Here is a 72,089-nt window from a genome sequence, read left to right as displayed (position 1 = left end):
CATGGTCACCACCCATCTTGAAAAGTTTCCCCCCTCACATATACTAATGTGCCACAAACAGGAAGTTAATATCACCAACCATTCCCATTTTATTAATGTGTATCCATTTTATTAAGCCCACCCTGTACAATAAAAACTACAGCTTATCTTGCAGATGACAATCCCACATACGGATCTATTAACATAAAAATAAATAAAAAATAATGGCTCTCTGAGTAGGGAGACATAAAACAGCTCTACAAAAGTTGTTAAAAAAACCTGTATAAATTTGGTATTGCTTTAAACAAATAGAATATAGCTAACATATTATTTACATAAAAATCTGTGTCAAAATTGCTTTTTTTCCATCCCCCATAAAGAGTTAATAATTAAAGGTATCAATAAATTTTAAAGGGAACCTGTCATCAACTTTATGCTGCCCATACTAACGGCAGAATAAAGTAGTTACAAGTGAGTTGATTTCAGCGGTCTGTCATTTAAAAGCTAAAAGTGGTTGCCGAGAACCAACATCACAATCATTGCAGACCAGGCCTGGAAAAGAGTCCTGGTTATTCATGAATTCCTGCTCTCCCTCCCACCTGCTGATGGCTGACAGTCTTCTATCTAGTTCCCTTTCTCTCCAGGAGAGAACTGCCAATCATCAGCAGATGGGCGGGAGTGCAGGAGATTATGAATAACCAGGACTCTTCTCAGGTAGATTTGACTTTTTTCAAGGTTCTCGGCAGCTACTTACTATTAGCTCATAAGTGATACACCGCCGAAATCAGCATTGCTGTCACTACTTTATTCTGTCCTCAGTGAGGTCAGCATAAGGCCTCATGCACACGACCGTTGTTGTGTTCCGTGTCCGGTGTTCCGTTTTCCGTGATTTTCTGCGGACCCATTGACTTTCAATGGGTCCGTTGAAAACTCGGATAATGCACCATTTGTCATCCGCGTCCGTGATCCGTGTTTCCAGTCCGTGAAAAAAATATGACCTGTCCTATTTTTTTCACGGACAACGTGAAAAAACACGGAGGCACACAAGATTGTCGTCTGCGCGTCCGCGTCCGTTTTTTTCCTATCATTTGCAAGGCAAACTTGACTTCGATTTTTTTTCACTTTCCTTCATGTCTGGTGGTCCTCCAAAAATCAAGGCAGACACACGGAAACAAAAAAGGAAACGGATCACGGAACAACGGAACCCCGTTTTGTGGACCGCAAAAAAAATACTGTCGTGTGTATGAGGCCTATAGCTGATGACAGGTTCCCTTTAAGTGCTCAAATTGGTGCCATTGAAAATTATACCCTGTACAGTATGTAGAACTTTCTGTTGCTGTATCCAACCAAACCCATGATGCACGTCTACATTCTTTTCTACAGCTCCAGCACCGCCCCTAACACCCCTCCCACCCAGCTAGTTACATAGACACTCCTCTATCACTGCCCCGCCCATGGACATACTGTAATATCCAGGAAATAAGAGCTGCATGGACATGGTCATGTGACCACAGCCCTGAACAGAAGATAGGAGCAATCAGGGCCGGTACAAGGCAGGGGCCGAAGGAGCGGGTGCCCTGGGCGCTACAAGGAGGGGGGCGCAGCAGGGCCGGACTGGCCTGCCGGGATACCGGGAAATTTCCCGGTGGGCCGGCAAGCCTGAGTGCCGCAAGGCCGCGGCCCTGGTGACAAGTGGGGGCGGCCGCGGCCGGCGGCAGGGCAGAGCAGGAGATGAGCGCTTCCATTGCGGAAGCGCTCATCTCCATAGTCATCTGTATTGCCGTCCTCAGGACGGCAATACAGATGCCTGCGCTGCGGCAGAGGAGGGAGAGGTGTGTCCCCTCCTGTTCCTCTGATAGGCTGCCGGCCTAGTGCTGGCAGCCTATCAGAGGCCGGTGCAGGCGGCGCGATGACGTCATCGCGTCGCCTGACTGCCGTATAGCGAGGGACACAGACGGAAGAGGCGGCCTGCATCGCATCACATTGCTGGAGGTAAGTATAAGTTTTTTTTATTATTTTTTTTATTTATATAGGTACAATACTGGGCTGGGCTGGCACATAAGGGGGGACTACTGGGCTGGCACATGATAAGGGGGGACTACTGGGCTGGGCTGGCACATGATAAGGGGGGCTACTGGGCTGGCACATGATAAGGGGGGACTACTGGGCTGGGCTGGCACATAAGGGGGGCTACTGGGCTGGCACATGATAAGGGGGGACTACTGGGCTGGCACATGATAAGGGGGGCTACTGGCACATGATAAGGGGGGCTACTGACACATGATAAGGGGGCTACTGGCACATGATAAGGGGGGCTACTGGCACATGATAAGGGGGGCTACTGGCCCATAAGGGGGCTACTGGCACATAAGGGGGGCTATTGGCACATAAGGGGGGCTACTGGCCCATAAGGGGGCTATTGGCAATAAGGGGGGCTACTGGCACATGATATGGGGGGCTACTGGCACATGATAAGGGGGGCTACTGGCCCATAAGGGGGCTACTGGCACATAAGGGGGGCTATTGGCACATAAGGGGGGCTACTGGCCCATAAGGGGGCTATTGGCAATAAGGGGGGCTACTGGCACATGATATGGGGGGCTACTGGCACATGATATGGGGGCACTCTGGCTACTGGCACATGATATGGGGGCACTCTGGCTACTGGCACATGATATGGGGGGGGCTCTGGCTACTGGCACATGATATGGGGGCATCTATGGGGGCACATCTTACTGCAGATTATTTAGGGGCATCTACTGAGGCTAAAAAGAAGATATTTTATATGGGGGGCTCTGTATAGGGGCATTTTATACTGGGACACATTATGGTGGGTACTATGGGGAAGGGGGGAGCACTATGGGGGTCATCTACGGGGGCACTGAGAAGGGGGGTATTTTATGTTGGCACATTATGGGAACATTAGCTCAACTGGGGGCATTACAAAGGGGTATGTTTTGCATATTATAAGGAGAATTATTACTACTGGGGGGGGCATTATGGTGGGTTTTATTACTCCCCCATGGTATGACCCCCTAGTAGCAGCACCAGCCTCTCCCTGCTCTGCTATTCCTCTGCCCCTTCTCCAAATCCTTATTATGAAATCTTTCTCATTAGGATAAAGCACAACATCAGCTCCGCCGAGCCCCCGGCCAAGTGTTGAAGTGGCGTCCGAGATCCCCAAGGGCCAAGTCAAGTAACTGTAAGTTTTTATGGGGGTTCTACAAAAGAGCTATCGTGGGGCAAAGTTCATATTCGTGTTTACACACGTGTTTTAAAATGAATACTTTCAAAGTCCCACAGTACAACATTGATTCTTTCTTAAAAACGGGGGGGGGGGGGGGGGGGGGGCGCAGTTTGCCATCTTCGCCCTGGGCACCAAATGGCCTTGTCCCAGCCCTGGGAGCAATATAGGTAAAAAATATATATATACAGTATATTACAAGATTATAGCAACCTTCATAAATGATTCATTTAAAGGATGTTGATGCAAACATGAAAACCCCTTTAAAAGGGTTCTCCGAGTTCAGAGTTGAACACGGACATATCCCCTTCTTCCCCCACTCAGCCCGATGCTCTCCCTTTCCCTGCACTGTATAGCTTTTCTGTTTACAAGCTTATACTGCTAGGTGGAGGCTTCCACCTAGCAGTATTCTCGGTGACATCACCGACACTAATGGGCAGGCTTTAGCGCTTCCCTAGCCATTTTACAGAGCTAAAGCCCGCCCATTAGTGTCGGTGATATCACCAGATCTCATGAAAATTCCCTTGCCCTCATGACGGAGAGACTGGATTCGCCATTGTCTCCATTATTCCGAAAATGGGAAACAGCATTGAACAATAGAATATCCTCGGAACAATGGGAGTCTTTGCAGATGGTATTATACTCCTTATAGATTATCTAAAATGTTTCCTTCATCTTCTCATGTCTGCTGGAGATGTTCTTCAGCAAAAGTGGACATGGAGCATATATGGTGGGAATGCAGGGAAATCAAAGCTGTATGGAATTCAGTTAACATAATCCTAACTCAAATCTGTAAAACCCCTATTTCCCTATCAATGGCACAAAACCTTCTTTCTACTAGTCTGGATTCCTTTCTAGATTCTTTCCAAACAGTCATTATTCATATGATCATAGCAACCAGAACGAAAATTGCCCACTATTGGAAAAATCCAATTCAACAAGGTTTCAATACTATTGTGATGTGATGTTGTGCATATAACTCCTTGTCACCCTTCTTCGTTATTTTGCATTTTTTGTTACTATTTAATTTGGTCAAGTTCATCATATTGTAATGTTTCTTCATAGTTCCTCCCTTTTACTGGGACTACAAGAAACATGCAAGGGACATTTATATTGATGTTTGGAAAAAAGTAATACAATACACATTTCTTGCATATAATATTTTATTTTATTATTGGAAACAATAAAACATATGTTTAAAAAATATAAATTCCCTTGCCCTGCGAGATTCAGTGCATGTCAGGGTGATGAAGGGGATATGTCCAGGTTTAGCTCTGAACACAGACAACCCCTTTAAGGCCAGTCACTAGTTTAGGTGTAACACTTTAGGAGCAAAAATATAATGTCACGATCCCTCCCGTGACAGAGGTTAGAAGATCTGAGAGACTTGCATCACATGAGGTTATCTGACAGCCTCTCGGTTTTCACTTTGCAGTGTTGTTGTTGGTATGACCACTCCTCTTGTTTCAGGTGTAGCTTGTGGTCATTACTGCTCCTCTATTTAGTCTGGACTCCCACTTCTTACCATGCGGTTGATATTCTCTGCCTGGAGTTGGAAGAGCTGGTGTGTTGTCCTCATCTGAGTTCCTGCTCATCCATTTTCTATATAAGATAAGTGTACTTCTCTTGGTATTCTGTTGCTCCCATTTGCTCTTCGCTTACTAGGCCTCAGGGAGACACTGGTTCGTTCATCTGGGAAGGAACCAGTAGTCTCAGACCTTGTCCCCAATCCTAGGGCTTTTCAGGGTTTCTAGGGCCTAGGTTTCCAGTGTATGAATATTCCCACCTTGAGGGTCTATTTATACTGACAGGAGTCAGGGCTAGGTTTAGGGTTTCCGTAGGTGGTCACCATTTCCCTGTCCCTAGCCTTGAGGCCTCGTTCCTGGTCATTTTCATTCTGTTATCTTTCTGGTGTTCCTCCCCTCCCCTTACACTGTGACATATAACAGGCCAAGGATGTCCACAGTCCAAGGAGTTGATGGAGAACTGACTATACCCTGTACTTCTGGGATAAATCCACTGATATCCAGGGGTACACCACCAATGAGACGAGGTGAGGCGATTGCCTCAGGCACATCAGGTAGGGGCAAGAGGAGGGCAGCGGAAGGGGCATTATCTGTTTCTGCAGTATAGTATTGGGAAGCACAGTGGGCACAGTATGTGGTGCTGCATTACCCTGTATGTTGTGTAGCTCTGTATGTAATGTTTTCCAAGTATTTCCTTAACAGTAGGGCTGGAGGAAAGGGGTTAGGTTAAGAAATTGGCATTGGGGGGTAGCGGAGCCATTTCAGTTTTTGCCTCAGGCAGCAGAAAGCTAGGTGCACCCCTGCTGACATCTTCAGGTTGTCTACCTCAGGTCTGTCTATCATGACCACCCTCCCTCCACCACTTCCATTTTGAAGAACTGCAGTTAGTCAGATCAATTGTTCCTGCAGAATGCAGGCTGCACACACAGCAGTGGCAGATACGGGGCAGATACAAAGGGCAATTACATTGTTTCCCCCTTTATACGTATATAGATCCTCTCCTTGCATGCATCTGGCCTCCATGATCTGTTATTTCTCGGAGTATTGCCAAGGATGGGTCACGATTAATCGCTGCAGGCTCTGGGCGTGTTGTTAGTGTGACCTTCATCAGACAAAATTGTATACATAGAGAAGAATAGGACTGACCGCCTTGGTATTGGATGCGGTCCAGTGCAGTACCAGCTCTGCGATGATGGGAACCCTGCCATATGGTGTATTATCATACAGTATAACCTAATTATAAATATCATACTCTATGGCGTCTGCAGTTCCGGATGATATGCAATGCCACCATTAGGGATGAGCGAATCGAACTCCACGAAGTGGCATTTCATCCGAATTTCAGGGAAAATTCAATTCACTGTAAAGCCGAATTTCCTCGTGCTTCGCCAGCCAACGGGATGACGTCATCATGGGCCACGCAAGATTTTGTGATAGATCCTCAGTCAAGATGGCGGCAGCTCTTCACGATGAGGTACGATTTTATAAAAATGTTTACATTTGTTGTAAAAATTGCATTTTTTTTGTAAATTTTACACCGTAATATTGCTGTCAGATGCCGCGATCAGCTATGAACGCACCATCGGAGGGGTACAATGACAGGGAGCTGCACGATTGCCGTTCCCTGTCATTGCACCCACTATTTACAAAGAAATGAGCTTCATGACAAAGTAACTAGTCACAAAGCAGATTTTTTTTGTAAAATTTGGCAAAGCAGCCGAATCAAATTTTTCAATACGCCACTCATCACTAGCCACCATACATCACAAAAATAATGTGCTGTACATTACAAATACTACCATACAGTGTTCGGGATCAGCGTCACTACATCTCTGAGCCTGGACGTTGCGGCTGAGCTGACACCTGCTTCACATTAATTGCAATTTCCAGCACCGTACTGTATATGTACCGGGCTGGGCAGAAAGGGTTAAAAACATTTAGCTAAAAATTCAATGCAAAATTTTACATTTTATCCACCGAAAAATGAAACTAAATAAAATACAGCCCAAAATGCAAAATAAAAGACGTAACATAAGAGTAAAAATATGCAGCATCCTCAAGACCAAAATTAGCCAGTTCCTCAGGGCATTAAATATTGACTTGCGTTGTCAATAGACTCGAAGACAGTAATGCCGCACGCCACATCCTGCTTCCATCCTGCTTGTACTAAAGGCATGTGAGGGCATGTGACAAAAACACTCACCTTTGGTGGATTATAAAAGAAGGACCCAATTAAATTAACGTTTAATGCTAAGAATCTGCCAAGAAAACAAATACAACATGGACTCCAGCTTCAAGAAACTCCTCTCTTCTTTCGATAAGGTTGACCCCAAGAATTTACTTGAGGAACACTTTTCTCCAAAAGTTGCAAACTTATTTTTAAAGGAATCAACGAGAAACACGATAAGAAAGGTTTATAAAGAAGTTAGTACAGGTAAGTCCAACCACAATTATTGGAAATGATTCGCCACGAATAGAGATGAGCACATTTCTTAAAGGGGTTGGCCTGTTACTGGCTACTGTTGACCAATGTATGGCACAAACCAATATTGTCTTTGTTGAAATTAGGTGCTATTTTCTATATTTCATAAAGTATGTTCCCTTGTTTGCCCGGTCTGATGTGATGTCCATGCAGAGGTCTTGTCCATAAAATGGCTGCTGGTGGAGGGTCATGTGACCAGGCAAATCACCTCTATGAGTTTAGCACACGGTCCTCCATCACCCACCATCTTATAGAAATGACCTATATGCAGACATGACAGCAATTGGGGTAATTTATCAAACTGGTGTAAAATAGAACTAGAATCAGATTCCAAAGGAGATATCACAAATGAAAGGAGGAATCTGATCTGGGCAACTAAACCAGTTCTACTTTACAATAAATCACCCCAAATATGTCTATGAAGGAGGCATCGCTTATGAAATATAGTCATCTTACCTTCAGATTGGTCACAAGTAGCCAGAGAGCCGCCCCTTTAAATTTAAATTTAGGGCTGATCCAGTTTGGGTCAGAATAAATTTTACCTGAATTAAAACTGATTAGATTGCCTGGAAAAGTTAGTCTTTCTTCTCCTTCTCTCTCTTATCAATAAATTCAGGTTGAATTAATGAATTTGAATAAACACCACAAAATGATAGCCCATTTAACCCCTTGCCTGCCGCCGTACAATTTTATACGTTGCATCGGTAAGCTCTTAATTGTAACTCAAAGTATAAAAACATTGGGTTACAGTGCGATCGCGCTGCAGATCGCTGTGACTACTCTGTCATTAGACAGCTGCGGTCACAGTCAGGAGCACCAAGACCAGCAGAAGAAGTGGTCTCTCTTTGTGGCATCGCTTCAAGACTACTTTCACATCTGCTTTTTGCAGGATCCGGCAGGGTTCAGCAAAAACGCTTCCGTTATGATAATACAACCGTGTGCATCCCATGACACACTCAAAAACACTGCTTGCAGCGTTTTTCTATCCGGCGTGGGAACGCAACCGAATGGAACGGAATGCATTCTGGTGCGATCCATTGCGTTCAGTTCAGCTTTGTCCCCATTGACAATGAATGGGGACAAAACTGAAGCGTTTTCCTCCAGTATTGAGCCCCTATGAAGGATCTCAGTACCGGAAAGGAAAAACGCTGGTGTAAAAATAGCCTAACAGGGTGCTGCAGCGATCCATAGCAGTGTAAAGTAAAGCCGACAGGGAGCAGCGTATTTGATTTGAGAGCGCCCCCTAATGGCTATAAAATTAACTGTGAACCTTCAGGCTGTGAGAAAAACATTAATAAAAAAAAAAAAGTGAAATAAAGAAAAAAATATTGTTATAGCTATAGTTTTAGCAATAGTATAGCAGACTATGTACGCACACATACACACACACACACATATCCCTCCTTTTTTCGTTCGTAAAAAAAGTAAAAAACATGTATTTATTACTTTTAGCAATAGTATAGCGGACTTTGTGTGTAAAATCCTTTTTGCTTTCTTAAAAAAATTGTAAATATAGAAATGTTTTGTAACAGAAAAAAATTGATAATAAAGGAAACATATATATTTTCCATAATTTTCAGTTTTTTCTTAATTTTTTTTTTCTAATGGCACAAAAGAAAGGTCTTAGGTGTCCCATGAAAAATATCACATGCAGGGGTGTAGCTATAGGGGGTGCAGAGGAGAGAGAGAGAGCACTCTCAGACACTGCGGTCACATTTGACCATGGAATCTGAGAGGTTAAATGTCTACGGTCGACATTACTGCCGATCGCAGACATTAGCCGCTAGTGTCTGCTATATGAAACAACAGGCACCTGGTGGCTATGGCGCTCGCTCCACTTTGAAGCAGGTACCATCTTAAAGGCCTGACATCCAACCCTTAAGTTAGCACCTGACCTCAGCGGGGAATTGTACCATCCTTTATCATGTTGTAGATGATATAAGTGGATACAGTACTGATCAGACATATTCAGAGGCAGGAAAAACATTTACATCCATTAACTCACAAGTGACACAAATTAATCATTCTCCTTCAATTTCTACTCCATATTGTCCAGATCACCATGATGTCTCCATTCTTCTACAACTCGTCTCTGAACTTGCAACCTAGCTGTTATCGGCTCCCCACTTTTACACAACCCAACCTTCCTCAGAATAGGTCATGAATATTAGATTGGCGGGGGTCCGACTCCCGGGACGACCGCTAATCAGCTATTGAGCGCCGCGACCCCTTCCTAGGCCATGTGACATCACGTTCCTTGGTCACATGGCAAAGCTTCACCTCAGCCCCATAGAACTGAATGGGGTTGAGTTGCAATATCAAGCACAGCTACTATATTATATATGGCGTTGTGCTTGGTAATTTGCTGGGAGTCTGCATCGCTCACCAGCGCTCCGGTGAGCACAGCAGCTCCCTAAAGCATCTAATCGGGAGGGGTGCTGGGCCTTGGACCCCCACCGATGTAAGGATAGGTTATCATTATAACTTCCTGGATAACTCCTTTAATGAAAATATGAAAATAAATGGCATGCACAGTGCCCCTTTAAATAAGTGCAATATATAAAATTGCCATTCCCATAAAAACTGCCATGAACAATGTCCCTGAAAAAGGGTGGCATGTAAAGTGCTGCACACTATACAATAAAATAATACCCAGATCTTCCTGTTCTCCGAAGCAATGCAGGCCAGATCATAACTGGTTTCTGTGGAAGTCCCCAGGTGGTGCAATGATGAAGGTTGCCTGCATGACTGAAAGACACCATACTGCACCTCGAGCAGTGTGCCCCTCTTTTGTGTTCTACTAGCACCCCTGAGCCAGGAACGAGGAACGTTCCCTTGTAAACACTTGTCTCCCAGTCCTTGAACAGATTCGCTAGTAAGACAAGGAAGGGGACATAGCTGCTCTAGCCTTTTACATGTTTACACTACACATCTATATGGCAATCACCCCCATCGAGGCATGAATTCCACAAGATCTCTGAAGCTGTCCTTCGGTGTTTGGTACTCAGAAACAGATTTCACATTTCTGGGGCCTCAAGCAAAGTTATGCTTGGAGCCCACTGGCAAATTCCCCCGCCCACTTTCTCCACCTCTTCTACTCTTACTAGATTGCAAGTCAGATGGAGCAGGGTTGCAGGTCCAGCTTTAGTAGGATTGTGCTACAGGTCCTCAGCATCCTGTCACATTCCCGACGACCGTGAAATGAAGCCTATTGAACTGTCAGGACCAGGTGAGAGACAAGCATGGGAGCTAACCAGAAAACAGAGTCTGGAACATTATCTCTGTCCATGCAGAACATTCTGGATAGGAGGATGAGCAATTTATTATTGACGGAGTGACTTATGTGAGGCACAGCGGCCTGGGTAGAGGCAGACCCACGCCATAGTTTTGTGCCGCTGTTAGGTGTCTTGACTACACAATCAGCAGGGGCCCTTAATGATTTGCATGGTTTGTATGGAAGTCACGTGGTGGTAAAGACTTGCATTGCTGGTACTAAGACATTAACTGCAGATCCTTTGAAGGGGTTTTCCCATCATGCATCTCACTAGACTATGCCTTCACGCGATGATCTGTGGTGGCACGACTGTGCAAAGGCAAAACAGTGATGGGGACAGTGGCTGAAAAAGGCCACTACAATTAACGGATACCGCTGCCATGAAGGGGTGTGCTTGGTCTGTACAATGTTTAGTAGATGGGGTACATGTCAAAATAATATCCACATGATAACAGGAGTCAAGGCTACTCAACAGAACACTCCAGACAGTTGGACTGCCATTGATAAGTTAGTAATTGCATATCCCAGTGACATGTGTACTAGGAAAACCACTTGAAGGAAGAACAGATGTTAAAGCGGTTGTCTGGGTTCAGACCTGAACCCGGACATACCACCATTTTTACCCAGACAGCCCCCCTGATATGAGCATCAGAGCATTTCATGTTCCGATGCTCTCCTTTGACCTGAGCTGAATCGTGCAAGGCAAAGGATTTTATTGAAGATCCGGTAACGAACCAGGCTCTCCATGGGTAAGCTAGGCGGAGGCTTACGTCTAGCAGTGTTCCCTGTGACGTCACCGTCACTAATGGGCGGGCTTTAGCGCTGCCTTAGCCTTTAAAATGGTAGGGCAGCAGAGCCGGTGACATCACCAGGAACAATGCTAGGCGGAAGCCTTCACCGAGCAGTGCAAAAACATAAACAAACAGCCCTTGAAATGCTCCGATGCTCATATCAGGGGGGCCAGAGGGGTGAATATGGGGATATATCCAGGTTCAGCTCTGAACCCAGACAACCCTTTTACGCACAAATGGCTGACACCATTTTTACACATTCAGAATCACCAACTTGCGGTCCCCTTTAATTGTCTTTGATTCAATGTCTTGGAAACATTTATATCTTACAGTGATGGATCGGATGGCGAAGAAGAAAACCGAAGACGAAAAATAAAGCGGATTTTGAAATGGGATCTCGGTACAGATAACCTTGCAGATTCGCAGCCAAAAGACGACTGTTCTACATTTATATGGGGCCTGGAAATGACCTGCAATAGCCATGAAGATTATAAAAAAAAAAGGATAAAGAAACTTCCCAATAACATTTTCTGATATTTCCGGTTATAGGCAAATGATTGGCGCCCCCGGGAGATGCAGGAGAGCCGGAAGTGACCTCCTGTATCTCCCCGCGGCTAGTTAGTTAGCAAGTGCCGGGCATACAGATGACACAGACACTGTTAGCGCTCGATGCCGACAGAGTATAGATGGCAAGGCAGTACATATACACCTATAGTATTTATGGCCATTTTAGGCCGGAAGCTGGGATAAAAGGTTCTGTACAATCATGGCCAAAAGTTTTGAGACTATCAAATTTTTGTTTTTGGATATTTTTTCAGATGTTATATATCTATGGTACACTGAAGTAGGATTATATGCATTTTATAAGTTTTTTAACTTCACTTGACAAATACATCACATTTATGCAAACACAGTGGGGGAGATTTATCAAACTGGTGTAAAGTAGAACTGGCTTAGTTGACCATAGCAACCAATCAGATTCCTCCTTTTATTTTCCAAAGGAGATGTGAAAAATGAAAGTTGGAATCTGATTGGTTGCTATGGTCAACTAAGCCAGTTCTACTTTACACCAGTTTGATAAATCTCCCTCAATATTTCCAGTGCTGACCCTTCTTCTTCAGGACTTCTACAGTTCACACCGGCATGCCGGATATCAGCTTCTGGGCCAAATCCTGACTGATGGCAACCCATTCTTGCCTAATCAGTGCTTGCCGTTTATCACAATTTCTGTGTTTTTGTTTGTCCACCTCCTTTTTGAGGGTTGACCACAGGTTCTCAATGGGATAGAGATACGGGGAGGTGAAGGTTATAAATAAGAAACGTGTGGAAACCAAAGACTCAGATATACACCAGTTTTTTGGCATGTATCTGGTGCAGATTGCGGTGCAAAGGCTATTTGAGATGCAATCTGCACACGCCAGGTCTAATAAAGTGGGTGTAGCCTGGGCGAGGAAGGGGTCGGACCGGCAGGCCCATCTCATTCATTATTTTCTACGCCTATTTTAGGTTTTGGTCTAAATTTAAGACAGCAAGGAACCTGTCTTACATTTAGACCGGCAGTGGATGTGCCAAAGTTATGTAAAGACCTGCGCCTCTACATAACTCCGGCGGATCCACCACCAGCGCAAGGGGTTATTAAGACTGGCATCTCAACCGACATTCTTAATGAATGACCCCCCAAGTATCTTAAGAACTTGTAGAGAGTAATGGGCTCTGACTGTGCAGACCATGAGAGATGGTGTTTTCACTCCCCATAAAGAGCAGGACGCTTAGCACCAGAGACCAAGCAGCTAAGGCTGATGTGGTGCTAGCGAGATGTTCTCTTCCTTGGGTGATACCTCTTTGCATACATCGGGAACCATCAAAGCCATCCATGGATTTCTGTGCTTGTCGTCTGCTATTATTTGCTGCAAACAAACTAGCATTGTACTTACGTCATGTAATTGCTCTACATCATTTTGTACAAATTCGCTTGTATGCCACTGTACAAACCTGCTTTACTGCACCACTGTTTGTATACTTTCATCTTTGTTACAAAATCAATAAAAAGTTTTTGAAAAGAAAAAAAGAAAGTAGAGTTCTGCACCTCTCCCCAAAGCTGAGGATGCCCCACCCGCTGATTATTGACAGGGCTGGACATCTCACCCGGCCCATAGAGGCTCTGTTTCCGCTACTGGGGCAGCGGAAACAGTAGTCTAGCTACTAGACCTAATGCAAAATGTCTAGCATGCCCCCCATCTACTATGTGCCATTTATACTTCTGACTTTATATCTGAATGAAGGCCGCCCTGTCAAGCACCACCTACAGATGTGCACCCTGGCACCTTAAGGCCTCTTTCACACGACCGTATGGCTTTTTCAGTGTTTTGCGGGCCCTTTTTTCCGGATCCGTTTTTCCATTTTTTGTTTCTGTTTCGGTTCCGTTTCTCCGTTCCATTTTTCCGTATGGCATATAATTATGTATACAGTAATTACATAGAAAAAATTGGGCTGGGCATAACATTTTCAATAGTTGGTTCCGCAAAAAACGGAACGGATACGGAAGACATATGGATGCATTTCCGTATGTGTTCCTTTTTTTTTGCGGACCCATTGACTTGAATGGAGCCACGGAAGGTGATTTGCGGGCAATAATAGGACATGTTCTATCTTTCAACGGAACGAAAAAAACGGAAATACGGAAATGGAATGCATACGGAGTACATTTTTTTGTGGAACCATTGAAATTAATGGTTCCGTATACGGACCGTATACGGAACGCAAAAAACGGCCTGTAAACGGGGAAAAAAAAACGGTCGTGTGAAAGAGGCCTAACTTGAATATGCTTAATCCCTTAAAGGGGTTGTCCCACAAAAAATATTTTACAGTTTTCAAACCAGCATCTGGATCTGAATCCTTTTGTAATTGCATGTAATTAAAAATGTAGCATAGCCAGTGAGTTATTCAATAAAATGTATCTATATAGCGCCACCTGCTGTTTGTTTTTTCTTATTTCTTTGACCTGCTCACTGAGATGGCCGCACATGCTCAGTATCCTTCTTCAACTGTCTCCTGAGTTGTGATAGGGAGAGTATGGACACGCCCCCTGAGCTGTGATAGGGAGAGTATGGACACGCCCCCTGAGCTGCAGCAGACAAGACCCTCCCCTTGAGCTGCCTTGATATAAATCTAGCAGAGCAATGAATGGTGAGATCTCTGGATCCATGTGAAGTACAGGGCTGGTTCTAGCTTTGTTATAAAGAGGTTGTCATGTACTATATGATGTCTGATTTTAATTTTTTACATTAGTCATGGGATAACTCCTTTAACGATGAAGCCATTGTCTTTTGACGGTGGGGGCGGAGAAGGTATCCAGTCTACAGGGACGTCTTTTGGCATTGCTGCGGTAGAGAGGGGGCTGCCATCTGACAGAGTTGCCCACACAGCTACAAAAAAAATAATAAAAATCTCTCCAGGTTGTCAAATGTTCCCCAATACAGCAAAAATGCAAACTATAACCCACCCTTCAGTAAAAAGCCCCTCCCCCCAGCTCCATCAACAGAAAAATAAAAAAAACTTTAGGGCTTCTTGATAGAATACAGTGACTCAAAATACAGATCTTTTTGAGTGATTTTGTTAACTAAAAGGAATAAAATATAAAAAGGCTAAATAAAGTCAGTATCAACATAATCGTATTGACCCACAACACAAAGTTTGTACCTCACAGTGCACGCTATAAAAAAAATAAAAAATAAATCAGGATTAAACCATTTTGCTCACCTCACCTCCAAAAATGAAAAGTAAAGTCATGATTTACCCCAAAATGGTACCAAGAAAAACTATAGCTTGCCCTGCAAAAAACAACAACAAGCCCTTACACAGTACAGTAGGTGAACAAAAACTAAAAAACTCAAAGTTAAGGTTGTTTATAAATTATTTCAGTACAAACAAAGTTCCAAAGTCCCAATGACGCTCCTTCCCTTCTGAGCTCTCGTCGTGTCCCCAAACTGTTCTTTATGACCCCATTGCCGTACTTTGGAGAAATTGAGTATCAATTTGTGTGTGAGTGCTTATTCTCTAGGTAATCCTTTTGAAAATGAAAGGCATTATGGGCAAACTCGCCGGCCAGGGCCCTGTCCAAGGTCATCTTCTATCTTCAACTTCCCTATGAAAGTCTATAAAACACCCGTAGGGTCAAAACCATATCTACACCCCTAGCTGAATTCCAACCCGGTACCACAGGGGTGTTGCCAATGCACACAGGGGCAGGAGCTCAAAGTGGCCCTGGTAAAAAAAAATATTAATAAAAAAAAGCGGCCCCATGTTGTAGGAAAGTCCAAATTGACAGAAGGCAGGGCCAACACAAGCCACAAGGACAACAAAAGTAGTAGTGCAGCACAAGATATGGCCCCAGGGAAACCAAACACCCCAATGCAGCATAAAATACTGTCCTATCACCATACTGAGGATGGTTAAATTCAGGGGGCCATCTGCAGCTGCCCTCCAGGTACATAAGTATCTGATGGTACTAGCATTAATAAATGCTGAGGCCATCAGAACGTTATGTACCCGGCCAGTGTCCGTTAGGAAGGCTCGGGTGGCCCCCTGGGCATGGGGCTATTGGGAAATTTCCCTGTAGGACCGTTGGCCAGTCCGCCCCTGCACGCTACACCCCTATGCACTCTGTTGACATTTGCAAAGAAATGAAAGGTGATGCGCCCTATGCCTCATATTTAGGGCTCATGCCAGGCTCGGACTGGCTCACCAGGGAGGCGGGGATTCCTCGGTGGGCCCCCAGTCTCCTGCGCCCGAGATAAGATGAAGGAGTAATTATTTCTCCTTTCTCAGGAGAGATAATTATTGTAACCACTTGGTGGCAGTATTGCACAGTGATGCAGCCACCTACTGGTGTACATTGTACAGGAGGCTCCGCAGTATCTTCTAGACTTCTGGGGCTGCTGGCAGTGAAGGAGGAGAGAAGGTGTCTGCCTCCTCCTGCCCTCCCTGCTGTCAGGAAACTGTGGCTGCTGGAGAGAAGGACTCCTCTGCGGTGCTGGGCTGAATTCTCAGGTGAGTGACAGTAGTGAGCTGTAGGAGACCGTAAGGGGGAAATAGGGGATTTGTTTGTAGTAGACTCAGATCTGTGTATGTGTGCTCTCTGCAGAGTTCAGAGTGGCATTGGGGGGACTCTGCCCTTGGTCCCTCCCAATGCCTATGCTTTAGGTGCACCCCCATAAGTGCCCCAGCTCCAGATGCCCCCACTCTAAATGCACCGCTAATATTGCCTCTTCTCCAGTTACCCCTGCTCCAGGATCCCCACTATTACCCTGCCTCAAGTGACATCTCTGCTTCAGTAATGACCCTCCGTTTGTGCCCTTTGCTCACGTTGCTCCTCTAATGCCTTTGCCTGACTTTGTTAAAGGTTGTGACCTAAAAAGCGGGTTGGACTTATGCCCGAAAAAATTCAGCACAGTGCGTCACATTCTCCAGTTTTACCCTAGTATTAGTAAAGTTACCCTCTTCACACCATAGGGTATAACTATATGAATAGTGGAGTCCGATTCTGCGACGCCCACTGATCCCAGGAACGGGTCCTATTCCCCCTTTTTATGGTGTGACAGGCCACACATACGCCCTGCTGCTCCATTCATTCTCTTTGGGACCACTGGAAATAGCCAGCGCTGTACTCCGCCATCTCCAGAGACCCCATAGAGAATGGATGGAGAGGCAGGGCATATGGTCGACCTTCCACTCAATCAAGAAAGGGGATCAGTGGGGGCTCCAGCGTTCAGACCCCCACGGATCACTTAGTTATCCCCGATCCTGTGGATGGAAGATAACAAGAAAAGTGGACACAGGCCCTTTAACAGGCGAGCATTTCTATTTTAGTTTGACACAAATTTTGGGGGAGATTTCAAATTTTTATTTAATGTATTTATTTATTTTTACACCCAAAGAAAACCTTTAAGGATAGGGAATGTGAAAAGGTCAAACATCTATGACACGACAGGTGATAAGTGTCTGATTGGTGGGGGTCTGACTGCTGGGTCCCCCATGATCAAGGGAACGCGGTCTTAAAGGGGTTGTCTCACTTCAGTAAATGGGATTTATCATGTAGAGAAAGTTATTACAAGCCACTTACTAATATATTGTTATTATCCATATTGCTTCCTTTGCTGGCTGGATTCATTTTTCCATCATATTATACACTGCTTGTTTCCATGGTTACGACCACCCTGCAATCCATCAGTGGTGGTCGTGCTTGCACACTATAGGATAAAGCACTAGCCTATGTGTGCTCCCATGGTCCTGGCCACCAGAGAGGCTGACGTGTTTGCCTATAGTGTGCAAGCACGGCCACCACTAATGGATTGCAGGATGGTCGTAACCATGGAAACGAGCAGTGTATAATGTGATGGAAAAATGAATCCAGCCAGCAAAGGAAGCAATATGGATAATAACAATACATTAGTAAGTTGCTCGTATTAACTTTCTCTACATGATAAATGCCACTTACTGAAGTGAGACTACCCCTTTAAGACCCTTGTGTACATAGATTGGCGGTAATGTAATTGAATGTCTCAGGACCCATTTTTCCATGATCAGTGGGTGTTCCCGCAGTCAGACCCCAGCAATCTGATATTTATCACCTGTAGATATCGGCGATAGGTCATTATGGTAGGACAAGCCTTTTAATTATAATGTAGATTATGTGCAATCTGAGGAGGTTACGATTTGGTAAATTTCATGCCAGACATTTATGCTTAAAGGGGATAAGGGTTCGTCTCCCTTCAGTAAATGGCATTTATCATGCAGTTAATACAAGGCACTTACTAATGTATTGTGATTGTCCATATTGCCTCCTTTCCATCACATTATACACAGCACGTATCCGTGGTTGCGACCACCGTGTAATCCAGCAGCAGTGGCCGTGCTTACACACTATAGGGAAAGGCTGGAAGTGCTCATAGGCCGACACCTTTACATTTAGTGTGCAAGCACGGCCACCGCTGCTGGATTGTAGAGTGGTCAAAACCATGGATACGTGCTGTGCATAATGTGATGGAAAAGAGCCAATATGGAGAATCAGAATACATTAGTAAGTGCCTTGTATTAACTTTCTGTACATGATAATAGCCATTTGTTGAAGTGATGCCGCCCCTTTAAGTGTGCTACACCTAATAGTGTTAGGCTCACATGTCTTGGTGCGCGCATTGCTTGTTCCCTATGTGTGATAGGAACTGCATGTGTCTTGTTTCTGACTGACTTAAGAGCAGGATATCCATACATGTGTAAGGCTACTTTTACACTTGCGGTAGCAGGGTCGGCAGGGTATTCCAGTGGGGGAACAGCCTGCCAGACCCGTGCTCACGCTAGCCCACCATGCCGCTGGAGGTCCGCTCCGGCCCCATTCACTATAATGGTGGCGGTCCGGCCGCAGCACGGCAAACATGCCGAGAGGTGGCCGGACAAAAACTACAGCGGACTATTGGCGGCACGGTGGGCTAGCGTTAGCACGGATGCGTCAGGCTGTTCCCCCGTCGGAACATCCTGCCAGACCCTGCTACCACAAGTGTAAAGTAGCCTAACTTCTGCCACATGTATGTTTGTGCATTTTGCTGTGAGTGTCTGCCATCATACCCCATCTTTAATATTTCTGTTATCACTGTAAGGGCTCGTGAAAACGACCGTTGGATGTTTTGCAGAACGCAAATTGCGGATCCGCAAACCATGGATTCCGGGTGTGTGCATTTCATATTATGTGGAACAGAACACCCAGCCTCTAATAGAACAGTCCTATCCTTGTCTGTAATGCCGACAATAATAGGACATGTTCTATCATTTTGCGTAACGGCCATGCGGACATACAGACACGGAATGCACACGGAGTCATTTCCGTTTTTTGTGGCCCCATTGAAGTGAATGGTTTCACATACAGGCCACAAAAAAAAAAAAAAAATGGTACGGACACGGAAAAATATATGTTTCTGTGCATGAGCCCTAACATAGAAGCAAGGTTAGAAGAGAGATTATTCACTGCGCCACTTGTGATGTTCAAGCGCCTCTGAAGGCCACTTCACCCGTAAAGCCTTGAATGCTGAGTCCATGCACGAAGAGTCGAAAATGTATAATCTTAAAGGGAACCTGTCACCTGGATTTGATGTATAGAGCTGAGGACATGGGTTGCTAGATGGCCATTAGCACATCCGCAATACCCAGTCCCCATAGCTCTGTGTGCTTTTATTGTGTAAAAAAACTGATTTGATACATATGCAAATTAACATAAGAGTCACTGTTCCCAGCACTGACATTATAGGGCAGGCACTGTCATGTCTTCTGCATAACTTAGTATTAACCTGCGCTGTGAACGCCCTTTGATTGCTCTCCAAATGATATATTATTACCTATAGCATCTCCTTCACATGGAATCAGGAAGTCTCCTGGAAGGGTTCAGCTGCCATACTGTTCGTCCAGCGAGATTCCCCTGCAGTCGTCTTCCAGTCTCTGGCCTTGAATAATTGACAGGCGCCATCTTGCAATTGAACACACCTTGATCCACCCCTACAGTGGGAACCCCCAAAAAGTTACCCCATTCTGGAAACTACACCCCTCAAGGAATATATCAAGGCATGTAGTGAGCACTTTGACCCCAAAGGTATTCGTAGAATTAGGAAACACTTGACTGTGAAAAAGAAAATTTTTATTTTTTTCTAGAAAAAAATGAATTTACGGCCAAATTTTTCACTTTCACAAGGGGGAACTGGAGAAAATGCACCACATAATTTGTTGCCCATTTTATTCTGATTAAGGCAATACCCCATATGTGTTTGTATACTGCTATATAGGCGTACCACAGGGGGAAAGGAGCACCAAATGGCTGATGGAGGGCAGAATTCTCCTGAATAATTGTCAGGCACCATCGTGAAACTGAACACACCCTGATGCACCCCTACAGTGGGAAACCCTAAAAACTTTCAAGGCATGTAGTGAGCACTTTGACCCCAAAGGTAATTCATGGAATTGGCTGTGAATATGAAAAATTTTATTTTTTTATAGAAAAAATGATTTTACACCCATATTTTTCACTTTCACAAGGGGTGAAAGGAGAAAATGCACCCCAGTATGTGTTACCCATTTTCTCCTCATTAAGGCAACACCCCATATGTGCTTGTAGCTCACTGTTTTGGCGCACCACAAGTAATCTATAAAATAAGGATTTTGAAAGAAGCCCTAAATAGACAGACATGGATTTTAGGTGCCATGTCTCATTTCAAATAAATTCCGGAGGTCCCCAACAATTAAAAACCTCAAGAAGCGACCCGATTTTGGAAAGAGCACCCCTGTACGAACATTTTAAGTGGTAGAAAGGGTACTTTTCAGCAAACAGGTGTCTCACAGAAGGCAGAAACACTTGTTAAAGAATTTCAAAGCACACATTTCTGAAAAATGAAAAATTACTAGCAGACCCCAATTTTTGACTTTCACAAGGGGTTAAAGGGCTTCTGTCACCCCCCAAAAGTCATTTTTCATTTTTGTGAAAATTAAAATCCTTATAGTGCGATTATTCAATATATAGGGCTCTTACTTTTTTCTGTGCTTAGTTTCTTTAAAAACGGCACTTTTATAATATGTTAATTACCTCGCTACTAGCAATTAGGGCGGTTACTTGCTGGTAGCCGCCGCATCCTCCTTTCAAAAAAACGCCCCCTCCTCCTGTTGATTGACAGGGCCAGCGAGCGCTCTCCTCCTCCGGCTGGCCCTGTCTGACTTTTGGGGGGTGACAGAAGCCCTTTAAAGGAGAAAATGCACCCCAGTATGTGTTCCCCATTTTCTCCCCATTTAGGAAACACCCATATATACTTGTAGCCTGCTGTATGGGTGCACAGCAGGGACAGCTAAATGTGAATTTGGCTGGCCTGAATTGGCAGACATGGATTTTAGCTGCCATGTCGCATTAAAAAAATTCCTGAGGTCCCCAGAAATTAAAACACCCAAGAAATGACCCCATTTTGGAAAGAGAACCCCCGTACGAACATTTTAAGTGGTGGAAAGGGTACTTTTCAGCAAACGGGTGTCTCACAGAAATGAATATGTATTGGTTGGTGAAAAGTGGATATGTAAGCAATGCGGACAAAATTAGAGACATAAGGTGGTAAAACTACAGGGAGCATCAAGGATGAAATTATTCCATGGATAAGTGGTAGGTTCTGAAACACTCCTTCATGCACAGGCCACGTTTTTCAGGACAGGTTTCGCAGTGGTAAATGGTGTCCTTCCTAATCCCCCTTTTGAACACACCCTGCATCTTTTTTGGGTCCTTCCCTTTCTTGCTGTCTGGGGGACTTCACCTGGGAAATGTAGTCCTGGTACAACACGCCCATTGTGACTTACAGAAGTACTGGGGCCCTCTTCTGCTTGGTTTGGAAGAATTAGGGCCTTGATCACTACTTCTTAAAAGTGAAGAAATGTCCCTGTGTGCCCGCTAGACCTAAATAGCACGTAAGCATTGTACAGCGCCATCTGTACTAGGTGTACGGCCGGCTTTTTGTACCACACTGTTGTTTTTCGTGTGGCATTGTAGGGCTTCAGAACTTGATCTGAAAGATCAACCCCACCCATGTGCCTGTTGTAGTCCAGAATGCAGTCTGGTTTGGGACAGTGGTAGTGGTACCACGTACAGGGGCAGGGGAGCTGGTGTTAGTGTGAATGGTGGTCAGTACAAGGACGTCCCTCTTCTCCTTGTACTTAACCGCCAGCATGTTCTCATGGAGGAGAGCCCTACCTTCACCCATTCTAGTGGTTGCAATATCAGGGATCTAGGGAGGCCTCTCTGATTTTTGCGTACTGTGCCACAAGCCACAGTACCTCTGGCAGTTAGGGACCTGAATAGGGGTATGCTGGTGTAATAGTTATCCCCATAGAGGTGGTAACCCTTATCCAGCAGTGGGTGCAGTAAGTCCCACACTAGTTTCCCACTAACTCCTAGGATGGGGGGCATTCTGGGGGTTCAATTCTGGATTCTAAACCCGGAACCTATAGGTGTAACCGGAGCTACTCTCACAGAGTTTCTACATTTTTATGCCATACCTTGCTCGCTTGCTGGGCAGGTTCTGGCGGAATCTTAGCCTGTTTTTTAACATGCCCCATATTCAGCACAAGCCGCCAGAAGATTTTCATTTCTGCCAAGTCAATCACCTGACCTGAATCCGATTGAGCATGCATTTCACTTGCTGAAGACAAAACTGAAGGGAAAATGCCCCAAGAACAAGCAGGAACTGAAGACAGTTGCAGTAGAGGCCTGGCAGAGCATCACCAGGGATGAAACCCAGCGTCTGGTGATGTCTACGCGTTCCAGACTTCAGGCTGTAATTGACTGCAAAGGATTTATAACCAAGTATCAAAAAGTGAAAGTTTGATTTATGATTATTATTATTATGTCCCATTACTTTTGGTCCCTTAACCAGTGGGAGGCACATATGCAAACTGTTGTAATTCCTGCACCGTTCACCTGATTTGGATGTAAATACCCTCAAATTACATCTGACAGTCTGCAGTTAGAGCACATCTTGTTCGTTTCATTTCATATCCATTGTGGTGGTGTATAGAGCCAAAAATGTTACAATTGTGTCAATGTCCCAATATTTATGGACCTGACTGTATATATAGATAGATATATCTAACTATCTAGCACTGATTTATTTTTTGTGCAGCAAAAAAATACATCTGCACAGTAAACTAAGCAGACTGATCAGTAAAAAGGGCGTTACTGATCAGCGCTCAGCAGGTGCAAAAAGCACAAAAGCGACAAGTAAAAAATAAGGTGCTGGTTGGTGCTCAGGACTGCAGAACGCACGCAAGCTGACGTTTGATGCGTCCGTGCAGACACTGCAGTATAAAAATTTACCGCAGATACAAAAAAAAGAACACTATCTAAAAATCAGAAAAAAAGTGGCGCAGAGCAGGAAAAAAAAAAACCCAGATAAAAGTCACAATTTGTTCGCTTAGCGGAAAGGGAGGAGGGGGGATAGGGATTAGGGCTTGGGAAGCTTGCACACAGAAAACGTAGTGCAGAGCAGGGGGGAAAAAAGTGAAAAAAGTCGAAATTTACCCAAAAAAAGTCAAAAATTGTTTGCCATCCGGAAAAAGTGGACAGGGAGGAGGGGGGGGTAGGGACAGGGATTAGGGCTTGGGAAGGCGGGGGGGGGGGGTGGATTAGGGATCTGGAACTGCTGCAAAAAAAAAATAATATAATAATCACTGCAGCAGATGTTCCAGATGTTCTTCTTCTTTTCACAGGTAGTAGAAAGCTGTGGTGATGCACCACAAGTCCCAGCAAGCAGATACAGCACAGAGGGGCACAGGTCCTCTATGCATGTAGTCCCCAGCTAGAATGGCTGCATGCAGAGGGATTCTTCCTGTTCCCTCTGCTGCTGTAGCTCTGCCATTGGCTGGAGAATTGTTCCAGCCAATCGCAGCACTGGCAGGGGACCCCAAACACTGGAGTCCTCTGCCTGACCTCAGCGGAGACTGGTGCTGACTAGTTCAGCACCTGTCACCTCCAAATGCCCCCCCCCCCCCCCCCCCCCGCCCCTGCAGCTCAGTATCGCAGCCGGAGCTGCAATGAGCCGGTCTTTGGATTCCTCCAATAGCTGCATTCGAGGATGCAAGGATGCAGGGGGGCGGAAATACCTCCCCCAGCCCTTAGTTAACAATTGCAACCCGGTTCCCGAGCGATTATGCCCAGGGGCCGGGTGTTCGTTCCGTCGTAGTAGTATGGCGCTGGACGGCAAGTCATTTCGGAATGCACATGGTGCAATGGTTTCACATACAGACGCCAAAAAAAAAAAAAAATGGTACGTACACGGAAAAAAAATAAGTTTGTGCGCAGGAGCCCTAAGGTGGGCCCCCAGAATCAGTTACACTGGTGGGCCCTAGGTACCCAGTCCGACACTGGCTCATGCACACGACCATTGGATGTTTTGTGGTCTGCAAATTGCAGATCCGCAAACCTCAACTACCGACCGTGTGCATTCTGCATTTTGTGGAACAGAAGGGCCAGCCCCTAATGCAGACAATAATAGGACATGTTCTACTTTTTTGCGGAACAGCCATGCGGACGGGCCGCAATAAATTGAACGGGCACGGAAAACAAAAATATATGTTTCTGTGCATGAGCCCTAACATAGAAGCAAGGTTAGAAGAGAGATTATTCACTGCGCCACTTGTGATGTTCAAGCGCCTCTGAAGGTCACTTCACCCATAAAGCCTTGAATGCTGATTCCATGCACGAAGAGTCGAAAATGTATCATCTTAAAACCCGAATCTGCTGTATCAACAAAATCTCTCCATCTTATCTGCCGTGTTCCCAGCACTGACATTATAGGGCAGGCACTGTCATGTCTTCTGCATAACTTAGTATTAACCTGCGCTGTGAACGCCCTTTGATTGCTCTCCAAATGATATATTATTACCTATAGCATCTCCTTCACATTGAATCAGGAAGTCTCCAGGAAGGGTTCAGCTGCCATATTGTTCGTCCAGCGAGATTCCCCTGCAGTCGTCTTCCAGTCTCTGGCCTTGTGACGGCGGCTCTGGTATGGACTATGTCATTTTCTCCATGTCGGGAAGAATTGTCTTTTTACAAGTGCAGTAAGCCGGGTTTGACTAATGCACACTGGCGCAATAATATGCACTGACTAGGTCAGGTGTAAATGATAGTTAAGAGTTTTGTTCGTGACGCCAATTGCAGCGTGCGCAGGGTACAGTCTCAGGGCCCTTTAAGATGTTGTAACTCACGTACCAGGTGAGGAATGCCAGAGTGAGGGAAGTGTCTCTGTGTAATGTCAACGGTGTCTCCTACCTGGGTACGGCTGGACTCCTAGATCCTGGCTCACTTGCAATAAATGAGTGTTGTTAGTAGGAGTAATTGAGGATTTTGGTAGCAGTAAATGAGATCCAGACTTGTAATATAATTCAACTTGTCTTTACTGAAGCCAGCATTAATCCACATGAGGTACAGCATGAGTCTTGGGTCCCAGCAGGTATTTGGCAATGTATGGCAGGGATCAATATCTCTTCTGCATCTATACTATGTGCCTGGAGAATATGGCAGGAATATGTCTTCTGCTCTGTCTATCTTTTGCTTGGTATGGGACTGACTAGCTAAGGAGGAATTTGGCTTCTCATGGTCTCTGGATAGTTACTCACAGTTCTCTCACAGGGAATGGTTTGTCCTGGAGTTCTGGAGGTGCTGCTTGCTTCCTACCAGTTGAGGCTGAAGGGCTCAGAATGTGAAGGGTGATCTTTGGTCTCAGCCGAGACTCGATCCTGGGTTGGGATCCCTAGAACTGGGAGCTCCTACCAAGCACAGCCTTCCCCTAGCAGGGGTAGCTGGCACACAAACTGTAACTTCCTTTCCTCTCCATGAGGCAGGATGTGGGAACATTCCACACCTCCTCAAAGAGGGGGGAGCTAAACTGTAATGTATTATTCCAGTTTAGATACGCTAAACTGTTACTAAGACCTGCTGAACACATTGCTGCCACCTGCTGGTCAACATGGAAAATTACAGCAAATATATATATAACAGGCTTAGCAAATGCACATAATGAAGGATGCAATGTTAGATTACACAAGATGACAAAATACATACACTTAACATGCTGTAGCGGGGTACAAGAGTTTGGTAACATAACTCTGGGATGTTACACTAGGTTTTTCAGGTTCTGCTGCCTCGAGGCAGGGTCCACCATGGGAGATGTTTGCATCTGTGGGCTTTTTCATATCTTGCGCACACAGAACATGTACATTTAAGTATTGCACTTGCTAGGATTTCTTGGTGCACTCCCCTCGTCTACACATCACAGGAATATACAGATGCATACCTTCCACCTGTCCGAGGTAGGAAATCGTAACTTGACATTAAATAACAGTTAACACATCACATCCCATTGAAAATGTCAAGTTAACGTTTGCAATATCCATTGAAAGGAGGCATTTAGTTGGCAGGCAACGCTCATGAGACAATGGAGATGGCCTTATACCAGGGACGCCCACCAGCTGTTGCAAAACTACAACTTCCATCATGCCCAGACAGTCTACAGCTATCAGGGCATGCTGGGAATTGTAGTTTTTCAACAGATGTACACTGCGTGCAGAATTATTAGGCAAATGAGTATTTTGACCACATCATCCTCTTTATGCATGTTGTCTTACTCCAAGCTGTATAGGCTCGAAAGCCTACTACCAATTAAGCATATTAGGTGATGTGCATCTCTGTAATGAGAAGGGGTGTGGTCTAATGACATCAACACCCTATATCAGGTGTACATAATTATTAGGCAACTTCCTTTCCTTTGGCAAAATGGGTCAAAAGAAGGACTTGACATGCTCAGAAAAGTCAAAAATAGTGAGATATCTTGCAGAGGGATGCAGCACTCTTAAAATTGCAAAGCTTCTGAAGCGTGATCATCGAACAATCAAGCGTTTCATTCAAAATAGTCAACAGGGTCGCAAGAAGCGTGTGGAAAAACCAAAGCGCAAAATAACTGCCCATGAACTGAAAGTCAAGCGTGCAGCTGCCAAGATGCCACTTGCCACCAGTTTGGCCATATTTCAGAGCTGCAACATCACTGGAGTGCCCAAAAGCACAAGGTGTGCAATACTCAGAGACATGGCCAAGGTAAGAAAGGCTGAAAGACGACCACCACTGAACAAGACACACAAGCTGAAACGTCAAGACTGGGCCAAGAAATATCTCAAGACTGATTTTTCTAAGGTTTTATGGACTGATGAAATGAGAGTGAGTCTTGATGGGCCAGATGGATGGGCCCGTGGCTGGATTGGTAAAGGGCAGAGAGCTCCAGTCCGACTCAGACGCCAGCAAGGTGGAGGTGGAGTACTGGTTTGGGCTGGTATCATCAAAGATGAGCTTGTGGGGCCTTTTCGGGTTGAGGATGGAGTCAAGCTCAACTCCCAGTCCTACTGCCAGTTTCTGGAAGACACCTTCTTCAAGCAGTGGTACAGGAAGAAGTCTGCATCCTTCAAGAAAAACATGATTTTCATGCAGGACAATGCTCCATCACACGCGTCCAAGTACTCCACAGCGTGGCTGGCAAGAAAGGGTATAAAAGAAGAAAATCTAATGACATGGCCTCCTTGTTCACCTGATCTGAACCCCATTGAGAACCTGTGGTCCATCATCAAATGTGACATTTACAAGGAGGGAAAACAGTACACCTCTCTGAACAGTGTCTGGGAGGCTGTGGTTGCTGCTGCACGCAATGTTGATGGTGAACAGATCAAAACACTGACAGAATCCATGGATGGCAGGCTTTTGAGTGTCCTTGCAAAGAAAGGTGGCTATATTGGTCACTGATTTGTTTTTGTTTTGTTTTTGAATGTCAGAAATGTATATTTGAGAATGTTGAGATGTTATATTGGTTTCACTGGTAAAAATAAATAATTGAAATTGGTATATATTTGTTTTTTGTTAGGTTGCCTAATAATTATGCACTGTAATAGTCACCTGCACACACAGATATCCCCCTAAAATAGCTAAAACTAAAAACAAACTAAAAACTACTTCCAAAAATATTCAGCTTTGATATTAATGAGTTTTTTGGGTTCATTGAGAACATGGTTGTTGTTCAATAATAAAATTAATCCTCAAAAATGCAACTTGCCTAATAATTCTGCACTCCCTGTATGGCCGCAGGTTGGGAATCCCTGCCTTATACAAATCGTGCATATTTCAGACCATTTTTTAAGTGTAAAGAACAGGTGGATTCTTTAGCGTCCGGTCGGTGGCCTCTTGCTACATTTTCTGCAATGTTCTACTGACATCTAGTGGACATAATGGAGATTGCATTACTGATGTCTATCAGGTTCAATCTCATTTTACCCTGCACCTTAATAATACAGCACAGGCAGGAGGGCGCGCTAATGACAGAGATCAGAGAACCATCTAGTCCCTGTTGTTTAACCCTTTAATAATTGTGTTCATCCCCATTATTTGATCAGACAGACCAGAGCCCATTTAAAGACCTCAGAGCTGTCTATCTAGGATGCAAGGGTTAGGGCATGCGTACACAACAAGCGCCATGTACGTATTAGTATAAAATGCAATGTACTACCACATACTGTATATAAACGGATTAATAAAATTCCCATTACATAAAATGCTAATAAAATTGAATAAAAAATAAAAGCAGAAAATAAATTTAAGAAACAGATTTTCTAAGTGTAATACATTTTAGTATATTATAAGAATGAGTAGTCTATGGATCAAACAACATTGAGCGCTGCAACACTCAAAAAGGGTAAGGACAATTCTCAATTAAAACAAATACACTAAATAATGAGTGTGCGCTGCTCTTAACCCCTTAAGGACACGGCCATAGTTTGCAAATCTGACATGTGTAACTTTGTGCATAACTTTAAAACGCTTTTCCTTATCCAGGCCATTCTGAGATTGTTTTTTCGTCACATATTGTACTTCATGACACTAGTAAAATGGAGTCAAAAAAATTCATTTTTATTTATAAAAAAATACCAAATTTACCAAAAATTTTGAAAAATTCTATAATACATAGTAATACCTCCAAAAATAGTAATTACTTTACATTCCCCATATGCCTACTTTATGTTTGGATAATTTTGTGTATGCCATTTTATTTTTGGGGACGTTAGAAGGCTTAAAAGTTTAGAATCAGATCTTGAAATTTTTCATAAAATTTCTAAAACCCAGTTTTTCAGGACCAGTTCAGGTCTGAAGTCACTTTGTGAGGCTTACATAATAGAAACCACCCAAAGATCACCCCATTTTACTAACTACACCCCTCAAGGTATTCAAAACTGATTTCACAAACTTTGTTAACCCTTTAGGTGTTCCACAAGAATTAATGGAAAATAGAGATACAATTTCAAAATTTCACTTTTTTGGCAGATTTTTTTCTGTTACAAAGCAAGGGTTACCATTAACAGCCAAACAAAACTCAATATTTATGGCCCTGATTCTTTAGTTTACAGAAACACCCCATATGTGGTCGTAAACTGCTGTATGGGCACACGGCAGGGCGCAGAAGGAAAGGAATGCCATACGGTTTTTGGAAGGCAGATTTTGCTGGACTGGTTTTTTGACACCATGTCCCATTTGAAGCCCCCCTGATGCACCTCCCCTGGGTGTCCCACGAGAAAGTAGCCGCCTCCAGCGATAGTATGACAAGTAGGGTGTCCTCCTTTTCAGCATTGTGCTGTCTGAGTGTGAGCTGCAGCAACTGACCGAGGCTTCTCTCACCCCCAGTCAGTCACTAGAGCCGCAAATATGGCTTCTTGTGGCTGACTGAGGGGGAGAGAAGCACCCCGGCTGCCCACGCTCACCTTCCATTCCCAAAGTTCTTCCCTCTCCTCCCCCGTGTTTTTCCGGCCGGCATTGGGGGAGTGGCTTCAAGTGGTTTGCAGGCGTGGTTTGGGGCATTGTGGGCGTGGTTTGTTTTGTTGTAGACGTGGTTTGGGGAGTGGCCGGTGAGGTCCGGCTTTCTAGGGTGAAGCCAGTGGCCAATATAAATCACTGAAGAAAATGCACCAAAAGGATCTGCCACTGACTATACTGGCTGGTCATACAAGCAGATATTAAAAGCTGAGACTTTCGCCAATATATTCCTGTCAGGAAAATATCGGAGCCCCTCATGCACCACGTCACGGTCACTCAGCATGGCAAAGGGTTCCTACCATTACGCTAACTGTGGTGTAAACACGGTCTGAAGGTGATGTAATCCAGCTCACAGCCAAACTTCCACACAAACGCCTAGCAGGACAGCCAGTGCAATGTGAACAAAGCCAGGCTGTGAGCCACACCCATATCAGACCCTGTGATGGAGGTTTCCAGGTGCAAAGGAATGTTCAATCGCCAGATAAAGGCACATTCAATACATATAAAACAAAATCACAGAACTACAGTGGCCAATATGGGGGGGAAAACTGCTCAGACCCCAAACACTGTAGCGTGTTTCTCATTGGGCGAGCAGTCCCACCGCACGTGAACCACAGAAATATCGTGGCAGATATGGGGGAGCTGCTCAAACCCCAAACACTGTAGCGTGTTTCTCATTGGGGGAGCAGTCTCACCGCATGTGGACCGCAGCAAGCGACCAGTGGCCACCCTAATGACAATATGAACGAGCAAGTGGCTTGTTTTTTTTAAATTACCCACAAGTCCCAAAAGATGCTGAAAGTGACCCCCGTTCAGGTCTCTGCATCTTTGGGCAGGTCGGATTGTGTTGGCTGATACAGCTTGTGATGCTGTGGATGGTGTTTGTGATGCTCTTCTTGAGTTCCTCCAGGGGATGTGGACTGTTAGCGGACACTTTCTGTTTTAAATTTCCCCACAGATAAAAATTGCTCAGATTAAAGTCGGAGGAACGTGACGGCCATAATCCCTTGCTCACAGTTCGCTCCTCTGTAGACAGTTCATGAACCCCTCCAATGAGATCTGTGAGGTGCGGCATGTTCCCCCATCTTGTTGGAAAAAGGAGGACATGTTTTTTCCTTCTACAGCATCACTGTTGAAGAGCTGCAAGCAGTATCAGCCCACATCAGGGATGCCCAACCTGCGGCCCTCCAGCTGTTGCAAAACTACAACTCTCAGCAAGCCTGGACAGCAGGCCATGGTGGGAGTTGCAGTTTCACAACAACTGGAGGGCTTCAGGTTGAGCATCCCTGGCCCACATAATCTGACGTGCCCAAAGATGCATAGACGTGAATGGGGACCACTTTCAGCGTCTTTTGTGACTTGTGGGTAATAAAAAAAAAACAATCCACATGCTGGTTCATCTTGTCATACTATCGCTGGAGGCAGGCTACTTTCTCGTGGGCCACCCTGTAGAATGACCTTTTATTGTAATCCCACCCTTTGATTTTGAATGAGATGACTGCTGAACCTGCCTCCTGTGTGCACAGTACAATCTAGAAAGGATATAGAACGTGAGGGTTCATCGGCTGCAATATTTTAGGACTATAGTCCTATGGAAAAACACAGATAACACTTGGTGATATCATCATTAGTTATGCCAAAAAACAAGATCAGCTCTGCCACGTCCACATTTTATCTTAAATTCTAAATGAGTAAAATGCAAAATGTATTACTGACTATAGTACGGTATTCACATCATCATACACTAATCAAAACTCCTTGTATCCTAGAAAATCTACAAAGAAGATGGATCCCTGTTTGAAACTGTACTATCCTAGTCATGAGGTCAACGCCAAGAGGTTTCTACACGAATATTTTTCTCAAAATGTTCCCTACTCAATTTTTAAGGAGTCGACAATAGACATGATGAAATGTTTCTATAAAGCATTTAGCTCAGGTATGTGACATAAACTGTACAGATGTGTCCTTCCAAGACGGGTGACAAAACATGACCATTTAAAAAAAACTAAAAAAACATGATTTTGAGATAATACGGAATGCCACAGAGGCATGCACAGATCTCATAGAGCCCATAACAAAATTTAGCATAGGCCCCTCTTCCCCACCTATTTTGTCAGTACATGTGTGTCAAAGACTGCCAGGCAGTGAGGGAAGCAAAGTGTGATCCCCACATTTCTGACAAATTTACCATGAAAATGGCTCATACTAGATAACTGCTTCCCTTCACAAAGGCTATTATAAAACTGTCTGCCTTCAGCCACCACTAGGGGGAGCTCAGTGCATAGAAATGTATACAATTACAATGGAAGCTATAAATAATTTCTTTACACTGTGCTCCCCCTAGTGGTGGCTGCTGGACAATACAGTGAATCTATGTTGGGAACAGGAGAAGCAGATCACTGCCGGGCCTCCCTTCCAACGGGTCCGCCTCTATGGTAGATGCGCCACTGCTTTGTCTTGAGATCTGTAATCTCTATGTGACTGTGTAGCCACCCAGTGGTTATGTTGTGGATTGCAGCCTGTCAAGGCTTTTGCTAGCACGTCGCAATATTGAATTGTAATTTGTTTGGCTGATGTGGGTCAACTGTGGTACCCAGTCAAAAAAAGAGGTATTGGTAAATGTGATGGCCATTATGAAGAACTCTACGAAAAGTAGAGTTCTTCATGCTTCACTGGTGATCAGCCAACCCAAAATTATTCATTATGCTGAGACATATGTCCAAAAATAGCTGATAATTTGTAGAATATAAAGCTTTTCTTTTCTCTGTTTGCAGGTTTGCTTAGTGGGAAAACCCTGACTGACGTCAGTCTCGGCCCCATTATTGTTCATCTCGTTTCGGTTTGTGAGTTCGTTGAAGAAATTTCAATTCTAGAAGTCAATGACGCCTCCATCAGAGAGCTGGAACTGTGGAAGGATAAAGATCCAGACTCTTTTGATTGGACTCATACCTTGAAACTCTTTATGGAGCTGAAAGGGACAAGCAGGTTCAGTATAAAATAGGGGTTCGGATTTATCGTGGCGTAAAAAAAGTAGCAAATTATGGCACACGGCATATTTGTGCTATAATTTTACAACTTTTTGAACTTCTAAAGTGGGCAGAAAGGGGACTTGGCTTGGTGGAAGAGGCAAGGTTTCCCACGGCCCACCGGATTTTCAATAAAGTACACCAGAAACTGGTGTTAATGATGGCTGAAGCCTACACCAACCCATATCCACCGTCAATGTGAGTTTCCCGTGCACAGAGAACCAGAGCTGTGTCAATTTATTAAAAGGCATCTGCCACCCCCATCTTGATAGAAGATCTGGCGTGAAATCTCACGTGGCCCCTGATGACGTCATCACGTCGGGCGGCTTGGTGACGTCATACGTCACCACAAACGGGATTTTGTGCAAGATCTTCAATCAATATGTCGGCGGCCGGCCCATCGTGAGCAAATTGATGAGCTAAGTATGATATATTTTTTTTTTTTTACATTTCAGGGAAAATCCATTCGCTACCACGAAGCAGGAGAAAATTGGGCTTTGCGTTGAATAAAATTTTCACTGAAATTCGGATTGAAGCCCACTTCCTGAAATTCGATTCGCTCAACACTACTCCTGACCCCTGAAGAGAGGGGCCAGCCTCCTCCAACTGAGCAGGGCACCATAACTAAGCTTTGCTACCATTTTCATCTCTTGGAATCACAGCAATAATTTTAGCAATAATTCAACCTGTTAACCCTTCTAGCAGTGATCCACTGGGTCACTGCATCTCCATGTATTATACTAGGCATTATTAACCTTCGTCACTTCAGCTGCTGTGAAACTACAACTCACAGCATGCTCACTTGTTTTTTTTCCAAGATCACAACAATTACATGCTAAGCCCAGTTGCCTATACAGATGAGCTGATTAGTGTTGAGCGAATCAAAGTCCACCTAGTGGAATTTAATCCGAATTTCAGGAAAAATATGATTCGCCGCAAAGCCGAATTTTCTTGTGCTTGGTGGTCAGGGCCGGTTCTAGGTGAAATGGGGCCCTGGGGCGAAAAACAATAAGGGTTTCCGCCCCTCATGACACTTGATGACTTTTACAGAAGAAACTGTATATTGTGGGGCACAGTGTATGCTATATGTGTATAACAAACATATTTCACATGAAAACTTACAATTACTTGGCTTGACCCTTGGGGATCTCGGACACCACTTCACCACTTGGCTGGGGGGGCTCGGCGGAGCTGATGTTGTGTTTTATCCTAATGAGAAAGATTTCATAATAAGGATTTGGAGAAGGGGCAGAGGAATAGCAGAGCAGGGAGAGGCTGGTGCTGCTACTAGGGGGTCATACCATGGGGGAGTAATAAAGCCCACCATAATGGCCCCCCCCCCAGTAGAAATAATTCTCCTTATAATGTGACAGTGCAAAAAATACCCCCTTGTAATGCCCCCAGTTGAGCTAATGTCCCCATAGTGCCCCCATAATGTGCCAGTATAAAATACCCCTTTATAGTGTCCCCAGTAAATTCCCCCATAGTGCTCCTCTCCCCCCTCCCTCCTAGTGCCCCCCATAATGTACCAGTATAAAATGCCCCATATATAGTGCCCCAGTAGATGCCCTCAGTGTCCCCCATAATTTGTAAGTATAAAATACCCCTTCTCAGTGCCCCCGTAGATGACCCCATAGTACTCCTCTCCCCCACAGTACCCACCATAATGTGTCACAGTATAAAATGCCCCTATACAGAGCCCCCATATAAAATAACCATTCTTTGTGGCCTCAGTAGATGCCCCTATAGTGCCCACCAATAGAGTTGAGCGACCCCGAACGTAAAAGTTCGGGTTCGGTGTTCGGCGCTTTCTTGGCGCTTTTTGAAAGGCTGCAAAACAGCCAAACAACAAGCGTCATACTACTTGCCCCAAGAGGACACCACAGCCATGCCTACTATTGGCATGGCTGTGATTGGCCAAATGCAGCATGTGACCCAGCCTCTATTTAAGCTGGAGTCACGTAGCGCCGCCCGTCACTCTGCTCAGATTAGTGTAGGGATAGGCTGCAGCTGCTGTCAGGGAGAGATCAGGGAGGAATCTTATGAAGAACAGCTTCTTTACTCAGCGATCTACAGCAAATGTGTTTTGTGGGTGCAGTGCACAATTGTTTTAAACCAGCCCTGAGCAAGACTACTGCTGAAAACGAACTTTTTTTTCCTTCAGTTAGTCAATATATAATCGGCAGCCATTTTATACAACGATAGTGCACCAGCACAGGATATCTGCATGTCTGCAAGTCCAGAAATACTGCTTTGAGACACTGGGGTTAAAAAACCCTCTGTTTCATATACTGCACATCTAGGATTATCTCTGCATAAGTGACTGTTCAATTTAGGCCAGAAATACGGCTTTCTCATACTGGGGCATACCGGGGTGAAAAAAAAAACCTCTGTTTCATATAGTGCACATCTGTGATTATAGGTGCATAAGTGAGTGTCACATTTAGGCCAGAAATACGGCTTTGGCATACTGGATGAAAAAAAAACCCTCTGTTTCATATAGTGCACATTCAGGATTATCGCTGCATGTGCAAGTGACTGTTCAATTTAGGCCAGAAATACGGCTTTCGTATACCGGGGTGGAAAAAACACTGTGTTTTATATACTGCACATCTGTAATTATAGGTGCATAAGTGAGTGTCACATTTAGGCCAGAGATACGGCTTTTGCTTACTGGCATTAAAAAAAAAACTCTGATATAGTGCACATCTGGGACTAGAGGTGCATAAGTCACTGTGAAATTTAGGCCACAAATATCGCTGTTATATAGAGTTAAAAAAAAAAAATTGTGCAATACCCTACATCAGGGTTTTTATTGGTGGATCATTATTTTTAAAAGACTCAACCACTTTTTACTTTGCTTGGTGAACACTAACTATGAGGCAAATATCTAATAAGGGACGCGGTCATGGTGTTGGTGGAGCCTCTGGTGCAGGGAGAGGACATGGCCGTTCTGCCACAGCTACACGTCCTACTAAACCTACTACCTCAGGTCCCAGTAGCCGCCAGAATCTACAGTGATATTTGGTCGGGCCTAATGCCGTTCTAAGGATGGTAAGGCCTGAGCAAGTACAGGCGCTAGTCGATTGGGTGGCCGACAGTGGATCCAGCAGGTTCACAATATCTCCCACCCAGTCTTCTGCAGAAAGTGCACAGGTGGCGCCTGAAACCCATGCCCATCAGTCTGTCACATCACCCCCGTGCATATCGGGGAACCTGTCTGAGCCTCAAGTCATGCAGCAGTCTCTTATGCTGTTTGAAGACTCTGCTGGCAGGGTTTCCCAAGGGCATCCACCTAGCCCTTCTCCAGGGGTGGAAGACATAGAATGCACTGACGCACAACCACTTATGTTTCCTGATGAGGACATGGGAATACCACCTCAGCACGTCTCTGATGATGACGAAACACAGGTGCCAACTGCTGCGTCTTTCTGCAGTGTGCAGACCGAAAAGGAGGTCAGGGAGGAAGACTGGGTGGAAGACGATGCAGGGGACGATGAGGTCCTAGACCCCACATGGAATGAAGGTTGTGCCACTGACTTTCAGAGTTCGGAGGAAGAGGCAGTGGTGAGACCGAGCCAACAGCGTAGCAAAAGCGGGAGCAGGGTGCAAAAGCAGAGCAGCCGTCGCCAAAACCGTTCGCCTGCTACTGGCCACCGCCACAAGGGACCGAGCACACCAAAGGCAGCTTCAAGGAGTTCCCTGGCATGGCACTTCTTCACACAATGTGCTGACGACAAGACCCGAGTGGTTTGCACGCTGTGCCATCAGAGCCTGAAGCGAGGCATTAACGTTCTGAACCTTAGCACAACCTGCATGACCAGGCATCTACATGCGAGACATGGGCTGCAGTGGAGTAAGCACCTTCAAAACCAAGAAAGGCCCCTCCTGCTCCCTCTTCTGCTGCTGCTTCCTCTGAAGGAACGTTGGCACCTGCCGCCCAGCAAACAGAGGATGTGCCACCAACACCACCACCTCCGTCACCAAGCATCTCCACCATGTCACACGGAAGCGTTCAGCTCTCCATCTCACAAACCTTGGAGAGAAAGCGTAAATTCCCACCTAGCCACCCTCGATCCCTGGCCCTGAATGCCAGCATTTCTAAACTACTCGCCTTTGAAATACTATCATTCAGGCTGGTGGAGACGGACAGCTTCAAACAGCTCATGTTGCTTGCTGTCCCACAGTACGTCATTCCCAGCCGCCACTACTACTTCAGGAGAGCCGTGCCGTCCCTGCACAACCAAGTATCGGATAAAATCAAGTATGCACTACGCAATGCAATCTGTGGAAAGGTCCACCTAACCACAGATACGTGGACCAGTAAGCACGGCCAGGGACGCTATTTCTGCCTAACTGCACACTGGGTAAATGTAGTGGCAGCTGGGCCCCAGGCGGAGAGCTGTTTGGCGCACATCCTTCCACCGCCAAGGATCGCAGGGCATCATTCTTTGCCTCCTGTTGCCTCCTCTTCCTACTCAGCTTCCTCCTCCTCTTCTACCACCTCCTCATCCGGTCAGCGACAGACCTTCACCACCAACTTCAGCACAGCCAGGGGTAAACGTCAGCAGGCCGTTCTGAAACTGATGTGTTTGGGGGACAGGCCCCACACCGCGCAGGAGTTGTGGCGGGGTATAGAACAACAGACCGACGAGTGGTTGCTGCCAGTGAGCCTCAAGCCCGGCCTGGTGGTGTGCGATAATGGGAGAAATCTCATTGCAGCTCTGGGACTAGCCGGTTTGACGCACATCCCTTGCCTGGTGCATGTGCTGAATTTGGTGGTGCAGAAATTCATTCACAACTACCCCGACATGTCAGAGCTGCTGCATAAAGTGCGGGCCGTCTGTGCGCGCTTCCGGCGTTCTCATCCTGCCGCCGCTCGGCTGTCTGCTCTACAGCGTAACTTCGGCCTTCCCGCTCACCGCCTCATATGCAACGTGCCCACCAGGTGGAACTCCACCTTGCACATGCTGGAGAGACTGTGCGAGCAGCAGCAGGCCATAGTGAAGTTTCAGCTGCAGCACGCACGCGTGAGTTGCACTGCGGAACAGCACCACTTCACCACCAATGACTGGGCCTCCATGCGAGACCTGTGTGCCCTGTTGCGCTGTTTCGAGTACTCCACCAACATGGCCAGTGGCGATGAGTCTGACGCCGTTATCAGCATTACAATACCACTTCTATCTCTCCTTGAGAAAACACTTAGGGCGATGATGGAAGAGGATGTGGCCCAAGACGAGGAGGAGGAAGAGGGGTCATCTCTAACACTTTCAGGCCAGTCTTTTAGAAGTGGCTCAGATGGAGGTTTTTTGCAACAGCAGAGGCCACGTACAAATTTGGCCAGCCAGGGCCCAGTACTGGAGGACGAGGATGAGGATGAAGCATGTTAACAGCGGGGTGGCACCCAACGCAGCTCGGACCCATCACTGGTGCGTGGCTGGGGGGATAGGGAGGATGCAGACGATACGCCTCCCACAGAGGACAGCTTGTCCTTACCTCTGGGCAGCCTGGCACACATGAGCGACTACATGCTGCAGTGCCTGCGCAACGACAGCAGAGTTGCCCACATTTTAAGATGTGCTGACTACTGGGTGGCCACCCTGCTGGATCCCCGTTACAAAGACAATGTGACGTCCTTAATTCCCTCACTGGAGCGTGATCGGAAGATGCGCGACTACAGGCGCACGCTGGTAGACGCGCTCCTGAGAGAATTCCCAACTGACGCCGGGGGACAAGTGGAAGCACAAGGCGAAGGCAGAGGAGGAGGAACAGGTCGCCAACGCAGCTGTGTCAGCGCCAGCACCTCAGAAGGCAGGGTTAGCATGGCCAACATGTGGAAAAGCTTTGTCACCTCGCCGCAACAACCGGCCCCAACTGCTGATATGGAGCGTGTTAGCAGGAGGCAGCATTTGAACAACATGGTGGAACAGTACCTGTGCACACGCCTACATGTACTGACTGATGGTTCTGCCCCATTCAACTTCTGGGTCTCCAAATTGTCCACATGGCCAGAGCTTGCCCTGTATGCCTTGGAGGTGCTGGCCTGCCCTGCAGCCAGTGTACTCTCTGCACGTGTATTTAGCACGGCAGGAGGCATCATTACAGACAGCCGCCTGTCCACAGCCAACGTGGACAAGCTCACGTTCATTAAAATTAACCAGGCCTGGATCCAACAAGACGTGTCTGTACCTTGTGCAGAATAGACAGTTCTAAGGCTCCTTTCACACGGGTGAGTATTCCGCGCGGATGTGATGCGTGAGTTGAACGCATTGCACCCGCACTAAATCCCGACCCATTCATTTCTATGGGGCTGTTCACATGAGCGGTGATTTTCACGCATCACTTGTGCGTTGCGTAAAAATCGCAGCATGCTCCTCTTTGTGCGTTTTTCATGTAACGCAGGCCCTATAGAAATTAATGGGGTTGCGTGAAAAACGCAAGCATCCGCAAGCAAGTGCGGATGCGGTGCGATTTTCACGCACGGTTGCTAGGAGACGATCGGGATGGAGACCAGATCATTATTATTTTCCCTTATAACATGGTTATAAGGGAAAATAATAGCATTCTGAATACAGAATGCATAGTAAAATAGCGCTGGAGGGGTAAAAAAAAAGAAAAAATAATTTAACTCACCTTAGTCCACTTGATCGCGCAGCCCGGCTTCTCGTCTGTCTCCTTCTTTGCTGATTGCAGGAACAGGACCTGTGGTGACGTCACTCCGGTCATCACATGACCCATCACATGATCTTTTACCATGGTGATGGATCATGTGATGGGCTATGTGATGACCGAAGTGACGTCACCACAGGTCCTGTTCCTGCAATCAGCAAAGAAGGAGACAGACGAGAAGCCGGGCTGCGCGATTAAGTGGACTAAGGTGAGTTAAATTATTTTTTCTTTTTTTTTACCCCTCCAGCGCTATTTTACCATGCATTCTGTATTCAGAATGCTATTATTTTCCCTTATAACCATGTTATAAGGGAAAATAATACAATCTACAGAACACCGATCCCAAGCCCGAACTTCTGTGAAGAAGTTCGGATTTAGGTACCAAACATGTGCGATTTTTCTCACGCGAGTGCAAAACGCATTACAATGTTTTGCACTCACGTGGAAAAATCGCGCGTGTTCCCGCAACGCACCCCCACATTTTCCCGCAACGCCCGTGTGAAAGAGGCCTAACAGCCTCAACCATCCATCCTTGTACTCAAGTGCACTTATTCCTTCTTTTTTTTTAATATGTCCCAATATTTTGGGGGATACCCCTATGTAAAAATGCAAAATAACACACATCTGTGTTGGCTACCTATTCCTCCTTCGCTTCCACCTAGACCGCCACGTGAGCCTACACCGCCACATCCACCCATTCACCGCCTCCTCAACCTCTTCCTCCTACATCATTCCTAATTTTTATTATTTTTAAGGTCTTTTATGTTTTTTTAATTCATTTCCCTATCCACATTTGTTTTGCAGAGCACTTGCCATGCTCTTAAGCACATTTTGCTGCCTTTCGCAGCCCTCTAGCTCTTTCCAGGGCTATTTTAGAGCCATTTTAGTCGCCAAAAGTTTGGGTCCCCATTGACTTCAATGGGGTTCGGGTTTGGGTTCAAGTTCGGGTCCCGAACCCGAACTTTTTTTTCAAGTTCGGCCGAACCCGAACATCCAGATGTCCGCTCAACTCTACCCACCAAAAATGTGCCAGTAATAAGTGCCCCCATAGATGTCCCCCAATAATGTGCCAGTAAAATGTGCCCTCATAGATGCCCCCCAATCATGTGCCAGTAATAAGAGCCCCCCACCATCATGTATCAGTAACAAGAGCCCCCCATATCATGTGCCAGTAGCCAGAGGACCCCCCCTATCATGTGCCAGTAGCCAGAGCCCCCCCATCATGTGCCAGTAGCCAGAGCCCCCCATCATGTGCCAGTAGCCAGAGCCCCCTATCATGTGCCAGTAGCCAGAGCCCCCCCATCATGTGCCAGTAGCATTAGGCCCCCCTATCATGTGCCAGTAGCCTGAGCCCCCCATCAACATGTGCCAGTAGCCAGAGCCCCCCATCAATATGTGCCAGTAGCCAGAGCCCCCCTATAATGTGCCAGTAGCCATAGACCCCCCTATCATGTGCCAGTAGCCATAGGGCCCCCCTATCATGTGCCAGTAGCCATAGGGCCCCCTATCATGTGCCAGTAGCCATAGGCCCCCCCCATCATGTCCCAGGAACCATAGGCCCCCCATCAACATGTGCCAGTAGCCAGAGCCCCCCCATCATGTGCCAGTAGCCACCAGTGTTGTACACAAAAAAAAAAAAAAGACTTATACTTACCTCCATGTCAGCGATGCGATGCAGGCCTCTTCCGGCCTGTGTCCTGCGCTGTACGGCTCAGGCGGTGCGATTACGTCATTGCGCCGCCCTCTGATAGGCTGCCGGCCTAGTGCCAGCAGCCTATCAGAGGAAGGGGAAGGGACACACCTCTCCCTCCCCTGCTGCACAGCCATCTGTATCGCTGTCCTGAGGACGGCGAAACAGATGACTATGGAGATGAGCGCTTCTACAATGGAAACGCTCATCTCCGTGTGACTGTCCTGCCTATAGTTAGTTGCGGGCCGGCGCGGGGGGGGCCCCTAAGGACTCGGGGGCAATTGCCCCCTTGCTTATATGGAAGCGACGGTCCTGTTCTTGGTAGTGAATTGAATGGCGGTAAAAAATAAAAATCATACTTACCTCATCCATTTGCTCGCGACGGGCCAGCTGCCGCCATCTTGATTGAATGATGGCTGTGCGAGATTTTGCTCTAGACCTTCAATCAAGAGGGCAGCAGCTGGCCCGTCATGAGCAAATGGATGAGGTAAGTATGATTTTATTTATTTTTAATACAGTGTCGCAATGCCACGAACAGTGATGACCGCGGCATCTGAAGGGTACAATGACGAAGGGGGAGCGCAATCGCGGCTCCCTGTCATTGCACCCTTATAAAGAAATGTGCTTCGTGACGAAGTAATTCGTCAGAAAGCAAATTTTTTTTGTAAACTTCGGCAAAGCAGCCGAATCAAATTTTTGAATACTTTGCTCATCTCTAAAGCTGATGTACCTGGACGGACAAGGAATAGGTCACCGCTTCTCACTGGATGACCTTGGTTCTTTTGCTCTGCTGATCAATGGGGTCATGCATTAATATACTGTCTTATGCGAAAATAAGTGGCCATCGATACATCGATCTGGTTCTTCAAAGTTATCCCCTGGAACTGAATGGATGAATGGAGAGAAAGTGTGTGTGTCCAATCTTCCACTCTATTCATTTTGTGTTCTTGTGATCGGTGGGGATCTCAGAGGTAGGACACCCCCCCACGATCTAATAGTCATCCTGATCCTGTGGATAGGGGATAACTTTTAACAACTGGAATATCCCTTTAATTTTATTTATACTGTGTATTATAAAGCAATAGTAAACTATAACCAATAAGCCACACAGAGTCTTACATCGTAAATGCTTCTCTTTATCAGGGATGGGTGGCAGGATGCTGAGGAGATGCTGAGAAGAAAAGTGAAGTTCATCGAGAAGTGTGACTTCAGCAAAAGTAACCCAGCGAAGCCATTTGCCCTGCCGAGAGCCGACTGTGTTACGTGTATCTGGGGGCTGGAAACGATGAGTAGGGATCACGATGAGTGGAAAACCACTTTGAGAAAAATCTCTGATCTAGTGAAACTTGGCGGCCATGTCTTGATCTATGCAGGTATCAACGCTTCCTTTTTTAAAATTGGAGAAGACTTTTACCATCTCTTCAACATTGATGACTCCTTCTTGAAAAAGACTTTAACCGATGGAGGTTTTGCCATTGTGCATTATGAGAATTTAGAGAGAGAAGCTTGTACTGATTCTTTAGATCACATTCAAAAAGCCTTTGTTGTCGCCCGCAAAGTGATGGAAACTTAGAGTGGACCTTTTTGAGGCGTAAAAAATCTTTTTGAGGCATCTGTAGCTAAATATTTTAAAAAAGATGTCTACATACACAGTATGTTGGTTTGTGGAATTTTTGAGGTGTGTTTTTTTTTTTCTGCCATTTTCCAGAGGCTTTTCTATAAGATTTGAAAATGTATTGAAAAAGAGTTTGTCATCAGATGAGTAGCAATAAAAAAAAAATCTCACCTGAAACAGCTGAACATAACGGTCTTGGTCCCATCTTCCTAGGTGCCAGCATTCTTGAGAAATTGAATGCTTTGTAATATGCAAATGAGCCCCTAGGAGCAACGAGAGCTGTGTCATTGCACCTTGTCCTTCATGGCGAGCAACCAACACTGAAGTCTCGTGGGAGCTTATTCGGAGCGCATCCACCCCTCTACAGCGCGTGCGCTTCACAAGCTCACTGCGGTGGATCTGCAGCAGATTTGCCCTAAGGAACACGAAGACCAAAACGATAGGGCATCTTACACACGAGCGGTTTTTTTTTGCCCATCATATACGGAACCATTCATTTCAATGGGTCCGCAAAAAAAACGGAAGGTACTCTGTGCATTACTTTTCCGTATGTCCGTATTTCCGTTCCGCAACTAAATAGAACATGTCCTATTATTGTCCGCATTACGGACAAGGATAGTACTGTTCTATTAGGGGCCGGCTGTTCCATTCCGCAAAATACGGAATGCACACGGATGTCAGACGTATTTTTTGCGGATCTGTCTTTTGCGGACCGCAAAATACATACGGTCGTGTGCAAGAGGCCTAAAACAAAGGAGGAAAAATGCAAACTAGATCAGCTGCTTATTGCTTTATAATGAGGCAAGTATGGCCCCATGGAGCAGCCATGCTGCGGTTGGCATGCGGCCGGCTAACACATGGCTGTACGAGGCGCAGCAGTAGTGATGAGCGGCATAGGCAATATTCATTTTCGTGAATTTTTCACATAATATTCGCAATAAATTTGCAAATTCTAGAATTCGTGATCTCCAGTCATTATTTGCGTGATTGCACAAATCGGCACTAATGATGCGCATATTTTTTGCGCTATACATGCAACTTCACATTTTATCAGGTCTGGGTAGATAATACTGATTGGTGCACTAAGTATTGTTGTGACATCACAGCACTATGTCTGTAGCATGTATGTATGGACAGCAGAAAAACAGTAATTCCTATCACACTACCTAACACCCTGCACTGGAACCTATCAGCTCCACTATATCAGGATATAACCTACACTGACTATCTCCCACTAACTATCTGTATTATGTATATATGAGCTAACTAACTATCTAATGTAATTGGATAAGGAAAAGGATCCAGATGAAAGCATAAAGCACAGCAATGTCCCTGCTCTCTTCCAGAACTGCAAAAAACTGCAGAAAATGGCTGCTGGGGAGGTCCTTATATAGTAAGGGGTAGGCAACTTTCCTATTGGTTGCTAGGGATGTTGCTAAGCTCTGACAAAGACATCGCAGCCTTCTCATTGGCCCACAAGCAAGAAGGGAGGTTACTGATGAAAACGAATATATAGCACTATATTCTACATCTTCATTCTCAAAGTACCAATATTCACGATAAAAACGCAGCAGCGCCCTGTTAAATATTTAGATCCACATTCATTGTTAAATGACATCTGTCAGCAGTTTTGTCCCTATGATACTGGCTGACCTGTTACATGTGCACTTGGCAGCTGAAGGCATCTGTGTTGGTCCCATGTTAATATTTACACATTGCTGTTTTAATATATGCAAATGAGCTTCTAGGTGCAACGGGGGGGGGGGGGGGGGGGCGTTGCCGTTACACCTAGAGGCTCTGCTCTCTCTGCAACTGATGTGCTATCTGCACTTTAGGAGAAGCCAGGGCCAGGCATAATACCACTTACACTTCCTGGTCTTGTCAATCGCAGTGTAGAGGACGCAGCAGTTACAGAGAGAACAGAGCCTCTAGGTGTAATGTCAACGCCCCCGTTGCTCCTAGAGGCTCATTTGCATCTTATCATTTTCTCAGCAATGCGGGCACAGATGAACATCGGACCAGCACAGATGTCTTCAGATGGCAAGCGCACATGTAACAGGTCAGCCAGTGTCGTAGATACAAACCTGCTGACAGATGCTCTTTAATGGGCGCCCAGTAACCTGCAAAACCGCATGATCTTTTGGGATAACATCATCAGCAAAGGGGGCAGTTTTGTGTTCCTGTTTTGCCAACCATATTTCCCTTGATATCAGAAGATTCCTTAACATGTTGGGCATGTTAAGGAATCCTCTGACACTGCCATCATCTGCCAATTGTAATATTGGATAAAGTACCTGATGTAAATTCAAGTAACCCCTCCATCAAACGCCTTCCCCACATCTAGTGTGAGAAGCAGAAAAGAAGTCTGAGTCCTGTGAGCTTCTGCTGGAATATTAATAAAATGTTGGTTTCAATCGGATGTGCACTCCCTCTTAGGCCTCATGCACACAGCCGTTTGGCGGCCGGGACAGATCGAGACTAGGGTTGAGCGAACCCAAACTGTAAAGTTCGGGTTCGTACCGAACTTTAGGATTTTTGGACCCCAGACCCGAACTTTTCAGTAAAAGTTCGGGTTCGGTGTTCAGCGATGTAATGGCGCTTTTTGAAAGGCTGAAGAGCAGCCAATCAACAAGCGTTTAACTCTGTGCCCTTAGAAACCATCACAGCCATGCCTACTAATGGCATGGCTGTGATTGGCCAGTGCAGCATGTGACCCAGTCTCTATATGAGCTGGAGTCATGTAGCGCTGCACGTCACTCTGCTCTGATTAGTGTAGGGAGAGGATGCTGCTGCTGTGAGGGAGAGAATAGGAAAGAATCTTTAATCAGAAGTGCTTGTTAACTCAGCGATCTACCTAGACTTTGTTTTGTGGGTGCAGTGCACAATCTTTTTACCCTGCCCTGAGCCCAGGTAGAGCGATTTTTTTTTTTTATCCGTCTGTTAGTTAGGTGGGCGGCGGCGGTCATTTTATGCAAGTTCAGTGCACCAGCCCAGCATATGTGCATTTGTGACAGTCAAATACAAGCTTGAAATACTGCAATTATATTCTGGGTTTAAAAAAATCACCCATTTTTTGCAAGACCCTACATCTGGTGCCTTTGCAGCATTTGTCAGTGTGAAATACAATCTTGAAATACTGCAATAATTTTCTGGGTTTTAAAAAGCACCCATTTTGAGCAATATCCTACATCTGGGGCCTATGCTGCATTTATTAGTGTGAAATACAAGCTTGAAATACTGCAATAATATTCTGGGTTTAAAAAAACACAAATTTTTGGCAATATCCTACATCTGGTGCCTTTGCAGCATTTGTCAGTGTGAAATATAAGCTTGAAATACTGCAATAATTTTCTGAGTTTTAAAAAACACCCTTTTTGGGCAAAATACTAAATTTGCAACCTTTGCTGCTTCTTTCAGTGTAAAATACACGCGTTAGATACTGCCGTTATATTCTGCTATTAAAAAAAACACCCATTTTGGGCAAAATACTAAATTTGCGACGTTTGCTGCATCTGTCATTGCTAAATACAAGCTTGAAATACTGCAATAATTTTCTGGGTTTAAAAAAGCACCTATTTTTGCCAATATCCTACATCTGGTGCCTATGCTGCATTTGTCAGTGTGAAATACAAGCTTGAAATACTGCAGTAATTTTCTGGGTTTAAAAAAGCACTCCTTTTTGGCAATACCCTACATCTGGGGCCTATGCCGCATTTGTCAGTATGAAATATAAGCTTGAAATACTGCAAAAATATTCTGGGTTTTAAAAAACACCCTTTTTGGGCAAAATACAAAATTTGCAGCCTTTGCTGCATCTGTCAGTGTGAAATACACGCGTTAGATACAAACCGGATTCCAAAAAAGTTGGGACACTATACAAATCGTGAATAAAAACTGAATGCAATGATGTGGAGGTGCCAACTTCTAATATTTTATTCAGAATAGAACATAAATCATGGAACAAAAGTTTAAACTGAGAAAATGTACCATTTTAAGGGGAAAATATGTTGAATCAGAATTTCATGGTGTCAATAAATCCCCAAAAAGTTGGGACAAGGCCATTTTCACCACTGTGTGGCATCTCCCCTTCTTCTTACAACACTCAACAGACGTCTGGGGACCGAGGAGACCAGTTTCTGTTTAGAAATAGTAATGCTCTCCCATTCTTGTCTAATACAGGCCTCTAACTGTTCAATCGTCTTGGGCCTTCTTTGTTGCACCTTCCTCTTTATGATGCGCCAAATGTTCTCTATAGGTGAAAGATCTGGACTGCAGACTGGCCATTTCAGTACCCGGATCCTTCTCCTACGCAGCCATGATGTTGTGATTGATGCAGAATGTGGTCTGGCATTATCTTGTTGAAAAATGCAGGGTCTTCCCTGAAAGAGATGACGTCTGGATGGGAGCATATGTTGTTCTAGAACCTGAATATATTTTTCTGCATTGATGGTGCCTTTCCAGACATGCAAGCTGCCCATGCCACACGCACTCATGCAACCCCATACCATCAGAGATGCAGGCTTCTGAACTGAGCGTTGATAACAACTTGGGTTGTCCTTGTCCTCTTTGGTCCGGATGACATGGCGTCCCAGATTTCCAAAAAGAACTTCGAATCGTGACTCGTCTGACCACAGAACAGTCTTCCATTTTGCCACACTCCATTTTAAATGATCCCTGGCCCAGTGAAAACGCCTGAGCTTGTGGATCTTGCTTAGAAATGGCTTCTTCTTTGCACTGTAGAGTTTCAGCTGGCAACGGCGGATGGTACGGTGGATTCTGTTCACTGACAATGGTTTCTGGAAGTATTCCTGAGCCCATTCTGTGATTTCCTTTACAGTAGCATTCCTGTTTGTGGTGCAGTGTCGTTTAAGGGCCCGGAGATCATGGGCATCCAGTATGGTTTTACGGCCTTGACCCTTACGCACAGAGATTGTTCCAGATTCTCTGAATCTTCGGATGATGTTATGCACAGTTGATGATGATAGATGCAAAGTCTTTGCAATTTTTCGCTGGGTAACACCTTTCTGATATTGCTCCACTATCTTTCTGCGCAACATTGTGGGAATTGGTGATCCTCTACCCATCTTGGCTTCTGAGAGACACTGCCACTCTGAGAAGCTCTTTTTATACCCAATCATGCTGCCAATTGACCTAATTAGTGTTAATTGGTCTTCCAGCTCTTCGTTATGCTCAAATTTACTTTTTCCAGCCTCTTATTGCTACTTGTCCCAACTTTTTTGGGATTTGTTGACACCGTGAAAATTGGAATCAACGTATTTTTCCTTTAAAATGATACATTTACTCTGATTAAACGTTTGATCTGTCATCTACGTTCTATTACAAATAAAATATTGACATTTGCCATCTCCACATCATTGCATTCAGTTTTTATTCACAATTTGCTTAGTGTCCCAACTTTTTTGGAATCCGGTTTGTACTTCTGTTATATTCTGTTATTAAAAAAACACCCATTTTGGGAAAAAATACTAAATTTGCAGCCTTTGCTGCATCTGTCAGTGTGAAATACACGCTGTAACGGATCTCCTGGCACCCCGACTGGGTACCTCCGTTGATGGTTGCTCCTAGTGCTTCCTGAGGGCTCCAAGCACTCCACTCGACCCCACATGGAATCAAGGTCATGCGAGTGACCGATGTAGTTCGGGGGAAGAGGCGGTGGTCGCACAGAGCCACCAGCACAGCAGAACAGGGAGCAGGGTGCAAAAGCAGAGCGTCCGTCCTCTAGACAGTACGCCTCCTACTGCCCACTGCAGCAAGGGACCGAGCACACCAAAGCCAGCTCCAAGGAGTTCCCTGACATGGCAGTTCTTCAGACAATGTGCTGACGACAAGATACGAGTGGTTTGCACGCTGTGCAATCAGAGCCTGAAGCGAGGCATAAACTTTCTCAACCTGAGCACAACCTGCATGACCAGGCATTTAAGTGCAAAGCACGAGCTGCAGTGGAGTAGACACCTCAAAAATCAAGAAAGGTCTCTGGCTCCTCCTGCTTCCTCTTCTGCTGCAGTTGCGGCCTCTTCATCTGCCAGCACAGTTCTGGAGCATGAGGAGGTGGAGGATGAGATGCAGGAGAAGGAACCATGTTCACAGCAGGGTGGCACCCAGACCAGCTCAAGGCCATCACTGGGGCGTGGATGGGGGGATACAGAGGACACGATACAGAGGATACAGAGGACACCTCCCCTAGAGGACAGCTTTTCGTTGCCTCTGGGCAGCCTGGCACACATGAGCGATTACATGCTGCAGTGTCTCCGCAACGACCGCCGAGTTACCCACATTCTAACTTGTGCTGATTACTGGGTGGTAATGCTGCTGGATCCCTGTTACAAGGACAATGTACCATCCTTAATTCCATCACTGGAGCGTGATCGTAAGATGCGCAAGTACAAGCACACGCTGGTAGACGCGCTGCTGGTGGCATTCCCACCTGACAGCGGGGGCACAGTGGAAGCACAATGCGAAGGCAGAGGAAGAGGTCGACAACGCAGCTGGGGCACCGCCAGCACCTCAGAAGGCAGGGTTAGCATGGCAGAAATGTGGAAAAGCTTTGTCAGCACGCCACAACAACCAGCACCACCAGCTGATATGGAACGTCTTAGCAGGAGGCAGCATTTCAGCAACATGGTGGAGCAGTATGTGTGCACACGCCTACATATGCTGAATGACGGGTCTGCCCCCTTCAACTTCTGGGTTTCCAAATTGGGCACATGGCCTGAGCTTGCCCTTTACGCCTTGGAGGTGCTGGCCTGCCCTGCAGCCAGTGTATTGTCTGAACGTGTGTTTATCACGGCAGGGGGTGTTATCACAGACAAGCGCACCCACCTGTCCACAGCCAATGTGGACAAGCTCACGTTCATTACAATGAACCAGGCATGGATCCCACAGTACTTGTCCGTACCTTGTGCAGAATGGACATGTATACCGGCCTTACCCAGCCATTGTTATACAACAGCGCAATTGCTCATATTTTTTTTTTTATATTTCCCACTCTTTTAGGGTGTACCCTAATTTAAAAGAAATAAAAATTTAAACCAAAAACCAGTGTTGGCTACCTCGTCCTCCTCCACCGCCACTTCCGCCTACACCGCTACGTCCACCATCTCCTCAAACCTCCTACTCCATATGGACTTCCACCTCATACATCAAGATAATTTTTTTAATTTGTATGTATTTTATGTCATTTCACTAATGTTAAATTTTCGGGTGAAATTCACAAATTTTTGGCTGTGATATACCCCTGCTCTACCTAGTAGACAGGTAAACAAATTTCACTAATTTGTCTGTTACATGTTCGGGTGAAATTCAACAATTTTTTGCTGTGCTATACCCCTTGCTCTACCTAGTTGACAGGTTAATAAATACATTTTTCTGTTACATTGTCGGGTGACATTCACCAATTTTTGGCTGTGATATACCCCTGCTCTACCTAGTTGACAGGTTAATAAATTTAACTAATTTGTCTGTTACATTTTCGGGTGACATTCACCAATTTTTGGCTGTGGTATACCCCTGCTCTACCTAGTCGGCAGGTTACATAGTTGGGTGACATTTTACCATTTTTGCCGTGAATAAACCCCTGCTCTGCATAGGTGACAGGGACCAAAATTTTAAAAAATCATCTGTTCCATTGGTGGGTGACATTAACCCATTTCTGGCGATGAAAAACCCCTGCTCTGCATAGGTGAAAGGAAATTAAATTTGTAAAATTCGTCTTGAATTGGCCTTTTCATTCGATCCTTCCGTTTTAATAACTTGTCCCACTTTTTTTTTTTTTTATTATATTTTTATTGATTTTTCAATAAAGAACAAAGGGTAACAGGGTACCAAGGTATGGCACGCAGGCCAAGTCAGTATGCAGATAATGAGCATTGTGAATACATGCGAGATTAGTTATGGATATGCAGAGAATTCCAAACCATTTGTGTTTGCGGAATATGTTGTATGGTCCTGAGGTGTAAATTGCATTACTAGTCTGATTGAAAGGTGGTAAGGAGTGTGTAGTTGGCTAGGTGGGAAACATGTTTTATTCTAAACACAATAGAAGGTTCATGAATATCTAAATATCAAACTAGTAAGTGAGGCAGTTAAAGGATGTGTGTGGGGGGGGGGGTACTTTATTCTTGAGGAGACCTGTAAGTCGACCAAAAATGCCATTTTTTGACAAAGGTAGTATGTGTACGATTTTCCCATGAGGAGAGTTCCTCGAACCTATGTATCTGATCAACTTTCTGCAACCACTGATCTATGGATAGTGTTTGGCTTTGTCTCCAGAGTCTAGGAAGTACAAGGCGGGCTGTGATCAATAATTGCAAAAAGATGAAGGGTGTATGTGGAGAGTCTATATCTTCTATGATTAAGAGAAAGTAGAGCCAGCTGAGGGGACGGTTTAAAAGAGGTGTGACATATTTTGTTTGCCAAGGAAAAAATTTCAGACCACCAATTAATTATCAGGGGGCATGTCCACCATATGTGGAAGAAGGTCCCTCTCTCTCGGAGGCACCTCCAGCATGTGTCCGAATTGGCTTGAGAAAATATTGCATATTTGTCTGGCGTATTGTACCACCTTGTTAATATTTTATAGCCATTCTCTTGGATTCGGACACAGCGGGAGGCCCTATGTGGAGATTCAAGGATTTTGTGGAGCAAGGCAAAAGGAATGGTGATATTCAGATCTGTTTCCCAGTATTTTATAAAGGCAGGTTTGGCTAGTATAGGCAGTGAGCGGAGTTTGCTATAAATTTGCGAGATAAGCTTCCTTGGAACTGTGGAAAGTGATATCACAAATTCAAGCCAAACTAGGGGACGCATTAGGTCACTCTTATGTATGTGTTGGTTCACATAAGCTCTCAGGTATGCAACTGTAAGCAGTCACATGGGCGAGGGGACAGTAACTTGTTCATGGAGTCTATATCTAGTATGTTACCAGATTGGTCAAATAATGATATTATTCCTGAAGCTGATGTAAGGAGGTTTTGTGATGTGGCTGTTCTCAGGGCCATAGGGGCCATATCAATAACATCCGTTAGTGAAAGAAGTGGGGAAGGAAAGGGAATGGCACAGTGAGAGGAGGACAACCCTTTCCAGGCACCTAAGGTTGCTTTGACAATCGGGTAATGAGATAAGGGACCAGCTAAGACATTTTGGCGGCCTAAAAGGAGGGCTCTGATTGGCGTATTCAGTATGTCAATTTCCATTTCCACTACAGCCAAGTGTGGAGAGGGGCGTAACCAAGCCATGGCCCGGGATAGAAGGATAGCTCTGCCATAGAGTTCTGGGTTTGGAAGTCCTATACCCCCGTCTTGCCTAGGTTTTCCAAGAAGGGAAGATGCAAGTCTGGATTTCCTCCCATTCCAGATGAAGGCCCTAAATTTCTTTTGTATCGAGGTGTAATAATGTTTAGGTATGGGAATCGGCAAGACCTGCTGTAGATAAGTGAGGCGTGGGATGATTAGGGAGGAAAGCAAATTTTTCCGGCCGAACCAAGATAAAGTAGGGTTAGAGAGAGTAAGGTTGTCTATAGTGTTGAATATAGAAGATTTAAGAGGAATGTAGTTGAGAGAGAAAGCTCTTTTAGAATGGGACTAATAATCACACCTAAATAAGTAATGGAGGGAGAGGACCAGTTGAAAGGCAAATTCTCCATTAGGCGCTGTTTGGTAGCAGAGGGAATTCCTGAACACAGGACCAGGGATTTGTTAGCATTAATCTTGAAATCTGAGATTGAGCTATAGAGATTAATGTGGGCTTGTATATGGGGTAGAGAAGCTGATGGGTTAGTTGTCATTACAAGTATGTCATCCGCAAATGCTGCAATTTTTTGTTCATTGCCTCCCAAATGTAGACCCTCAATCGTCCTGTCTAACCTAATAGTAGATAAGAGTGGTTCCAAAGCCAAGATGAATAGAAGAGGGGACAGGGGGCAGCCCTGTCTGGTCCCATTTCGTATAGTAAAAGGAGAGGATAGAATCCCATTAACCATAACCAGAGCTGTCGCCTGGTCATACATGGTGAATATGGCTTGCACAAAGGGAGCAGGGAGGCCAAAACGAAACAGGGTGTCCTTCAAGTACATCCAATTAACTCTATCAAATGCCTTCTCGGCGTCCGTGCTGAGTAGTAGTAGCGGGGTAGAGGTGTGATTAGCATGACACAACGCATTGATCACTTTGGTCGTGTTGTCTTTGCCTTCCCTATCTCGTATAAAGCCCACCTGGTCCCTGTGTACAAGCTTGGGGAGGAGGATTCGCGATGTGCAGAGAGAAGAATAACAGAGTTGCGGCACTCACCAGGATATCAGCAAATATCTTTATTCAGGCTTCCTTGGAAGTCGACACATAAGGGATCCAGGGGCAGACACAATGTTGCAGGCGGCGACGGCCGTTTCACGCGTGGGATCGCACTTCCTCAGGCCGCTGTATACGTCATGACGCAGGTTTGCATTTTATACAGGCGGACAGGGGACGGCCGGCGCCGTCAGCCACAGCTGTGCGCCCTGGGATAAATGACATATGTTAAAAACATGCGAGCAGCATGGACAAATGTGAATACAAATAAATACATAAAAGCATGAGCACAAAAGCAGATGCAAATCACTTGTTAATACCCACAAACAAAGTGGAGTACTAATACGAGGTCATAAATAGGTGACATGAGTACAAAGCGAAATATAATACATATGGTTTTCCAGTGGATTAAGGGGGCGCATTGTATCAGCGCAAACAAGTGCGGATACATGACAGAAAGCAAAGGCACAAGCAAAGAATAACAAGGTGTGGGGGAGGGGGGGCTGAATCCTGCAGACCATTGCCCAAATATCTTGAACGTGTACGGTTTATAGAAACACAGACATATCGTTCCTGTCATTCATGCCCGCCGGGCCCATTGCGCCCGTTTGCATTATCCACCTTGCCTCCATCTGCAGGAGTAGGCGATGCCGGTCACCCCCGCGAGGGATGGGACGGACATGCTCCACCCCCGCAAAGGAGAGGCAACGTGGATAAGCATTATGGGCAGTGCGGATATGGTCAATAAGGTGTGGACTACCTCTACCTGACCGTATGGAGCCGACGTGCTCGCGGATGCGCTCAAAAAGAGGGCGAATAGTTTTGCCTATATAGAAACGCTTGCAGGGACAGAAAACTACGTATACCACGTAAGATGTGCGGCAGTTGATAAATTCCCGCACAGTATGTGGTAACCCCCCTATAAGTAAATGTTTGCTGCAGACGTTGAGTGTACAAAAAGAGCAGTGACCGCATTTAAAGTTGCCCTTTGGCTTAGCAAGCCAGGTCTCGCCCTTGGGTGTGGAGAAAACTGACGAGTTTATTTTTAAGTGTGGGGCACTTCCTAAATGCGATCAAAGGTTTTTCGTCAGTCACACTGCTGAGAGAGGACTGCTGGTACTAAGATGAGGATGGGGCAAGGGAAACTGGGAAAAGGAAGCCACCGGCCCCTTTTAACTTTGACCAAATAAAACTCGGACAACTTAGTTTATAAACCAATCTTTTACTGGGTGATGATCGGCCACAGCAAATTGTTTCCTTATTACAAAAAACGGTATCAAAACCCCACCTCCTCCACGAACCATTTCTCCGATGCGGTATACCACCCTGGGTCCCCAGGGCGTACGTTCGCCAATAACTGTTTACCAGGATCTTTCATTTCCAAATTCCGCCAGCTGTGACTTCTCTTCCTCCTTCAACGAACCTCAAAAGAGAGACATAATGAACCAGACTGGTCTTTCAACCACAAACCACCATCAACACTCATTACCATATCCCCTTTTTTTTTTTTTTTTTTTTAATAAACATAATATAAACTTAAATCTGAAACCTAAGGGCGGGAGGGAGGGCAACTCGGCTCACCCTGACAAGAGGAAGTGCGAACCACTGTCCTCCTCTATATAATCCTGCCTTACTTCTCCTACCACCGTCTCCTCCTCCTTACCCTCTCCACCTACATTTCTTTTAACCCCCTACCTTCCTTTCACTACCATAACCCGGGGCCTATTCCACCACCCCTACCCAGGGAAACTAAGGGAGGGGAGAGGGGGGACCAACAGTCCCTCATCACCCTCCTTACCCTGTCGGGTGCTCTCCAGACTGCTGGTACTAAGATGAGGATGGGGCAAGGGAAACTGGGAAAAGGAAGCCACCGGCCCCTTTTAACTTTGACCAAATAAAACTCGGACAACTTAGTTTATAAACCAATCTTTTACTGGGTGATGATCGGCCACAGCAAATTGTTTCCTTATTACAAAAAACGGTATCAAAACCCCACCTCCTCCACGAACCATTTCTCCGATGCGGTATACCACCCTGGGTCCCCAGGGCGTATGTTCGCCAATAACTGTTTACCATGATCTTTCATTTCCAAATTCCGCCACGGAGGAGGACCGTGTCTCACACGGGATTCTGACCACCACCCAGCAAACTAAAAGCTTGTTCGATGCCATCCTGCAAACCAGACAAAAAGATATCCAGACCTATATCTGTGAGATGTACTCCATCTGGCCTCATCAGAGGTCTATTATCGCCCTCTAGCTGCCAATGCCGGACCACTATCCCCCCCTTTAAACGCACAAATCGGGACATTCGGGCATTCAACGTCCTCCTGCATTTCTCCATAGCCTCCCCGTCCCTGGCGCCGTGCCAAACTATTCTTGGCACTACTTCTGACCATACGATCACCAACTCCGGGAAGAACGCCGGGAAGCGCTCCAAATCAGACCTCATCAACGCCATTAGCTCCAACATCCTCTGAGAACACAGGTCATTTCCACCGGCATGTAGGACCAGTATAACCGGCCCCACCGATCTACGCCCAATCTCAACCACTTCTGGTAACACTTGCGCCCATCTCAGCCCCCGAAGACCTCTCCATTGCACATCTACTTCCCTGAATCCCAGGCTGCGACCTCCAGGCCTGCATTCCGCCCTCTGCGCTGCCCAGAATATGTAGGAATGCCCAACCAACCAAATCACTGGACGACCGACTCCTGCGAAGAAAAAGAATTAGTAAAAACACCAATACGTTAAACCACATGTAACCCCTTCCAACACAACCCCTTATATATATATATATATATATATATATATTTATTTTTATTTTTTATTTTTATTATTTTTTTATTTTTTAAACTAACTCACCAACAAATCTGGCCTTACATATCGCGCAAAGCAGGCCGACCTCCACCGCCCAATCCGCATCACTTCTGATTCTGGCAACCCCGCCCTAGCCGCTTCCGTCGCCGCACCTATTCTAAAGGAGTGAGTACCGAATTCCCCCGGATCCAACCCCAACTGCGCCAAGCATCTACGCAACACCGAAGCGAACTGAAATTTCGTCAAGGGTAACCCATTGGCATGAACGAAAAAATTTCTCCCACTCACCCTTACGGCCATGTACTCTGAAACCAATCTAATCGGGCACGCCCCGCTAGCAACTGGATGGATAGGTAACCATACCCCTTTTCCGAACTGATCGGTCTTAGAACGACGAACCCGGACCCGCAGCGCATTATTATTCATAATCACATCCGACAATAACAAACCTCCTTGCCGCGAGCTGGAAGGCGCCACCAGTTCCCCCACCCGTAAAGCCGCAAAAAAGGCCACACTAAAACACGCCGTCACTAACGCCCTCTCAAACCCTGAAGAACACACGACTCGACACACCTCTACCAATCTTCCCAGCAAGCTAAACGAAATTGGCCGCCTACTCTCCCGCACTACATATTCCTTCTGCCACCCTTTCAACGCCTGCCTGATCAAGAAATTCTTTGTTACATCCGGCCATCCTCGCAGCTTAAAATAAAAACCCACCCCGGCCAATTTACGCCGCGCAACTGGAGCAGAAACCCCTTGACCCCGCAACCTTAACAACCACTCCATCGTAACCTCCAAACACACTCCATCTCCTGCCGACACCTCCCTATTACCTTTTACTGTCAACCACTCAGCCCAGGCCTTACCATGCGCCTGCCAGGTGGCCGGAGTCACCGAAGAGCTGACCAACGGCATCAATTGCTGAGCACTAGATGCCATAGGAAATCCGGGAACGCTCGTCCATCCATGTCCGCCTCCGGAAGAAGGTCCCGAAAAACCTGCCAACGGAATCGAGAAAGAGCATCAGCGATCCTATTATCCACCCCCGGAACATGACGTGCCCTAAAATAGATATTGCGCTCCAAACACCTTAGCACCAAATGCCGAAGCAATGCTAGGACCGGCAATGATGAAGAAGACAACCTATTAATACATTGAACTGTACCCAAATTATCCGACCAAAAACACACATGACGATTCTCTAGTCTGTCACCCCAAATCTCAACTGCAACTACAATAGGGAACAACTCCAGCAATGTTAGGTTACTCACCAACCTCAAATCTCTCCACTCATCCGGCCACGGAGACGCACACCATTCCTTACCCAACACCGTACCAAATCCACAGGAGCCTGCTGCATCCGACCACAGCTCAAGCTCACAACTAGATATCTCCTGTGAAATATAACACGTATGGCCATTGTATGAACATAAAAATTCCCGCCACACTTTCAAATCAGCCTTGAGCGACTTGGTCAGTCAAATGCGATGACGAGGGGAAACCACTCCCCGTGTTGCCAAGGATAACCGCCGTGAAAAAACACGCCCCATAGGCATAACCCGGCAAGCAAAACACAACAAACCCAAAAGCGACTGCAGCTGCTTAAGAGTCACCTTCCTTACCACCAGAAACCCCTCAATCAAAGCCTTCAACCCAACTAACTTGTCCTGCGGTAAACGAAAAACCATAGCCACTGAATCTATTTCAATACCTAAGAAAGACAACCGCGTCACCGGACCCTCCGTCTTTTCAGCCGATATGGGAACCCCAAAACGCTCCATCAATGACAAAAAGGCAGATAACAAAGCCTGACAGACTCCCATACCCCCCGGCGCTACAAACAAGAAGTCATCGAGGTAATGAATCACTGATGCACAACCGGACTCAAAACGCACCACCCACTCCAAAAATGAACTAAACAACTCAAAATAGTGGCACGAAATGGAACAGCCCATAGGCAAACAGGTATCGTAATAGAAGAAACCCTCAAAACAACCCCCAAGCAAATGGAAACAATCCGGATGAATAGGCAGGAGCCTAAACGCTGATTCCACATCCGATTTTGCCAACAGAGCCCCTTTCCCAGCTTCCCTTACTAGCGCCACCGCCCGATCAAACGATACATACGACACTGATGACTCCTCCTGAAGTATCGCATCGTTCACTGATGCGCCCTTCGGATGAGACAAATGATGTATTAGTCGAAATTTTCCTGGTTCCTTCTTAGGTACAACCCCCCACGGTGAAACTCGCAAATTAGAAAAAGGGGGCTGAACAAAGGGACCCATAATCCTACCCGCCGCCATTTCCTTCTGCAGCTTATCCCTGAGAACCTCCGGATACTCCCTAGCTGATTTGAGATTTTCTGAAAACAACGGGGACCTATTAAGAATAAACGGAATGAAAAAACCTTCCGAAAAACCCTTCTGCAAAATGTCCGCCGCCCCCTTATTGGGGTACCGGTCTAACCAAGGGGCCATCCTTACCACGCTGACTGGAGTCCTTCTGTTCAAGGGGGGTATGGGGTTTAACACCTCTCCCTTGAGATCTAAGGCACCTACCCGCGGGATGGGGGCCCCCGCATGCTGAACATTCATGCTTGTACCTACAAGCACTGTATTGGAAAGAGAAAGCGAAGCGTGATGGAGTAGAATTGATTCCTCTCTCCCTAAGCAGAGAGGTGCGGTTCAATTTGGCGGCTTTGCGAAGGGCCGCTGAGACACCCCTCGACGGATAACCCCTATCCAGGAGCCTATTGCTAAGCTCTCTGGCTTGCCTAAAAAAGCCTTCATCAGTGTCATTGATCCTACGTAGTCGGACAAACTGTCCCTACGGGACAGCGCGTTTAACTGAGGGTGGATGAAAGCTGGCCTGGTGGAGGAGGGAGTTGGTCGCCGTGGGTTTACGGTAACCACTGGTGTGTAGTGTACCATCTTGCACAGTGACATGCACATCCAAAAAGTCTAAAGACTCACCACCAAACTTGATGGTGAATCTCATGTTCATTTGGTTATGTGCATTTAAATGGTCAACAAAAGCATGACACGACTCCTCACTCCCCCACCAGACCAGAAAAATGTCATCCACATACCTCAGAAACAGATGAATGTGGCACAGAAAGGAGTTATCCGTCGAGAAGATGTAGGTCTCTTCAAATACCGCCAGGTACAGGTTTGCAAATGTGCACGAGACAGGAGTGCCCATTGCAGTACCTAGTACCTGGCGGTACCAGAGACCATCAAATTGAAAAACATTGTTGCTAAGGACAAGGTCCAATGCTTCATGGATGAAATCAATGAATGTTACACTCTTGTCAGTTTTACTCAAGACCGTATTGACTGCTCGGAGTCCTAGGTCATGTGGGATACGAGTATATAGACTCTCGATGTCTAGAGAGACAAGGTGAAAGTCTTCCTGCCACTCAAAGTTACTGAGCGCACAACGAAAGTCACCCGTGTCTTTGAGATAAGTCGGAGTACTGCATAGCAACGGCCTGAGGAGCCAGTCAATATAACCAGACAGGGGTTCGGTCACTGAGCCGTTCCCCGCGATGATGGGACGGCCCGGGGGTCGGGTCAGTGATTTATGAATTTTAGGTATGAAGTACCATGTAGGGACTTTGGGGAAGGCCAGTATAAGTCGCTCTTTCATATTTTTTGACAGGAATCCATTGAATATGTAATGGTTGATTAAGGCGAACAGTTTGGAGGATATACCAGGTATGGGGTCCCCCCTAAGCTTAGAGTATACCGTACGGTCTCCCAATTGCCTGTGTGCCTCCTCCAAATAGTAATCCCTTGGCATCAGGACCACATTCCCTCCCTTGTCGGCCGGCTTAATGACCATGCTGGTCTGTTTGCTTAACCACAAAAGAGCGCGGGATTCTTCTATCGTTAGATTAGAAGGTGCTGCAGGGTACACCAGCGCACTAATTTCTCTTAATACTCGTTTGTGGAAAAGGTCTATAGCCGAGCCGGCTGGCATGGGAGGAAGGAAGGTGGACCTGACGCCCCCTGTGTACTTATTCACATGACCAACCGTGGCTACGGGCTCCTCTGGTTCAGTATTAGACAAAAAGTGTATACAGGCAATCTCTTCCTCAGTGAATCTGCCCGACAGATGGAAGTCGGTGAAGGACATAGTAGCTGGGACATCTCCCGGTGAAGAGTCATGACACCAGAGAGGGGTCTCAGCAGACAGCTTTTTGAGGTACAACTTACGAACAGACAGAAATAGGTCAATCTCAAAATCTACTAGGTTGAACTGTCCAGGCAGGCTGTATCCCAGCCCTCGGTTGAGGAGTGGGATACAGCCAGGGGGCAGTTCAGAGCCCGTGAGATTGATGACTATATTTTGAGTGGGTACATGATTGTCCAGTTCATCACGTTCTACTGTCGCCAAGTAACTTGGCGTCTCCTTGGGGAGGAGGATAGCTAATCTGTTGGCTAACATTTTGGCTAGGAGTTTAAGATCTAAATTTAGGAGGGAAATGGGCCTGTAGTTGGAGCATTGTTTAGGATCTTTCCCTTCTTTGGGGATGAGTGTAATGTGAGCTGTAGTCATATCTCTAGATAAGGGTGTCCTTTAAGTGCTAGATTACAAACCTCTAGAAGGTGGGGTAAGAGGATATTTTGAAAAGTTTTATAATAAGAGGCAGGAAGGCCGTCTGGACCTGGGCTTTTCCCTTTCGGTATTTGGCTTAAAGCTCGACTAAGTTCCGATAGGGTGACGGGTGATTCCAATTTTTGCTTTTGATCTTCGGAGACGGTGGGGATATTGGCTGAGTCAAGAAAGGACGAGATAGTGGATGTCCTAGTATCTGGGGGTGTGTTAGTAGGGAGGTTATAGAGATTTTCGTAGAAGGTGCGAAATTGGGTTGCAATCTGTGGGGCAGAAAAAATCGTTTTACCATCCAAAGAGGTGAGTTGGTGAATGTGATTTGCTGCTCTTCTACCTTTGACCCTACTCATAAGGAATTTGGTGGCTTTGTCACCATGAGCGAAGTATTTGTGTTGGGAGTTCATATAATATTTGGCCGCTTTATTCTGTAGTAGGGTTTTGAGTTTTGCTCTGTGTTTTGAGAGCTCCAGGAGATGGAGATCTGAGGGATTTTTTTTGTGGGAGGTTTCCAGCCTCTGGATATTTTTGAGAGCTTCATCAATCTCTTTTTCTCTAAGTTTTTTCTGATGTGAGCCAATGCTAATAAATTGACCTCTGATGTAAGGTTTATGAGCATCCAATAAGGTATTTACGGATATGTCAGTGCATTTATTGATTGAAAAATATTCTGTGATATGTTTGGATATAAGTCAATCGTGGACTGATAACCTAGTAGGGATTCATTTAGTCGTCAATTGAAGCTAGTGGGAATACTATGTGGGGCATTAACCGTAAGGAAGATTGGAGAGTGATCAGAAAGGTGTAAAGAGCCTATAGAAGCTTCTTTGCAGAGATGTAAATGTTCTTTGGATATAAATAAATAATCGAGACGGTGATAGCTATTATGCAAGGAGGAGTAGAGGTGAAGTCAGATGTATCTGGTTGCAGGGACCGCCATGTATCTATCAGGTGAAGATTGCAGAAATTGTCTATGAAGTTTTTGAGGGATCTGCCAGAATGTGAAGATTTTCGGGAGGAAGTGTCTAGTTGTGGACATAAAGCAATATTCAAATCCCCTCCTAATACTACTATCCCTTCTTTAAAGGAGTGAACATGCTGGAGCATACTGGAAAACCAGCGGGATTGATTAGTATTGGGGGCATACAGGTTAATAAAGGTATAGGTTTGTGTGCCAATTGTGCCTTTCACTAGTAGGAACCAACTTGTCCCACATTTCAGCTCAATCACATTGCAGCCATTGACCTCCCTTGGATGTGATATACCTCTCTCACGCTCCCTCTCCGGCGTGGAACCCTGATTCGGCGATAACCGTGATCAACATGATAGGCACAGAAAACAACATCGAAAGTTGATAGAGCAGATATCCAATTGGATCGTGGACATCACAGGGACGTGTGACATGGTGGAGCAGTATGTGTGTACACGCCTCCACATACTGACTGATGGGTCTGCCCCCTTCAACTTCTGGGTCTCCAAATTGGGCATATGGCCTGCCCTGCAGCCAATATATTGTCTGAATGTTTGTTTAGCACGGCTGGAGGGGTTAATAACAGGTTATATTTCCCAATGTTTTGGGGTGTACCCTAATTTAAACAAAACCAAAAAGCAGTCTAGGCTACCTCCTCATCCTCCACCTCCACTTCCACCTACACCGCCACTTCCACCGCCTCAACCTCCTACTCCATATGGTCCTCATCCTCCAAGATCGATTATTATTTTATATTTTTACGTATTTTATGTTATTTTAAGTCCTTTCCCTATCCACATTTGTTTGCAGAGCACTTTCCATGCTCTTAACCACATTTTGCTGCCATTTGCAGTCCTCTAGCCCTTTCCATGACTTTTTTTACAGCCGTTTTAGTGCTCAAAAGTTCGGGTCCCCATTGACTTAAATGGGGTTCGGGGTCAAGTTCGGGTGCCGAACTTTTTAGTGAAGTTCGGCTGAACCCGTCGAACGCGAACATCCAGGTGTCCGCTCAACTCTAATTGAGACCCATTCAACTTGAATGGATCTGTGATCCGTCCGCACCGCAAAAAAATAGAACATGTTTTATATTTTTTCCGGTGCGGAGGCACGGACAGAAAACACCATGGAAGCACTCCATAGTGCTTCCGTGCGGTTCCGTGCCTCAGCTCCGGATTGCGGACCCATTCAAGTGAGTGGGCCACAATACAGCCACGGCCGGGCAATGTCCATGTGCATAAGGGCTTAAGATGACCAACCTGGTTGCAGTAAACTGTTAGCTCTTTATTTAAAGGGTGCAGTTGTTGGCTGAACAAGTGTGGAAGTGTAGAAGAGAGCTTCTACTGTGGCTTCAAATAATGGATGCACTGCAGAATGCAACTGTACTGTTCCACTTCTAGCCTGACACATGACTCAAGTCATACCTTCCAGCTCCTTAGTCATATGATGGCAAGTCGGGTTTCTTAAACCGGTATACCAATTTCAAGGCGACTTTCACATCTGCGTTTTCCTTTCCGATTTTGTGATCGGTCAGAGGTTCTCAAAACCGGAGGAAACTGTTTCAGTTTTGTCCCCACTCATTGTCAGTGGGGACAAAACTGAACAAACCGGAACAACTGAACAAGACTGATCTGGCATCAAAAATAATTTAAGTCAATGGTACAGGATCCGGTTTTTTTCGAACACAATGGACACCACCAAAGACACCACCACCATATCCCCTCCACTCGATTCAGAGGAATTATTTTCCCATCCATTCCCAGACCTTACCGTTGCGCAGCCATTCTTGGCATCGGATCAGGAAGAGGAGTACCCAGATCAGCCCAATGACGGAGGTACCCGCTGTTGCCGCCTACTCCAGGATCTCTAATGTCAGTGGTGGTGAAGGTGACGATGATGACGTGTCGATGGATGTCACGTGGGTGCCCACAAGAGAGGAAGAGGAGGGGAGTTCAGAGGGAGAGACAGAGCAGCAGATAGGGGGTAGAAGGAGGAGAAGTAGGCAGAACTTACAGTGCACAGGAGGCAAAAAGCAGACTGCAAATGTATCTGGAGTGAGCCATCCACCATCCACGGTCACATCTGGCGCTTCCAGGACGCCGGCACATGGCTCCGCAGTGTGGGCTTTTTTTTAACGTGTCAGCTGCTGACAATAGTGTTGCCATCTGCAGCCTGTGCTGTCAACGCATAAGTCACGTTAAGCCGAACACTCACCTAGGGATGACCACCTTGAGAAGGCACCTGGCCTCCCATCATCGAGTCCAGTGGGAGCAATGCCATCAGAACCCACAAAGCCACACTCCCGGCACTCCACGTCCTGACTCTTCTCCTTCTGCTCCCATTTGCCCTCCACTCCATCTTCCACCGTGCTGTTGTTGCGTTCATCTGGCAAAAGGCAGGCTTCCGTGGCCAAAATGTTTGAACGTAAAAAGTTGATGACGCCGGATAACTCTCTTGCCCAACGGCTGACCGCTGGCTTATCGGGACTGCTAGCCTGCCAACTACTGCCATATAAACTGGTGGACTCGGAGGCCTTTAGAAAATTTGTTGCCATTGGCACACCGCAATGGAAGGTCCCCGGAAGGAAATATTTGTTCCACAAGGGCATCCCAGAGCTATATGGCCATGTTCAGCGGCAAGTGAATATATCTCTGGCACACAGTGTCGGTGCCAAGATACATCTGACCACAGACACGTGGTCTAGCAAACACAGGCAGGGAAGGTACATAACTGGCCCACTGGGTGAACCTTCTGACGGCTGTCAAGCATGCAACCTGTGGCACCCGTGTGGATTTGGTGTTACCGCCACAGATTGCATGCAGGCCTGCATCTTCTTCTCCTCCTCCTACTCCATCCTCCTCTGCTAACTTCTCCTTTTACACTGTGTAAGGGGTTACACTCTCAGGCAGGGCCGCGATGACAGATTCTCGTGCAGACCACAGTTAAAGTCCAAACGTTGCTTTATTTATTTATCACACTCCGGCAATACAGGATAACCCAGTTATAACTCACCTGGTAAGGTGGAGGTCTAGCACCACAAAACATAAACCAAACCAAAATAAACACCTGCCCGTCTGGGCTCTGGATAATACAGTCAAGATCCTAGCTCACCTATTGAACACAGGTCACAGAGAGAATTCAGCTTCTCTAACCAGCTGTCACGACCATGGTCATGGTCGTGACTCTTAACCGCAGGCTGTTGCCTGCGGTCTCGTGTGGTTGTTTCAACCACAGGTGAGGGCCGCTTGTATGTTGCCTCACTTGTGGTTGCCGTTGGCAACATGCTCTATTTATGTACTTGGCAGCATAGCAGCCTGAGCTGTTGCTTGGCAGCTTGCTGCAATCTGCATGCGGTTGCACCTGGCAACCTGTCTTTGTAGGTGTGCCTTTTTATAGGTTTGGTGTGCACGTGGTTTGTGTGTGTGCACTGACACTTCCCTTCGCCTGTGGCTGCCCGTGGCAACGTGTTGTATTGTTTACATGTGCTGGCAGTGTCTCGGCCTTCTGGCCGACTCCCAGGACACGGTTGCCACGCATGTCGTTGCCTGCGGTAACAGCTGCAAGGTAGTTGTGTGTGTATTTCCCTTTTAGTTGTGGTCTTCCCTTCCCTGGTGTGAGTAGGGTTAATTCCCTTCTTTCTGTGTGAACACTGGGTGTGTCTGAGTTTGGGTGTGGCCACTTTGGGCTATAAAGCCTCAGTTGAAACATTATGTCTGATGTTAGATGATGTGGATATGGTCTTTCTGTTTATTGCAGCTATGGTTTCCTGGCTTCCTGTGTGATGTGTGGTGTGTGCTGTGTCCGTTAATATTGTTGTGGACAGCAACACCTGTACATGGGTTCCAGGCTGTGTGTCTGTGGCAGGTAGGTGGTGTTACTAGTTACATTTACCTGCCATTGCCATTAGCTGTTTCTGTTCCCCTTGTTGCTTGGCCACTTTAGACTCCTGTTCCTCCATGTCCAGGAGGAACGGGCTGTCTACCCAGCTCCTAGTTCAGGGATCGACGGAGGGTCAGAAGGGATCCAAGGTTCCTGAGCATGAGCCCTCCTACCTTCAAGGGCGGCTCATGCAGCTAGGAGTCAGGGTCAGATTAGGGAAGCTCTAGGAGGTGACCTGCTCCCTAATTCTGTGGTACTGGCCAAGTAGCGACCTTCCATATTCTGGCATCGCACGGCTGAGGGTTTTCCCCATCCTCAGCCGTGACACCAGCAAGGCAGCCATATTCCCAGACTTTCTCCAGGCATTACTCTCCTCAGACTGACAGCCTGGACTATGCTTTATTTCCCCTTGATGATCCCAGCTGGCTTCAGCTGGGTTCCCTCAGGCTAGGGGAAATCTTGTCCTGGAATGTGGTGGACTGGAGAGGTCCCTCTACCAAGCCTACCTTCTCCAGTCCAATAAAATCCAGCCCATAAACTTAACAAAACTGTCTCAGCAACCTACACATTGCTGAGACCATTTTAACCTTCTGGATTTTATTTACCTCACCCAGTTGAGGAAGCTGGGTGGGATATACACCCCTTCCAGGACTTTACCATACACTTTTCTGTTCACCTTACCACAACTGCTACCGCCTCTTCCCCTGTACCCCCCAAGCTCCCCAGAAACTATTCGACGTGCCAGGTGAGACGTTGCCATGCTGTGCTGCGGCTGTTGTGCCTGGAAGCCAAGAGCCACACCGGTCCTGCACTGCTTTCAGCTCTGTGTTCACAGGCCGATCAGTGGCTAACCCGCTCAATTTGACAGTTGGTAAAGTGGTGTGCGACAACGGTGCCAATGTGCTGAGCATACTGAAACAGGGCAAAATGACACAGATGCCGTGCATGTCACACGTCCTGAACTTAGTCGTGCAGCGATTCGTTGCCAAATACCCCGGGTCCAGGACGTCTTGCGGCAGGCCAGGAAAACCTCTGGCCATTTTAGAAGATCTTACACGGCCATGACTCGCCTAGTCAACGCCGAGGATAAACAATGGCGTTTTGGACTGCAGAGGAGTAAGGGGAGTAAAGGGTTATTATAAAGAGCAGCTATAGGGAATGGTATAGCCTGATAGGGGTGTGTGTCATCTAGGGCTGAATAAAGAGGTGATATGAGCTGTATTTTCCCTATTATCCGCCCCCGTTATCTGATTGGTCCTTAGGGGTGGTTCTGCCTGAGGTTATGTATGGGGCTGCAGGAGCCTGCCCGGTCTCTTTCTCCTGGCACCTGTGCAGCTTCATCAGGTATGGCCATGGAACAAGACCTTATGGCTTACACAGCGAAGGGCCGGCTTTCATATCTCGCCTGCTGGCGGGATTACAGGCCATCCGCCGGCCAGCCCGCTTGCGTTCACCCTCCCCTCACTTACCTGCGCGATCTCAGCGCAGAACGGGTCGGGGGAGAGCCACAACTGGAGCGCCGGCAGTACAGGAAGCGTGTCTTCCACCCGAGCGGCTCTTGGCCATGCCCCCCATTTGGCCACGCCCCCGAATCGGCAGTTGGCGCGGCTGTTCAGGAGCGCTCAGGGAGCCTACACAGCGCTCCACTGCCGCCCCACGTGTACAGTAATATGGGAAATCGCCCTAGTAATGTCTCCTCTGCTAAGGAGAACACCCTAATCATTAACCCATCCTCCATTGCCCTGCCACAGGATAATTCACAGGCGGCGCCTACCCCTCCAGTCCCCTCCCAGTTAACCCCTGCACCTCCTTCTATTACTCCTAACCTGGAGCATCTGGAGCCACAGGCGGGGAGGCCATCAGCCACCCCTCCTCCATTAACCCCTGCACCGTCGCCATTAACCCCTACACCCCGATCGACGGCTAGATCAACATCCCCGGCTGCAGTCCCCGACCGCCGACATCGGCGCAGGTCGGCATCCCATTCTCGGCGCCGCTCACGCTACAGCTCCAGGACCTCTCGTAGGAGTCACAGGGATACCCGCACCAGGTCATCCAGGTGGCGGTTGCTGTGTTCTTCAGGTTGGAGTTCCAGCGGACCCAGTTCTGGCGGGTCAAGGACCGAAAGGAGACGTGATGACAGGCGAGCGGCCAGCTGTTCGTCTCGCAGGACCGATCCGGCAAGCACCGAGCAGACGGCGAACCCTCCGATCGCACAAGCCCCGGTGGCGGCACCATCTACGCAAGGTCAGCTTAATTGCACAGGGGCATGGGGCGTCGGCAAGGTGGGTACAGGCTTAGTGCCAGCATTGCGAGCGTTGTTAGCACAGCTAGAAGCCGCCCCTGCTTTAGATCCCCTTCCTGTTAAGTTACCTGATGAGCCACGTGCTAGCGTCCATATAGAGTCTTTATTTTGTGGTCTTAGTCCATTAGGTTCTCATTTGGATGAGAAAACGAAAAATAAGATATGGTCAAACCAGTATGTTGATATATGGTCCTTAGTTTCCATTGATCAGCATACAGTAGACAAAGAAAGGAGGCCGAATGCGGAACGTTTCCTAGACCGTAAACCAAAAGTAGCTCGCAACATAGGTAATCGGCTGCAAGCCTTTTCTGTATTAGGTTATACTATGGCTACCCGCCACCCTGAACGGTCGGCGGAACTCTTCATCTACATGGATTCCATTTATAATGCATTTAAGTCACATGGGGGTTCAGCATGGTGGCAATACGATGAAGAGTTCCGTCGACGGTTGGCATTGCACCCAGAAATTGGTTGGGGCGTGAAAGCTACGGACTTGTGGCTAAGGCTCATGTTAGCGCAAAAATCAAACTCCTTTCCTTCCACAGCCGCTGGACAGGGGCCAGTGGCCGTGCGCAGACCAGGGGCCTGTTGGATCTATAATGAAGGGCACTGTAAATTCTTTTCCTTATGCAAGTATAAACATGAGTGCTCAGTGTGCGGAGGAGCTCACCCAGCCGTCCGCTGCTCCCGTAACCCCCACGGCCACAAGCCTTCTCTCGCCACTGGTGGGAAAGACCCCGGTGAGCGTTCACGCGATGTCTCATTGGCTAAACAATTACCCCTGTAACGATGTGGCGGCCCAGTTACGTTTTGGTTTCACTTATGTTTTTTTCATACCTTTCAATTATTCAAGGTTACCCCTGTTTTCTCAAAACTTAAAATCAACCTTATACCACCCAGTACAGCTACGCCAAAAAATTGAAAAAGAAGTCTCATTAGGTAGAATTGTGGAGCCATTTTCATCCCCCCCTTTTATAACATTCGTGTTTCTCCGTTAGGCCGTATCCCAAAAAAGGAACCAGGGAAATTCAGGTTGATCCACCATTTGTCCTTCCCCAAAGGCGCTTCGGTTAACGACGCCATTTCAAAAGTAGATTCCTCAGTCACCTATGTCCCTTTCGACCGAGCAGTGGCCCTAGTCAGACGCACTGCCCAAGGGGCGCTATTAGCTAAGGCGGATATTGAGGCGGCTTTCCGTTTACACCCCGTCCACCCAGACTGTTATCACCTACTGGGTTGTATGGTAGACGATATGTACTATTACGACACCTGTCTGCCAATGGGTTGCTCCATCTCATGCCATTATTTTGAGATGTTTAGCACCTTTCTAGAATGGGTGATTAGATATGAGTCGGGCTCTCAGTCCTTAACACACTACTTGGATGATTTTCTGTTTGTCTCCCCGAGTAATACTAATCAATGTGAATACCTCCTTAACACGTTCCGTTATTTTATGTTTAAGTTCGGTGTTCCCCTATCTGAAGACAAAACCTGCGGTCCCAATACGACTATTACATATCTAGGCATTGAAATCGATACCATCTCCATGGTTTTCCGCCTCCCCCAGGATAAATTACAGAACCTAGTCGGATTAATCTAAGGTTTTATAGCGTCCAAATCCGTCACGTTAAGACAAATGCAGTCACTGTTGGGTCCCCTAGTTTTCGCATGTAGAATTATGCCCATTGGACGAGTTTTCTCCCGCCGCCTATCCCTCACTAGCCGTGGCGTGGTTAAACCACATCACCATGTCCGTTTAAATCGACAGATAAAAATGGATTTACAGGTCTGGCATGATTTTTTGGAAAACTACAACGGCCACACGTGTTATCAAGGGCCGGAAATATCATCACCTGACTTGTCCTTACTCACTGACGCAGCTGGTTCCACAGGTTTTGGGGCAATACTTGGCAATGAGTGGTGCGCTTCCCCATGGCCCGAGGAATGGCGTAACTCCGGCCTTTGTTCTAATATTACCCATCATTGTAGCTGTTAATTTATGGGGCCACAAATTCGCAAATCAACAAGTATGTTTTTGGACTGACAACATGGCAGTGATTTTCAGTATAAATAAGCTAACTTCTTCTTCCCCTCTGGTACTGGCGCTGCTCCGTCATTTAGCGCTTCGCTGCCTAGAGCTCAATAGCTGGTTTTGCGCTCGCCATGTACCAGGCGTACTTAATTCTGCTGCTGACGCTCTCTCTCGATTCCAATGGCAGGAATTCCAGAGTATCCTGCCGGAAGCCACCAAGGAAGGCCTCCCCTGCTCGTGGCATCTATGGGATTTGCTGAAGAACGCCTGATGTCATTCGTGAGAGCGTCAGTAATGCCTTCGACGTGGTCAGGACATGGTAAGGCATGGGCTGAATGGTGCGCGCAAGTGAGAATTACATCCAATGATGTATTGCCTGAGGATACCTTCCAGGTGACAATCTTGTATTTGTTATGGCTAAGGACACTCAGGGTTTCTGCCGTAGTTGCGCAACGGTGGCTAGCAGGTGTCAGTTTTCACCTTAAGTTGGGGGGTTTGCCTGATGTAACCAAGGATTTCTTAATTCGCCAGGCCATAAAAGGTTGGAGAAAGGAACATACCCGGCGTGAGTGTAGGCGCCCTATATCTTACCCCCTTTTAATCCGAATTTGCAATGTTCTATCTGATATTTGCACTTCTGATTACGAAAATCGGCTGTTTAAGGCTGCTTTCACGTTAGCATTCTTTGCTGCGCTACGTATTAGCGAACTAGTTTGCCCGTCCCACTCTCGTTTAGGACTGGCAGCTGGTGATGTTTTCATTACTGAATCATCCGTTAGGATCCAAAACCGATTTATGGGCACAAGGGTCTTGGCTTCCGTTGCATAAGGCAGATGTCCCTATTTGCCCCCATGCTGTGGTTATGGAGTGGAACCGCACCCGCGCACAGGGTCCGGCCTACCTACTTCATGCTGACGGCAGCCCATTGACACTTTTCCAATTCAAAGCGATTTTGCGTCGCTGCCTATTGGCATTAGACCTCCCAGCGGCAGAATTTGGCACTCATTCTTTCCGCATAGGCACTGCTACTGAGGCGGCTAGGGCAGGTTTACCTGAAGCTGAGGTTCAACGTATAGGCAGATGGAGATCTACGTGTTATGCTTCATATATTTGCCCGCATTTATTGATGTAATTTATTTTCAGATTCCGGCCAGCACACCATATGTTTCGTTGGACACTCCTATATATTCTGGGCAGGACAGCTTGCTGAACACAGGCCGGGCGGCTCTAACCTCGGTTTCCGAAATGTTTCAGTCGCCTGGAGAGGCGTCAGAGGCCTGCGCTGGTCACAGGTCCTCCCAGAGGCAGTGGAGCTCAGTAGAACGGTTCACTCCCCGGTAATATTGGTCATCCACGCGGGGGGTAATGATCTCTGCTTATTAAAAATAGCAGAGCTCATTACCCTTATTAAGGCAGATCTGGAACGCATGATAGGGTTATTGGTTATTTACTCAGGGCCTTCCATAACTTCCCCTTTTCCCCCCATCCAAGTACCATCCCAATAAAACACCACACACTTTGCTTGGATTAAATCGGCCACAGCAGCCGTTTTATTAATAAAATAAATACATCCATAAATAACAATAACATTAAATTAACATTAACCCCTGACCAGGGAGATCGTAGAAGCCCCAAAATGTTACCATCCACAAGAAGCCAACCTGGCAACTCCATCTTGCCTCCAGCCGTAAGCACCAGCTCGGAGACACCAACTGATGGACGCCTTCTCCCATTAGCCAAGTACCTGAAACTATGAGAGTCCAGCCCCACCATTGAGGCCCTCCCATTTCCACTACCGTCATATACCACCAGCTTCTATGATCTCCCACCGCCACGACTGCCGCGACATATAACACTGTCCCGTACATTCACCACCCAAAACCTTACGGCGGGAGGGAGGGAGTTTGCTTCCAACAAAATGGCACCGTCTGCCTGCCGGTCACCTCTATTTAACCCCTAACTCCTCCCATCTCATCACCCTAACCACACCTCTCCACTCCAGTTTAACTAACTCCAGCCCAGGCCCTTCCTACCAAAACCCATCATGACGGCCTCCCCTTACCTGGCGTCCTAGTCTGGCCTCTCTTCCCTTCCTTCTTTCATGAAGTTATTTTGGTGTGGTCCGAGATCATCCCCAGAGTCACGTGGCAAGTAGCTAGGGATTCACAGGCAATAGAGCGTGCCCGGAGAACAGTTAACAACAGAATCTCCAGGTTTATAAGTTCCAGGGCCAGGGTAGTAGTGAGACAACGCCAGTTGCAAGGGGACAATATGAGACTTATGAGGCCGGATGGCGTTCATTTGAATGATATTGGATTAGACATCTTCCTATCGGGATTACAAGATAGCGTGGAGCAAGCGTTATTTTTGTTGGGTGGGGGTCAGAGCGCCGTGTAGGGATACACGGGCTCCTCAGTGGAGGTCGGTGATTCAATGGAGATGGAGAAGAAGGCGGAC

At 46.3% G+C, this 72,089-nt stretch overlaps 1 protein-coding gene and 1 long non-coding RNA gene across 2 annotated transcripts; one reads left to right on the top strand and one right to left on the bottom strand.

Annotated features, from left to right (window-relative positions):
* The first annotated feature begins 24,700 nt into the window (after nucleotides 1-24,700).
* LOC120990458 (indolethylamine N-methyltransferase-like) lies at nucleotides 24,701-43,220 on the top strand. Its single transcript, XM_040419288.1, has 4 exons — nucleotides 24,701-24,870; nucleotides 31,478-31,644; nucleotides 32,483-32,693; nucleotides 42,237-43,220. Exons 2-4 carry the CDS (start codon nucleotides 31,494-31,496, stop codon nucleotides 42,664-42,666), a joined length of 792 nt encoding a protein of 263 aa, XP_040275222.1. The 5' UTR covers nucleotides 24,701-24,870; nucleotides 31,478-31,493; the 3' UTR covers nucleotides 42,667-43,220.
* A 1,407-nt stretch (nucleotides 43,221-44,627) lies between these two features.
* LOC120991834 lies at nucleotides 44,628-68,991 on the bottom strand. The gene is made up of 4 exons (XR_005776830.1): nucleotides 68,979-68,991; nucleotides 68,814-68,818; nucleotides 68,459-68,467; nucleotides 44,628-44,805 (listed from the first exon to the last, which is right to left on the bottom strand). It is a non-coding gene; the product is annotated as an uncharacterized LOC120991834 (long non-coding RNA).
* Nucleotides 68,992-72,089: the final 3,098 nt, after the last annotated feature.

Source organism: Bufo bufo, chromosome 2 (genome assembly GCF_905171765.1).
Source record: "Bufo bufo chromosome 2, aBufBuf1.1, whole genome shotgun sequence".
NCBI lineage: Eukaryota > Metazoa > Chordata > Amphibia > Anura > Bufonidae > Bufo > Bufo bufo.
Note: the sequence above shows the minus strand (reverse complement) of the source record. Positions and strands in the feature narration are given on the sequence as shown.

Bases quoted from the DNA above. Each gene is read 5' to 3' on its own strand.
- LOC120990458 (XM_040419288.1), top strand. From the start codon at position 31,494: ATGGATCCCTGTTTGAAACTGTACTATCCTAGTCATGAGGTCAACGCC. The intron at 31,645-32,482 runs GTATGTGACATA...CTCTGTTTGCAG, and splicing joins CTATAAAGCATTTAGCTCAG to GTTTGCTTAGTGGGAAAACC. The intron at 32,694-42,236 runs GTTCAGTATAAA...TCTCTTTATCAG, and splicing joins GAGCTGAAAGGGACAAGCAG to GGATGGGTGGCAGGATGCTG.